The following is a 72,089-nucleotide window of genomic DNA, read 5'->3' on the forward strand; positions in this document are numbered from 1 at the left end:
TTGTGGAGGTGGATGCTTCTGAGATTGGAGTAGGTGCGGTCCTTTCTCAGAGATCCCCCAGAGATGGGAAGGTACATCCCTGTGCCTACTACTCTCACCGCCTGAGCCCAGCAGAACGGAATTATGACGTAGGGAACCGGGAACTGTTGGCGGTCAGGCTGGCCTTGGGTGAGTGGCGTCACTGGTTGGAGGGGTCAGCACAGCCCTTCTTGGTTTGGACGGACCATAAGAACTTGGAATACGTCCGTTCGGCCAAGAGGGTGAGTTCACGCCAGGCCCGATGGGCACTCTTCTTTGGCCGGTTCAACTTCTCTCTCTCGTATCGCCCAGGCTCCAAAAATATAAAACCTGATGCCCTCTCCCGTCTCTACAGGGATACAAAAAGAAGCAGTGTATCTACTGAAACCATTATCCCTAAAGAAATTGTGGTAGGGTCCCTCTCCTGGGACGTGGAGAGGAGAGTGCTGGAAGCCATACGAGAGAGAGAGGTGCCGAGGGAGTGCCCAGAGGGTAGACTTTTCGTGCCGGCTGGGCTGCGCCCTGAAGTCCTCCAGTGGGGGCATTCATCCAAGTTAGTCTGTCATCCTGGGGTTCGGAGATCTCTGGCTGCCATCCGCCAGCGATTTTGGTGGCCATCCATGGCCCAGGACGTCAGGCAGTTTGTGTTTGCCTGCCCCATTTGCGCCCAGAACAAGAGTTCTAATCAGCCTCCTGTTGGTCTGCTACAGCCCTTACCCATCCCCTCCCGCCCCTGGTCACACATAGCCCTTGACTTTGTCACTGGCCTTCCACCATCGAGGGGTAACACCGTAGTATTGACGGTGGTTGATCGCTTCTCTAAAGCGGCCCATTTCATCCCCCTTCCCAAACTGCCTTCAGCTAAGGAGACCGCTCAAGTGGTGGTTGACCACATCTTCCGGATTCATGGCCTTCCGGTGGACGTGGTTTCTGATAGGGGGCCACAGTTTGTCTCCCGGTTCTGGAAGGAGTTCTGTCGACAGATCGGGGCCTCTACGAGTCTGTCGTCAGGTTTTCACCCTCAGACCAATGGGCAGTCCGAGCGGGCAAACCAGGTTCTGGAACAAGCTCTCCGCTGCCTGACGTCCCATAATCCGAGTTCTTGGAGCCAACAGTTATCCTGGATTGAATATGCCCATAACTCCCTGCCAGTGGCGGCCACAGGTATGTCTCCATTCCAGTGCTCCATTGGTTTTCAACCTCCTATGTTCCCCTCACAGGAACCCGATGCTGCTGTTCCGTCTGCCTTAGCCTTTGTCCGCAGGTGTCGCCGCACCTGGAGGAGGGCTGAGGAAACCTTGGCTCGGGTCTCCAGACGAACCAAAGCAGCGGCTGACCGTCACCGTATTCCTGCTCCCCGCTACGTATGTGGTCAGAAAGTATGGCTGTCTACCAAGGACCTTCCTCTCCGGGTGGCTTCTCGCAAGTTAGCCCCCAGGTTCATGTGGCCATATCAGATCACCAAGGTATTGAGTCCGGTGGCGGTAAAGCTCAAGTTACCTCCCATACTTGGTCGGGTACACCCAGTCTTTCATGTTTCTCGGGTCAAGCCTGTGTTTCATTCTCGCCTTAACCCATCTGCTACTAACCCTCCCCCTCCCCCTCCCCGTCTAGTGGATGGTTCCCCAGCCTTCACTGTCAGGAGGTTGCTGGATGTCAGACGTCGTGGTCGGGGATTTCAGTATCTGGTGGACTGGGAGGGATATGGTCCGGATGAGAGGAGTTGGGTCCCGGCTCGGGATATTCTGGATCGGTCGCTGATCGAGGACTTCAACCGGCAGCGTGGTGGTACCTTCCCTGGAGCGCCAGGGGGCGCTCCTGGGGAGGGGGGTAATGTCACGCCCCCGGGCTGATCTGTCTGTTTTTTCCCCATAGTGTGTGTGTTGTTTACACTTACCATGTGCTTCTGTGTCACCGGGGTGCCCGTCTCCGCCCTCTTGTTTCATTATTATCTTGTTATTGGTCACCATCACCTGCTCTGCATTATGATAATCACCCCTTCTCTATTTAGTCTCCTCATGTGTGCTGTCTGTTGTCAGATCGTCGAGTTGTTCTCGTCCATGTCCCAACTGTATCCACATCTCTTGTCTAGTCTACACAGAGATCGTGCCCGTTTTGTTTTCATCCTCTAGTTTTGTTTTTCCCACTTCCTCCTGCTTTCAGGCAGCGCTACTCTCCAGCCTTCCGTGTTAGAGCTCACCGATCGCTGTCACTCCTCTTCTTCGCCGCGCCACAGCGCGCCACCAGTTCCCCGCCTCAACAGCGCCCCCGCCTCCCTGTCAGTTTTTCCGGGCATTGCATCAGGGGATTTCCAAGTGGAATTCGTCCAGGAGGCTCTTTTGGATCTGCTCCAGACTGCCCTGTTCCTGGATAGTTTTTTGTTAATTCTCATTTTAATTTTTTCTGTCTTTTTGAAATTAAGCCATCTAATAAACTGACCTTTTGAGCACCTGCAACTGAGTCCCAGTCTCGCCTCCTGACAGTTTAATATTATTAAATATATTCCAGTATATTGATAATACAGTATGTATATTAAATACTATTAATTGCTGAACTGTTGCTTTCACCTACTCTGTAAGCAGAACAACTGCATAGTGCTAGAAATAAACAAATACATTTCACACTGTTCAAGGCATATAATCATTGACCAACAAGTTCAATAATCATTCCAGCACAGGAGGTAATGTGTGCCTGTGAACATGAGTAATCACGCCTCAGGACTGACGCAAACACAATAATGAAACGCTCGCCAGCCGTGTGTTTTACTAGCAGCTTCCTAATTTGTGACGTAATGGAAGCTCTCCAGATGAGTCATTATTCCACAAATTTTCACATTAAGAGACCAAAAGCACAGAAATTTTAAAGAAAACCTTTACACTGATAGCAGTTATGCCAGGACTTGTCTATTATCAAGTACTTATCAGCACACACTGGATGCTCAGTGTTTACTCTGTTGGTGTAATCCGTTAAAACGATTAGGAAGAATTGTTACAAGCTGGCTCCGTGCCTCTACAAAGCCTTAAAGGAAAACAATTAACATATTCCAGAGGCAGAAGGTAGACACTGGCTGATGGTTGGAAAAGAGAAACAGGGGCTCTTTTCTATTGTAGTGTTTTACTGCACTGCAGTGCTGGTTATCTATATCCTGTCAGAACCGGTTCCCAAATGTACAGATGTTAAACTAAGGTTAGGCTCAAACAGCACACCCACAGAGCGCCCACCATCTGATGCATATGGCACACAATACTGGAAAGCACTTCACAAGCTCCAGCCAAGACTTTTCTTGTGCAACCCCATGAAGTTCACTGAGAAACAAAAATTGTCTTTGCAAGGTTGCACACTAAAAAATGTTGGGTTAAAAATAACCCAACCTCTAACCCAACTATGGGTTGGTATAGCACCTTCCCATCTATGGGTTATTTCAACCCAACCCATTGGGTTAAAATCCTGTTGGGTTAAAAGTTACCCAACAATTGAGTTAATAATTTATATTGATTAGCAGAAGTATTTTTATAAAAAATTACTTAATACAACCATATTTTGAAAGTACTTTTGTTGTCAATTGCAGATTTTATTTTAATATGCAAATAACACATTTACAAATATATTTTAAAATGTACAAGAATGTGTAAAAATACAACTGACATTTTCAAGATGTACAAATAAGTGTCAGTTCATATTCATATCAAAACATCAAATGTGCAAAAACAGTCCACAGCTGTGGCCTTATGGTTAGAGAGTTAGACCTGTAACCCGAAAGTCGCAGGTTTGAGTCTCGGTGCAGCAGGAGTTGTAGGTGGAGAGGGTGAATGAACAGCACTCTCTTCCTCCCTCAATACCCGTGTCTGAAGTGCCCTTGAGCAAGGCACTGAACCCACAGTTGCTCTCCGGACGCTGGATCTATAGCTGCCCACTGCTCGGGGTGTATGTTCACTTCTCAGTGCTGTGTTTGTGAACATGGATGGGCTAAATGCAGAGCACCAATTCTGAGTATGGGTTACAACACTTGGCAAATGTTATGACTTTCAAATAAAATGAACATAACATAATAAAACAAAAAATAATCCTAAATAAATATACTAGCTGCTGGACCTACTGATGATCAATAAAATAAGTTTTTTTATTGATTACTAAATACAAAGTTTTTAAAGGAGGAGACAGTGTGAAGAAGAAACTATTAAAGACTATTAAAGTGTGTTCCAAAAACTCTCAAATGGGAGCAGAGGGATTTAAGTTGTAGATGTCATATACAAAGAAATGTTTGAAACACAGATTGACTGATGCACGGTCTGCATTTAAGTCAGATGTATGGACTTACTTTGGATTTGTAAACAAGAAGGGGATGTAAATAATCATTACAAACTATTTTCGTTTTTTCAATCAAGTGCATCCAGAATTTTAATTTTAGTGCATCCTTAGATGTAAGACTACGTGTTTAATTTAATTTAAATTTAACAGTAATTTACTTTATAATGTCCTAATTGCTGAAGGGTCTGCACAACTTTTTATTACAAATTCATTGTTTTGTGATACCTGCAGTAGCATTGCATACCTGTTTGCATTTCATTAAGGTGAACTAGACTAGACTGTAATAAAAATAGTAGAGTTTGCCTTACAACATTTATGACAGGTTTTCATAAAAGTGTTGGTCAGTTTGTCTGCTTAAAAATATATCGCAGAATATCGCAATATACTTAAAATTGCAGTAATTTTGAATTGTATTTAAAAAATGCAGTAAAAGTTATCAAGAGAGTTCTGCATGTAATGCTCATTTCATATTCAAAAATTGTTAGCAAATCACAGAAGTGGACATTTCCATGTCTCTTAGCAGACATGCCCCTTCCAACAGAGAGGTCAAATCAGAGGCAAAATTCAGGGTAAAAAATGATGTTTTATTTCAAAATCATGACCATTTTTGATATATATATATATATATATATATATATATATATATATATATATATATATATATATATATATATATATTAATATGTTATGTGAAACATGGGAGATTGTTACTATATAAAGGTGAGTTGATTAAGACTAGTTTATTCACTTTATATTCTTTAGACAAGTAAAACATACACTTTTCACATTGTTATTGAGTGCTTTAAGTACTGTCCAAAAGAACCATTTTGCAGAAGATAAAGAGAGAGAGAAAGAGAGAAAGAGAGAGAGAGAGAGAGAGAGAGAGGGAGAGAGAGAGAGGGAGAGAGAGAGAGGGAGAGAGAGAAATCAGCATCGATCAGTGATTCCTCCTGCTAACTATAAGTGTGGAAATTGTACACAGTAACTTTCAGATATACTAGGAGGAAGAAATATTTCTCACACCCCAGCACATCTTTATAAAAAGCAGCATCACCTGTCATTAATGCAATGTTATTTATGATATATAAAGTATATGTTGTCTGTGTGGATTATTATTATTTCCCTCTGGTTGGGAACTTTGAATTTTAAGGCAGTTTACAGCCAGCTTAAATTTGGCGCATATAATTGCAGATCCAGCGGTATATATCAGACTTTCAGCACCACAAAACAAGGATTTTTGACATGGGTGCAATCAAAAGCGATGTAACAGGGATGCAGGTTTAGGTAATCTTTATCTCAGGATCATGCTGATGGATGGATCTTCATGGCATTTCTGATGTTAGATTCACCCGAATCACCACATATTTGATTCTCTGCATACTTCTTATCACGAGTTTAATGTGCTGTGACAGATAACGCAAATGTCAATGATGTCTCTGAGGCGCATAATTACTGATTTATGCTTAATCACACCCTGTTCCTGTTACATCATGTGCTTTCATGCAAAGATAAAGGAGATCAGATAGAACGAATCCAGTTGATGCTCTCAGAGATGTGTCTTTCTGCCTGAATGCTCATCTAATTTTCCCCATATACTTTCAGCATTGACTACAAAAATGGCTATGAATTTATACATAAGCCAGAGCGGATCTCGCGACGACGCAAGCGAACGGACGACCTCTCTGAAGCCCCGCTGAGCACTTGATGGATCGAGCGAATCAGGGAATGTGTATTCATGCTCCCATTCACATTATTATCCTAATAATTAGGTGATAAATGAGGTCTGTAGCTCCCATTGATACTTTCCTTCCCTTCTACAATGGTGCACCTGAGTTGCCATGGCAATAGAGCTCAATGGGAAGAGGAGAGAGTGTGGCATACTGCAGCCGAAGGATCTGATGCAGGCATCCTAAAACAGAGCTTATATGCCTTGAACAGATAATTGGGGTTTGGGGGAAGTGACTATTTTCGTCAAAGATGATTGTTTAACTGTCGCTTAACCTTAACATTTCAATGTCCATGGATTCCCTTATCATCAAATCTGTATGAAAAATCACGTTTCTCACCGCCTACAGATGTTTCTTTGTCCTTGTGCTTCAGGATGTCACTCAACAAGCTGAAATCTCAATGTTCTTTTAAAATACACATCATATCTCCAAAGACAAAAACATATTTTGTGGTATCTTGGGTGGTTTCCCAAATTACTTAAGCCCTTCTGCACTGATGGAGTCTGAAAGGTTTGTGGATGGCAGAGAGAAAAATGAAATAATCACTCATAGTTAGAGTGCAAAAAAGGCACATTATTCTTTAAGCTTGGTTGTTGATGTCCAGGGTCATGCGTCCATTGAATTTTAGAGTAATTTAGCACTTATGTTACTGTTACTACTACTACTACTACTACTACTACTACTAATAATAATAATAATAATAATAAACTATAGATAATATTATATACATACACGTGTGTGAATATATACACACACATAAATTATATATATATATATATATATATATATGTATATATATGTATATATATATATATATAATGATCATCATAAACATTAATAATGCTTATTATGTTTTTGTATATATGTAACCAAATAAACATTGTTTGAATATAATATATCATAATGAAACACATGAAATGCTTTTTAATATCATTATTATTTAATTATAACATATTAAATATTCAAAAACATCTTAAAAATTTAATAAAAATATGTATACCATTATTTAATTTAAGTAAAAAAAAAACAGCATTTATTTGAAACATCATATTTTGTAACATTATAAAATTTATTTACTTATACTTTAAATTTATTTTACAACCATACAATTTAACAATCATACAGATTGCACACTTTTTAATATAGAATAAATAATCAAGATACATAATATTAAATAAATAATGTTTATTATCTTTTTTAATTTATTTTCCTTTGGTCCTAAAATCCAGCCTCAAAAAACCCAAAACAGGTTGAAAGCTGCTGGAGCTATATCCCGGTGTAACATAAACAAGCACTTACCACTAAGATTCATCTTCATTTTCTACCAGAAAACAGGACAATGTGATAGAAACTCCAGACTGAGGACATGAATGGACTGTACTGGAACCTGATGAGACTGGCTTCTCAACAGATAACATGACCAAATCCAGTCCATGACAGAAAATGGAAAAGAAAGGGGATTGTGGACGTGTCAGACAGCGACCTAAAGGTTTCAGCTAGTCTCAAAGAGCCATCAAGATCTCATCAGATTGAGTGACGGAGGCACATATACCTACTGCTACCCCTGCAGATGAACCAGTGAACATCCTGCCTCTCCAGAAGACATGACAAGAGCAGCAAATCACATGCCAATTAAAGCTGGGACATAACGTCTGACGAGTGACATTTCATTTATAATGGCAAAAAAAATAAAAAAATAAAAATAAAAATAAAAATAATAATAATAATAATAATAAAATAAGATGAAAATCATAAGTGACCAGGATGATGGCTTTGTCTATATTTTTCTAAACACTTTTTTTTACCTTTATATACTTCCACAGACCCATTGGTAAAGCACTCAAAAATAGTGAATAGGTCTACATTCAAGATTAATTTATTTCAATTGCATATATAATGCATTTTGATCAAACTGTTTTAACAGATGCATATTTATCAGTCGGTAATATTACTAATAAATGGAATGTGTTTTAAATGCACAATAACCATATTTTTGTATATTTATTCAACAGTTCTTTCTGGTCCTACAATCTGATTGGTTGAGATGTCACAGCGAATACCTAAATCTTGCTTAGTCTTCAAATATGTGGTTTGTTAATAAAGATAACATGTATTTGAAAATGTGTTTCACTGTTTTGGGAGCTCCAGGGCGTCAGTGTCCATTCAGTTCTCATGAACCCATCAAGAGCAGCTTCACCTCGGCCAGATCTTCTGGAAAACACCTCCGGCTCCGATGTCTCTATAGTGATTAAACATGAGATATAATTTGTTTTGGGTAAATCTAACAGGCAGTCTTTGCTCTTATTTATCTATTATTTGTTCCAGAGCAAGTAGTTTTGGCTGAGGGCAAAATATCATCATGTTATATGTTAGCCTATTTAATGTTAATGCTGTATATCAGATCACTGCCTTTGTGGTTTTTACTGAATTGCCTAGCAACTTTTATGATGGCTGTTGTTGTTTATTAAATAGTATTCAATAAATAATATTTTATATATGTATATGTCACGAGGTGACAAAATTCCAACTTTTAAGGCGGAACTAATGTTCGCCGTAATTGCCTCCCGCCGCACCAATAACAACGGAACACCGGGCTAGTTCCGTTAGCGAAAAATCCCCACGAATGGGGTGATTAGCGGAAATCGCCGGCAGCTGTGCACGTTGGGACACGTTGCCATTAGGGTAGGATGAAAGGAGAGAGGATTCGATAAGTCCATACATACCTTTTTCATTTCTGTGCATTCTGTAAGTGTTATTTGACACACCCACCGCTTGCCTAGCTTAGCACAAAGACTGGATGTAAATGGATAATGGTAGCATCGTAATCCCATAAGTGACAAAATAATGCAAACATTTTCCTATTTACATGTTGTGATCTGTATAGTCACAGCGTGTACAAATAACAAGGCTATATGAGACCGAGACCATTTTTAATCGTATAAATACTGGGAACTATATTCTCACTAGACGTAGGAGCACAGCTGATAAGCGCAGCACAAGAGACGCCCTGTTGATGGTTCCGTAAACAAAACAAACGTGACTAACTAGCTAGACGTGACTCGTGATCATGGCTGACTTTGAGGAATTGTCAGACTCAGAGGAATTTTACTGTGTATCAAACCAAGATCCAGAACCATATAGTTTTGAGCCAGAATACACAGATGAGGAGTTACAAACTTTGGAAGCTGTAAGACAAGATGTCGAAGGGAGAATCAGAACGAACACAGACTGGTGCTGTAAATGTGGAACATGCCAATCTATGCCGACAGAAACCGAGTGCCTTTGTTGTAATGAATGGGACCGGGTATTGCCATCAATGTCAAGGCTTGATGATAATCAAAATATTTGCGTCACTAGCACGGAAGATTTCTCTGCCCCAATATATCCGGCAATTGTAGTTTTTTTTTTTTTTTTTTCTCAATTGTGACAAGATCAACTGGAAGAAACGCCCCATGCCGAGTGAACCTAATGGTCAGCTGTCCACCAAGTAAGTGATTTTGTTATAATGATCATGAGCAGTGTGTTCTTGACAACACAATAATAACAATAAAAGGGAAACACGGAGCCCCTATTCACGTAATAGTGTCACTACTAAGGTTATATTACATTAGCATGGCACTGAATGGCCACATATGACAAGACAATTCTCAAATAATACTATGGTGACTTTTGTTCTACCCACTTAAATGATAGAAGTACTTGTGCTGTCCAATCTATTAAGACTGTGTAAGGTTCCCCGAATAGTGGGGTCAAAATATAAATTTAATGTAGGACCTTAAAAAACATCTTACTGTGATTAAACCAGAAAAATGTAAAATAAATGAACAAAAATTATTATTATTATTATTTTTATTTTTTTTATTTGGGCTCATAAACATTAGACCCCTCACACCCAAAGCAGTTATTGTAAATGAAATGATCACAGATAATAGTTTTGATGTACTCTGCTTGACTGAAACCTGGCTAAAACCAAATGATTATTTTGGTCCAAAAGAGTCTACTCCACGAAACTACTGTTATAAGCATGAGCCCCATCAGACTGGTCATGGGGGAGGTGAGGTGTATCAGTCACTCCTCTCTTCCTTCTCTACTAATGTCTCCACTGCTAAAAGGACATACTACCATAACAAAATTAACAATTCTAACTCTTACATGCTTTTTAAAACATTTTCCTCACTCCTTTGTCCTCCTTCTCCCCCTCCTGCTTCATCTCTGATAGCTGATGACCTTGTGATCATTGCACAATTTTCCCCACCACAATCTGTCAAGCACATCTCACCAGCAAACATACACTCATTCACATCCTTCTTTTCACAGAGGCAGAAGTCTCCAAACTCATCCTTTCTAATCATCCTACTACTTGTCCGCTTGATTCTATTCCATCTCATCTCCTGCAGTTGTACCTGCTCTCACTCACATCATCAACACATCCCTCCACACTGGTGTTTTTCCCTCATCATTTAGGCAGGCTTTTATAACTCCACTACTTAAGAAACCCACCCTCAACCCATCTCTTTTATATGAACTACAGACCAGTTTCCCTTCTTCTTTTCATTGCAAAAACACTTTAATGAGCTGTGTTAAACCAAGTCTCTGCCTTTTTCACACAGAACAACCTCCTTGAGAGCAACCAAACTGGCTTCAGAACTGGACATTCAACTGAGACTGCCTTGCTCTCAGTTGTTGAAGCACTAAGACTGACAAGAGCTGAATCCAAATCTTCAATACTTATCTTGCTTGTTCGGTCCACTGCTTTTGACACGGTAAACCACCAGATCCTCCTGTCAACCCTATTGACAAAAGGCATCTCAAGAACTGCAATCCAGTGGTTTGAGTCTTACCTATCAGATAGGTCCTTCAAAGTATCTTGGAGAGGTGAGGTGTCCAAGTTGCAAAATCTAACTACAGTAGTGCCTCAGGGCTCAGTTCTTGGACCACTTCTCTTCTCTGTCTACATGGCATCATTAGGTTCTGTCATTCAGAAACATGGCTTTTCATACCACTGCTATGCTGATGACACTCAACTCTACCTCTCATTCTATCCTAATGATCCGACGGTAGCTATTCACATCTCAGCTTGTCTAACAGACATTTCTTTCTGGATGAAGGACCATCATCTTCAACTCAACCTTGCCAAGATAGAACTATTTGTGATCCCAGCAAACCCATCGTTCCATCACAATTTCACCATCAAGTTAGGCACATCAACCATAACTCCTTCAAAAACAGCCAGAAACCTTGGAGTTATGATTGATGATCAGCTGACTTTCTCAGACCACATTGCTAAAATTGTCCAGTCCTGCAGATTTGCTTTATTCAACATTAAGAAGATCAGGCTTTCTTTGTTCAAGCTTGTTTCTGTCCAGGCTGGACTTGTCACGTAATAATAAACGAAATTTCATTCATTCATTTAGCTGATGCTTTAATCCGAAATGACTTACAATTGCTATATTTGTCAGAGGTCGAATGCCTCTGGAGCAACTAAGGGTTAAAGGTCCCGTTTTACACACTTTTTTGAAGCTTTGATTGTGTTAACAGTGTGCAATATAACATGTGTTCATGTTTCGCGTGTAAAAAAAAACACAGTATTTTTCACACAATTCACCTATTTGTATACAGCAGTTTTCACTTTCATAAAAACGGGCTGATGACTTCCTTGTTCTATAAAGTCCCTCCTTCAGAAATGCGTAACGACTTCTGATTGGGCCAGCGGTTCCTGTATTGTGATTCCACAGCAGCTGAGCACAGGCTGACCTCCTGGAAATGCGATTGTTGGCTAGTTTTGAGAAGCAAGTGGGCAGGAACACGTACTGGAGATGTACTTATAATCACAGGAGCGTTTTTACTGACGAGATATGGATGAAAATCGCATTCGTTTTTTTGCACAGCCCTAATATCTAGTTAACAAAGCTAAACAGTGTTGCCCTTTGTGTAATAAGTTACAGAAATTGTTAAATGCACCAACTTAAATAATAAAATACACTTACCGGTTATGGTCCATAAACAACGCCTTCTCCGACAAAGAGGGAACTGCTCCATCTTTCAAGAATAATCTTTGTGCGAATCCGGCATTAAACTGTTTGAGACTGAGGAAGCTCGCTGTCCTCAACAAAATGTGCTGCACATAGTTTTACATGTGGATTATATTTTTCTGGAACCGAGTTAAACATAAATTGTAACCATTAATCTCCAAGTACAGCATCCCTGGGAAGCCCAAACAAAGATGATTGGACTCCGAGATGAAAATAACAGCGTTTCAATGGCGACAAACACAAATGCAGCTCTTCCTTTTCTCCGTCGGAGTGCAACAAGACCACGCCCCCTGTTTGTGTATTCGTGTGGGTGGAGGTTAGTCAAATAAACTGTTTTAGTGATGTCATTACTGCAGGATGTAGAGGGGTGTAGTCCAAATGGGTCGTTTTTTGTAGGCGAATTCTGTTAAATAGTGTTCCTGTAGCTCAATTGGTAGAGCAATGTGCTTTCAAGCGCGATGTTGGGGGTTCGATTACCTGGGAACACATGATAGGTAAAAAAAAATTATAGCCTGAATGCACTGTAAGTCACTTTGGATAAAAAGCGTCTGCTAAATGCATGAATGTAATTTAATTTAAATTTAAAGTTTACATTTAAATAAAATATCTCGCTTGGCATTGAACTTTGAGCTTTAAAATTGTACAGATATAATTTATACTCCAACAACAACATTACACACTCCTTAGCCATCTTCAAGAATCGGCTTAAAACACATCTCTTCCATTTTTATTTGACCCTCTAACTTTAGAATTCTAATTCTATTCTTAAAAGACAAAAAAAGACAAAAAAAATTCTAACTATCTTTCTAACCTTTTTGTATTCTATTTTTTTATTATACTATTATAAAAAAAGAGCTCTAACACTAGCTTGCAATATATATATATATATATATATATATATATATATATATATATATATATATATATTCTATCTGTTTTCTTTTTATTTATTATATTATTTAAAAGCCCCTGCTACGTGTATTGTGTTTAAGATAACTGAGACTTGTTATAGCACTTATATATCATTGCTCTTTTGTTGTTTTGATTGCTTCCATTGTCCTCATTTGTAAGTCGCTTTGGATAAATGTAAATGTAAATGTAATGTATCTCTTGCTCTGGCTACTGTGTATAGACTACCAGGGCCAAATACAGAATTCCTAAAAGAGTGCTAGCAGCGTGTTGGAGTAGGCAGTTCAAGCCAAGACCATTCATTCATTACTAAACTTTCCATATCTTGCACACATTTAATAACACTGTCTGCTAAAAGGGGTTATAAAACATTGGTTAAAGTTGTGCCTGTTACACTGAACAAATCAAACATATATAAGACATAACACATTATGTGTGAATATAGTTAACCTTTAGATTTCTCAATGATTGTCTTTTGAGATTATTTATTGAAAAGTTCAGTTCATAGAAAGAGTCACAAGTAAGTCACAAGTCATGTATGGATCCTTTGTGTCGAGGTCTATTAATTATTAATGATTCCTGCAGGTTGTGCAGGGTTTTCCATACATTGTTGTAATCATGAGATGCTTCTTGATACACAGTGTCCTTGTATCTTGTGATCAAGTTAATTTATGTATATGTTATAATTAATGTATTTTTTTTTTTGTGCAGAAATCTGACTTTATTAATGTATGACTGACAAATATGCATCAAATTAAGGTTATTAGCATGTTATAATAATAATAATAATAATAATAATAATAATAATAATAATAATAATAATAATAATAATAATAATAATAAATTGTTTTTTTTTTTTGTCAAAATTACAACAGATTCAAGAAAGCAAAATCTGTATTCTAAATCCCAGAGGGGAGCCACCAATAAAAGTTTGTAACCTGCCCCAGCACTCATTTTTGTCTAAATCCCACAGATGTATGATAATGAGATGTTGGTATTTTTAAGTGCTTCAATGAAGTTTTCATTAAAACTCTCTTTATGTAGTTTTCAGGTTCAGTGGAGGGGAAGTAAAAGCTAAGATGCTCTTCAAAGTCTTCAGCTCACTTCTCTGCACTGAACTTGAACCATAAATTATGTTCATGAACTTTAAATTTGCATTACCGAGATTAGAATTTCAGATTAGAGGCATTAAGAGATGTCTGAAAACTCAGGATGATAGTACCATCTCATTTTCCAGCCAGACGCTCCACTCTGTGTCTGTAATTATGGAAATGTCTTTTATCACAATGTTAATGTTAATGTTTGAAATAACGGCACTTTCTAGCCCTCTACGGACCAGACTGGCCCGCGCTTCACCCCGCATCAACGCAAAAGCACAGCAACACATAATGACTGCCAGTATAAACACAAAAAAAAAAAAACACAAAAAAAATTGGGACGGTCTTGACATCATCAATACGAGCTGACAAGTATCTGACATTCAGTACCGTTCTGCTGGTTGTGCAGCCAGAAGTTAAGAAGGAGCAAATAAACAGTAATGAAATCGGCTTCAATGAGCTCGTCCTGGTGAAGAGAGCCGTCTTCCAACGATAGGAAATAATTGGACTGGGACTTCAACATGTTTCTGAAGAATAAGTGAGAGCTGGAAAACAGTAAGTTGTGAAAATCTATAAGGAAGTGTTGAGATCTGAGACTGGGGAGATGCTCACTACATGCAAATAATTGGAACTTGGGTCGGATGAAATTCATAAGTAAAGGAAATAATAATTGAATGGAAACTATAATTGAATTAACTGAAGGGAAGAATATCAATTGCCTTAAAGTGTAATTTAATAAGTCACTAATTCATTTACCGTCTGTTCCTGAAGTGATCCGGTGAGATGAGCTGGAGTAGGTATTCATAATTCATTTGGTTCTTTCTTGTCATCAAAAGGGCTCTAAGGAAAATGGGAACATTTTTATTGTTCTTACAGTGGTTTATCCTTTGTGACTTTCACTCTTAAAAAAAGGTTCTTAAATGGTTCTTTGGCAGGGTGTATGGTTCCTTGAAGAACCTTTCCATTGCACAAAAGATTATTTGTATCACAGAAAGGTTCTTTAAACTATTGAATGGTTCTTCACAATCAAAGTGAGATCAAGTGAACTAAATTGTCCTGTCTGGTCCAGAACTCAATCCAGACTCATGTTCTATTAGTTGCATTCAATTATAGTGTAATAAAAAAGTATTAATTTTCAGTTATATACAGCAAATAGTGTTGTGGTGTTTATTAATTAAAACAGAACTGTAGATTATTTTATATCTATTATCTATTTTAATGCTTTTTTGCATGACTTTTTGCATTCAAGAAATAAAATGGCAGCGTGATAAAAAAAACTTAATAAAAGATAAAAGTGTCACTTTGTCCCACCTATCCATTTTGCACTTATATTAATAAAAAATTCACGATTTAATGTGATTTTATGTTTGTGTGTTTTTTTGTTTGTTTTTTTTTTTTATGTAGTGTTCTAATTATATTATTATTTATGCAAATGCTGAATGACTTTGAAATGTTTCAATGGTCATGAGCGCTGAATACTGTAGTCTCATTTAAGAGAGGAGGGAGTTGCCATGGAAACTGAAAACTTTAAAAGAGTCCGCTAGCATCTCAACTATTTTCAGGCAAGGAAAGCTAACTCTTTACTCTGAGCTCTTTTTAAAGAGAGTTGGGTTTTAAATCACATCTTTGTGTGTAGATGAGAGGTTTTGATAGCTTTGTAAAGGGGTTGCTTTCAGTTTGTCAGTGGCTTATTGAAAGTTGTCTAACTTATTAAGCCTAAAATATCACTTACAAGGAACGCAAAAATTAACTGAATCTATCAATAACTTAATCTACAGCGATATCGTTGACTTGAATTGAGTTGACATCACTGAATTCAAAGATGAACTGTCATTTTGCATTATTGACACACTGTTTTCCTAATGAATGTTGTTAAGTTGCTTTGACGCAATGTGTTTTGCATAAAGTGCTATATAAAAAAGGTGAGTTGACTGGACAAAATGGGGCTCTATTCATTATAAAGAATCTATTCATCAGTGGTTATTTGAAGAATCTTTAAAAGGGGTTCTTTGTGGTACCAGAAAAGAAAAAACACTGGTTCTTTAAAGAACCTTTCACAAAATGCTACTTCAGGGAGCCAAAAATGGTTCCTCTATGGCATCGCTAAAAAAAAACCCGTATTGTTTTCCTGGCACCTTTTTTTTTTTTTTGTGTTGATAGGGTTTTCCCTCACTGTATCTCATCTAGACCAGAAAACTATGTCAAAAAACTATGTCTATATAAACTGTGTCTATAAAATTATAAAACTAAATAATTTACAGATGGTATTTTAATAATGTATTTTTCATTTAGTAATATGCAAGCCAATTATGTAATTATTAAAACAACAAGTTGTCTTTAAGCTTAATATTTTATTTTCTATAAAGGAAAATATATCACTTGCTTTGAGAAATAGTTCACCCCAAAATTTTAATTGAATATAGCTGCTTTTATTAAATGTTTGGAGTCTCATTCTGATGGCACCCATTCACTGGAGAGTATCCATTGCACGGACACTGATGTAATGCTACATTTCTCAAAAATCTGATGAAGAAACAAACTCATCTACATCTCTGATGGCCTGAGGGGGAACACATTTCCATATTTTGGTGAACTATTCCTTTAATATTTGTTGAATAATGTGTGTGTGTGTGTGTGTGTGTGTGTTTGTATATATATATATATATATATATATATATATTTGTTGAACATTTTAAGAAGAAAAGGGAGAGGAAGAGGAAGAAGAACTTTTTTTATAAGAAGACATTTTCTAGTGAGTCAGTATCAGCAGTCCCTCTTTTAGAAGTAGCACATTATGAAAATACATACTTATGTCTTGATAAATAATTGGAGAATTACTCTTCATTTTTTTGGTGCAACAGTTTATGTTGAACTCTTTATTGTTTTGGCCAAGGTTATTGAGAGTTGGACTTAGTATGTTATTTCCTCTGAAACAACAGAGAGATGTTTTCTAATAGTCAGTGTTTCCAATGTTCTGAATGTACTTGACAGTATTGTGTTTTACTTAAAAAAAAAAAAAAAAAAAAAAAACACTTTACAGAAGGTTCCAGCACCTAAAAGCTTCCTGAATTTCTGAAATGTACTATTTCTAAATTGTTTCTAAATATGCTATTGCTACACTTCATGGCAAAAATTGCACTGGTCTGCTAGACTTGGTTGAACAAAAATAAACAATATTTTGTTGCTTAAGCTTATGTATTCAGTCATTATTCAATGGTATACTATAAATCCATGTGAAAAAAAATTACTTCTCACTGTTCTCAGGTCAAAGATTTATCTTCGATTAAAATGCGATTCATTTCGATTAATTACAAAGGCTCTAATTAATTAGATTAATTTTTCTAATCGAGCCCCGGCCCTAAAAAAAAAAAAAAAAAAAAACACTAAATGATTACAGTAACTTGTCTTTTTCTTACATTTTAGGTGCTATAAGTTAGGTTGTTCATAATAGTTGGCAGCACAAGAGTTTTTTATGATAGCATGCATCACAGGCATTTTCCCCACTGCATTCAAGCAGGCTTTGGTAACCCCACTGCTCAAAAAAATCCTACTTTAAACACTTCACTTGTATATAGCTACAGACCTGTCTCTCTCATCTATCATTATTTCTTTCACAGAATAACTGACTGGATGATAACCAGTCAGGTTTCAGAAGTGGCCATTCAACTGAGACTGCATTACTGTCAGTCACTGAAGCCTCCCTGATTGCAAAAGCTGATTCCAAATCACCAGTTCTCATTCTGCTTGATCTGCTGTATCTGCCACTTTTGACACTGTGAATCATCAGATCCTCCTACCCACCCTCTTATCACAGGGTTTTCACTTTGCTGGTTTGAATACTATCTCACAAGCAGGTCTTTTGGGGTGGCCTGGAGAGAAAAGGCATCAAATCCCATCAACTGTTCTCTGGGGTTCCTCAGGGATCTGTTCTTACACCGCTCCTCTTCTCCATATACACTGTATCACTGGTTCCCATCATACAGGCACATGGCTTCTCCGACCATTGCTATGCTTATGACACACAGTTCTTTCTCTCATTTCAGCCAGATGATCCAACGGTAGCTGCACGGATCTCAGGCTGGCTGGTGGACATCTTGGCATGGACGAAAGAACCTGAAGAACCTGGCAAGGTTCAGCTGGACTGCTGAATCCCTGACAGTTTTCAAACAATAGCCAAAAACTAATCTCTTTCATTAATATTTGACTGCATCCTTAAATAAAAAATAAATAAATAAAAAAACAGTGCTTTTTCTTTCTTTAATTCTTCCTTTTTAGTACTAACCTGAACAATGTTTAATAAATTAATAAACTTTGTATTATGAGCACTTCCTGTGATGAATCGCTTGTTTTATTTGCTAAATAAGTAAATGTAAACCATAGCTCATAATAATTTAATAAAGATGTACAAGTCAAAGGAGGCAGTGTTTGTTTACATTTTGAACGAATCTTTAATGTAGCTGGGAAAGAAAGAGTTGTCTTGGGGAGTCATTAATTCAGTCGTGCATTCACAAAGTTCTATAGGTTTTGTATTATAATTAGTCTAGTAGTTCACCTGTTTCAGTCAATACAGTCTGAGCTGGAAAGAGAACTGATTAGTTCATCTCTCAATTCTTTGAGTTTTTCGAGTCATTTGTTCGTCACCTGACAGGCCCATAAACTTTAACCTATGCAGTCTGAGTCGGAAAGAGGCTCAATAATAATAATAACCAACTCTTTATTACCTTTGTTACAATGTTCAGTGTATGGAAAATAACCATTATGACAGAAATTCACACATTTATGAACTATAAGAAGTAAACTTACAATTTGAGAACAGAAACGCAGTAACTGTGATTAAATAAGAATTATAATAATGATGAAAATGATGATAATAATAATAATAATAATAATAATAATAATAATAATAACTATGCACCCATTTGTAAGGAAGCTTGTAAATTAATTTCTCTATCCAATGCTGTCACGTCACGTGGCAAAAGAATGAACGATAGGTTAAAGCCTTTTATACAGTCTATGGTTAAAGCTTATGGGGCTGTCACGTGATGAAACAATGACACAAACCCGAAAACTTGTCAGGTAAGAGATGAGGTGAACTAATCATAAACTGAAGACCCAGGTAAACAATCAATTAATCTGTTCTGTTGCTAATAGCATTATAGTTTTGTATTTTTTTTATTTTTTTTATTTTTTTTGTAGTGTGATCAGCGTTTGCGTAAGTACTAGTACACATATTAGCGAAGTAACATAACACTTTAATTATATTTTGAAAAAAAAAAATGACTCGAAAATAGATTTTTTCATTTTGCTGAACGAGACTCATAGGTCCGAGTCAGTAAAATAATCCAAACTTCCCATCACTACTACTTATTCATTTTGAATGTGGTATTTCATGTATATTTTTTGTGAGACAATTAGTTTTTGTGAAAAAATGTTCTTGTGCATTATATTTCTTTTTTTTTTTTTTTTACCTGCATGATAACTTCATGTGATTTTGCATAAGTTTAAGTTATTTTTTAACTGTTAATAATCAAAGGCTGAAAGGGTTTCTAAACTGTAATCCTGATTCCTGACTCATTCCATGTGCCATAATAACTCAAAGATGATTGTTCAGCTTTAATGATTTCCTGTGGCTAAATGTCCTCAGTAGGCCTCTGAGTTTAAATAATTTAGCTCAGAGGGAAAGACAAACGTAATTCCAGCTAATACGATCATTCATTCATCCGTAAGGAGATCACTGGTGACTCTATAGCTCCAGTTGTCTTGATTCCCTTCACTAACCTGACTTTGACTCCCTCAGCTCTCCTCATGTTAGATGTACTGGTCCTCCTCGAAGAGCTGATTCATGAAAGCCCTTCTTTCACCTCAGGTGTTAGTGAAGAAGTCAGAGAACACTTTCTGAATGTGCTCCAAATGACATACGTGAAGCCCTCTGAAGGAGTAATGCTTCTCCAGGTCACTCTGTGTGCAAGAGGGAAAAAGAAGGATCTGTCTGTCATAAGTCATAAAAAGCACAGATTTCTAGGGAATAAAGCACTTCTATTGAGATTAGTCTGAGACACTATTATAGTTTTATCAATAATTTGTAAAATTCAGTTGTAATATTTTCTGTTTTCATTTGAATTTTAGTTAAAGTGTTAGTAATTTGTGTTTTGTTTGTATATATATATATATATATATATATATATATATATATATATATATATATATATATATATATATATATAGTTTTTAAAATATATCTTTATTAATGTTTTACTTTTAGTTATTTTAATACATTTTAATAATCACAGAGATTGACTATTTTTTTTCTAAAAATCAATGAAGTTTGTGTTCATCTGAAGAACAAGTCCTTTAGATCTGGGACAGTATGAGAATGAATCATTTTTGGGAGGAGTATCCCATCCTTTTTCTGCCAAGCAGGGTCATTACATACCTTCTCCAAATTCTGCTTTTCCTGCCAAGATTGAGAGTTTGAGAGAGAGAGAAAAAAAATTATAATAAATTAATTCATGAAATACAGTAGCAACAAATCTAACAGACTGTAAATATATGATGTATGTGGGACAAAATATCAATATGGCAATATATTGCTGTCCTTATTCCATGCAATATGAGAATCAATACGCTGGCGCCAAATATAAATATTTTAATTAATAAAATAAAGCAGCGTAACTACTTCATGGCTCCTGGAGGTGGCCCTCAACATAGAAATGAGGGAAAGTGAATATAAGTTAACTAGCCTAAAAAATTGAGATTTTATGTCTCCAGCTTCAAGATGAGATGGGAGAAATTACTTTGCAAATAAGAAGACAACAATTACTGGCATCCTATTGGGCAAACCTATGAGGTCAGAGTGGGAATCACCCTAAAAACAAGTACTGAGACCCAACTGGGAATATGAGAAGAAAGAGTGTAATGGTTTTGGATGGAGTGTGGGAACATTAGTAAGATATATGAGTCTAGAAGAAGTTGGATATGCTCCAATAATTCCTTTATCTCCAATTAGGAATTATTATAAATATTCCATTGTGGGTTATGTCCCAACCAAAAGATGATCTAAGCTAATTAGAAAGAAGACAAAAGGAAGGGTCTTTTTAAACAGAAGTGTAAGGAGGTATATGGAGTCAAGATGTATATACACCTTTGCATAGATGCTTTGAAAGAGCCAAAAACAGGTCATGTGGGTTCAGCATTCATAATTACAAAGTTAAAAATGAACCAGAGAAACAGGATATCAGACTGTCTATCATTGTATACTGGATACATGTTTTAGATAATTATGGCGATAAGGCGGATTAGTGAGGTTAAAATATTGAAGGTAATAATATGTTTAAATTCTAGTTCAGCTCTAATAAGTGTGGCTGAGTAGAAGTCAGAGATAATTAGATAAATAGTTAAAGATTAGTCAAGAATTCTATTCACTTAAGCAAAAAAGTATAAAAGTAAAATGCGGGGTTTTTTCACATTGGGGTAATGAAGAGGGATATTTTAGCAAAAAAAAAAAAAAAAAAAAAAAACACAGAATGAGAAATAGTTGATATGTAGATAACTATTAGAAATTAAATCAATAATCAAAAATAATATTATGAAATTATGGCAACAGTTTTGGGACACAGATGCCAAAGGTAGACATTTGTATCAAATACAGTCAAGAGTTGATAAGAGAAGAGTATTACGTTGTGCAGAACTGAGGAGAATAAAATATGGTAATATACAAGGTTAAACAGTACAATCCACTTCATAAGCAAACACCCAACATGTCTATGTGAGACATGCAATGTTAATAAAACTGTTAAAGATGTTATAATACACTGTAGGAAATATAATGTTGAAAAACATAATAATAAATCCAGAAATTAACACAAAACAAAAACACAGTACTGCTTTTGACAAGAGAATATTACTATGTTGCTTTTTTTGTTTGTTTGTTTGTCAGCATCAGATGAAGCTCTGTGAAGACTCGGGTATTGAATGTGGGTTGGTAGGTAAATTAGGAGATTGTTAGGAGAGCGCCAATGCTCCATTTGAGAGATAAGTGGCAGTAATGCCAGAAGAAGAAGAGGTGTAAAGGGGATGGTGGACAGCAGTGTGAATGAAATAACTAATGGCCTAAAAGTCTGGACCCACTTTGACTTTTATACCATTAATGCCAGGGGTGAGGCCAGAAGTGGGTGGTCCTACATAAAACTGGGTGGGCAAATGTAGCATTTGAAAAGTGCATATCAAATTGGCAACAGAAAAAAAAAAAAAACAGCACAAAGATACAATACACAATACTACTAAAGCATTTAAGCATTTAATTTGCTGATACATTATTAAAATTTAATGTTTTATCTGTTAACTTTACAACAAAGGTTAATTCATAGGTTACTGTAACAAATCTATTTCTCATTGTTAATGTTAGTTAAGGCATTGCCAGACGTTAACTAAAGTTTACTGTATGTAAAGCATTACCTTAGACGATGGGGCTTTGCAGATGATCTCATAATCAAGTGTCTCAGTTCGCTTTCAAATGAGAGTAGATATCGAGGACCGCAGAAATGAGCGCAGCTGCAAATGTGCAGTTTGTTGTGGAGAAGATTATCTAGCAGGATGTTTCTTTTTTCTTTCCACAAAGAACATCTGTTTAGTGGATCAAACACTGTACTTATGGTAATATGATGCTTTAAACACGTTTGGCTCAGATGTTTCTAATCTATAATCCATCACCCGCTAAACTAGTTTCATTTGTAGGTGGTCCGGATTCAGTGCTGAGACTTACTTTTTATTTGAGAAATCCAATATACATATTTTTTTAAATACTGAATGAGGTTTGTTTGGGGATTTTTTGTTGGCTTGAATTGTTGTACTGTAGAAATTACATGTACACTAGGTTAATAAATGGTGTAAAATTAATAATTGTTACTTCATAATACCAAATGAATTAATATTAACATTTTAAAACTAATAAAAACTAATTGGAACTAAATGGGGAGGGTTTTGTTGTTGTTGTTGTTGTTTGCCAAACCTCATGGATAAAGGGAAGTGGAAAAAAAAAAAACTAGTTGGTGAATGAGAATATTGTCTTGCATCCTCCTAGTGTGTTTGTTTTTATTATTATTATTATTTTGTTTGTTTGTTTATTTATTTTAAAAAAATTTGGCCAAGTGACAACATCCAGATTTTAAGGAGCACTTACAGAAGCACCTCACAGCGAGTAAGCACATTATAAGTTGATTTGAAAAGGGAATTGCGTCAGGATTAGACATCACATGGAGCTTAATTCAGCGAGCACAAAGCAGGTATGTTGCTGTAACTTTATTCTCAGTTTGACGACGACACTAAGTGCACTTTACCACTTTACTCTGTGAGACTCGACAGTCACTTTTTCGAACTTATTCCTCTACTTTTCATTCTTTCTGAAGTGCCGCTCTGATTTGCTTTCTGTTCACTATGTCCGTCGAAAAATATCAGGCTGCTGACCTGGTGGTTTGCCAGAACTCAAGTACAAAATATACTTTGGTGCACCAACACAGTAGGAGTTAAATGCAGTCTCTTATTAGCTATTCTCCCAGGCTAGGGGGCTTCAGCACAGGCCTGCCTGCTGTTGCATTCAGTCACTGTCACATTACAAGTAAACAAGACAGATGGCAGTGCCCAGGTATTTCTTTGAGGGTGCGGATGCCATAGTAAAGGACAAGTTGCTCAGGATGGGCTAAAAACTAACTTTCCAAACTCAAATGAATATATATGGATGTGCAGCGTGAGTAACTCTCACCCATCTGGATGTGTAAAAAAAAAAAATAATAATAAAAATGAAAAGCAGCCCAGAAACCAATCACATTTAGTATTAATTAAAACCCGTCTTGGGGCTTATACCTCTCTGTGAAAATGGCTGCTTAATGCTAAACATCTACCTATTGGCTGGTTTGTTCAATTTCCTTCAGGAATGAAACAAGTGACTCTAAGTGTGTGCCATTCACTCAAACGAGTCACTCAAAAACACTGATTCATTCAGGTTACTCATTACTGACTTTTTATTTATTGCCCTATTGTATAAAAGCAACATCACACTGAATATCAGTACGGCTTTGATTCCCTGCTGCTGAATTACAGCTTTGGAGCAACAGCACTCTTGCTTGTGTGATATTGAATTAAAGAAAATAAATTCAAATTTCATAAGTGACGAGCTTGAATCTTGTAGTTTCAAACACTGTTTAAAAAACAGCTAAGCTAGTGAAAAATGTAGTTAGTAGCTCCCAAAGCTCCACTCTAAAGTAAGCTGTATCTCTGCTTTTCTGCTCTTCACTTCACGTTTATTCATTAGTTTCCCCCCCTTCCTCCTGTTCTTGCTCTCTTTTCCTGTCTCATTCTGTTTGACGGATCTCTCTGTTGGTATCCTTCCATTTTTCATTCTCGTTCCCAGGCTCCTGAAGGCTGCAAAAACACATCCTCATCCTACCCAGAGATCAACATATGGTGTAGATGGTTGGCTGAATATAAAAAAGGCAGGACTTTTCCCTCGTGAGACGAGATTATTCAGGCTAGTTCTGGACTGCCAACAGGAGTGCTGGTTTTGGAGCGCTCTAAGAAGTTAGGAGCGTCTCTCACACTGTATTCCAAGCAGCCATTTTGTGCCACTTTCAATGTCAACCGTCCCAGCAAGCCATTCTTTGTTTCTCAGTATAAATAGATTCTGTCACCGGGGACACTATACACAAAGGAGGCATACTAAAATATTTACTCTTAAAGGATAATAAGCTACAGAAAGACACATTCACTGCAAAAAAATGTATATAAATGGAAATTTTCTTGCAGTATTGATAAATACACTGACAGCTCCACAACTACATACTCACTTTCAGTTACTATCTCTCTCTCACACACACACACACACACACACACACACGGACAAGTACAGTACCTGGCGCAGCTACAACACATTCAGAATCACAGTGGCTGAATGTCTCATTTCTCAACTTCAAGGTGGGCCAGCGATAGGCATCTTTGTGATCCCTGTTCTCATCTTGAGTCTGGGAGATTAGAAGCAAGGGTCCAGACTAGAGGTCACCAGTTACCCCCAGAAGAGAATCAATCCCTGCCCCGCTTTGATACATGAGACAGTCATACAATTGCATTGAGACAGAGAGGTGGATGAGAGCTGCCCCGGAAACCTGTATGAATCATCTGTCGAAGCCTGCCTTGGACGAGACACCTGTCATACACCTGATCAGGGTTGCCTTTCAGTTATAAAGGGATAGCTTACAGTCTCACCAATTGGTCCTCAGCAGTGAATGGGTGCCGTCAGAATGAGAGTCCAAACAGCTGATAAAAACATCACAATAATCCACAAGTTATCCACACACCTCCAGTCCATCAGTGAACATCTGGAGAAGACAAAAGTGGAAATAAATTCAGCATTAAGACGTGTTTAACTAAAATACCAGTCCATAATCCATAATAACACTTCCTCCAGTGAAAAAGTACATCTCCTGTTGTCTCTAACATCAAAATCCAGACACATATTTGTTTTGAGCTGTTTAAACGCTGCTTGATCTGTGCAGATTTCTCTCCTGATTCAGACCAGACAGATTTTCACTGTAGCAATCGTTATATTCTAGATTCATTGCACACAAACAATGTTTCAATTGCAAAACACATTGTTTTAATTCTGATGGTTACGACTTACAGCTTAGGTAAATTAAAAATTCTGTATCTCAAAAAATTTCAATATTTCATTTTGAGCTTGTTTAGTTTGATTAATTTTGAGTATAAATACTGGGTATCTCTTAGGCTAGTTTAAAACATGCAACCACAATTATGGGAAAGACTACTTACTCAACACTATCCACAAGGAGGGTAAGCCACAGAAGGTCATTGCTGAAAGAGCTGCTGTTCACAGAGTGCTGTATCAAAACATATTCATAGAATGTTGACTGGAAGGATAAAGTGTGGTAGGAAAAGGTGCGCAAGCAACAGGGATGACCACAGCCTTCGGAAGATTATCAGGAAAAGCTGATTCAAGAATTTGGGAGAGCTTCACAAGGATTGGACTGAAGCCGGAGTCAGCGCATCAAGAGTCTCCACACTCAGACATCTTCAGGAAAAGAGCTACAGTCACATTCCTACCAAGACACTCCTGAACCAGAAAAACATCAGAAGCATTTGACCTGGGGTAAAGAGAAGAAGAACTGAACTGTTGCTCAGTGGTCCACAGTCCTCTTTTCAGATGAAAGTAAATTTAACATTTAATTTGGAAATCAAGGTCTGGAGTCTGCAGGAAGCCTGGAGAGGCACAAAATCCAAAGTGTGAAGTTTCTGAAGTCAGAGATGATTTGGGTGTCGTGACGTCTGCTGGTGTTGGTCCCTTGTGTTTTATCAAGTTCAAAGTCAATGCAGCCATCTACCAGATTTTGGAGCACTTTATGATTCCATCTGCTGACAAGCTTAATGGAGATGCTGATATAATTTTACAGCAGGACTTTAGCACCTGCCCACAGTGACACAACTACTTCCAAGTGGTTTGATGACCATGATATATTGAAATATTCAGTTTGTGTGCAATTAATCTAGAACAGTGGTTTTCAAACTGTGCCCCAATTTTTAGATTACATTGGTTGAGATTGCCAGTGAAAGTTCTACGATCTGACCATGGGTGCCTTTCTCCTGTTATAGGTATTTTGCTAAGTATCTTTCTGAAAGTGGGAGATTCAACAGTATTGATGGGTAACATTCCATCGACAATGAACGAAGCGATAAGAATTGGATTCAAGAATTTTAAAGAACTACACAAGGAATGGACTGAGGCTGGGGTCAAGACATCAAGAGCCACCACACACAGACGTGTCAAGAGATTTGGCTACGGTTGTCATATTCCTCTTGTTAAGCCACTTCTGAACCACAGACAACATCAGATGCATCTTACCTGGGCTAAGGAGAAGAAGAAATGGACTGTTGCCATTGGTCCAAAGTCCTTTTTTCAGATGATAGAAAGTTTTGTATTTCATTTGGAAACCAAGGTCCTAGAGTCTGGAGGAAGGGTGGAGAAGCTCATAGCACAAGTCGCTTGAAGTCCAGTGTTAAGTTTCCACAGTCTGAGATGATTTGGGGTGCAATGTCATCTGCTGGTGTTGGCTCATTGTGTTTTTTGAAAACTGCACCCGTTTACCAAGAAATTTTGGAGCACTTCAGGCTTCCTTCTGCTGACCAGCTTTTTGAAGATGCTGATTTTTCATTTTTTCATTTTTAGCAGGATTTGGCACCTGCCCACTCTGCCAAAAGTACCGAAAGTTTGTTAAATGATCATGGTGTTGGTGTGCTTGACTGGCCAGCAAACTCTCCAGACCTGAACCCCAGAGAGAAACTATGGGCTATTGTCAAGAGGAAGATGAGAAACAAGAGACCAAACACTGCAGATGAGCTGAAGACCAAAGAAACCAGGGCTTCCAGATCACCTCAGCAGTGCCACAAACTGATCACCTCCATGACACGCCGAACTGAGGCAGTAATTAAAGCAAAACGAGCCCCTACCAAGTATTGAATACATGTACAGTAAATTAACATACTTTCCAGAAGGCCAACAATTCACTAAATGTTTTTTATTTTGTTTTTTTGTTTTATGAAGTATTATAATTTGTTGAGATGAACTGAGATGAAGATGAGTTGAATTGGTGGGTTTTTGTTAAATCTGAGCCAAAATCATCACAATTAAAAGTACAAAAGACTTAAACTACTTCAGTCTGTGTGCATTGAATGTATTTAATACATGAGTTTCACAATATGAGTTGAATCATGTAAGTCATCATTTGAGGGCAGAGAAGGCCAGTTTGGTTTGGATTTTTTTTTCTAATATTAGAGAGCAGCAGATAAAACTGATGGCTTGCTGCATCATTTTCAGCCCTTCATTACTTGCCTTTGTCAAAATGTATCACAATCCGCCTTTACGTTTACTTTTATTTATTTAACATTTATGTGACTACAGTGCAATAATAATGAATTTTTTAAAGTTTGAAAAGCTTTCTGTTTTGTGCACAACACAATATTTTCTTCTATTTTCCACAATGTGTTTTTTAAAGATCAATGCTGTCTAACCATATGGGATGTCTGATCCCGAAACACACTGTAAATGAACACACATCTCAGAGGGAATGGAGATGAAGATAAAAATGAAGACACAGTCATCTTAGGGAGGAAATTCACAGAAAAGTATAATTAAATTGGTTTCAGCTGCTCAATAATTTTTCTCCAATGACCAAAAAAAAAAAAAAAAGTTAAAATAAGAACAGATTACATATGATAGCATTTTGTTGTTGTTGTTTTACCAGAGCTCCAATGGGGTTTCCAAACTAATCTGCACTTCTAATGAGATAAATATTATTAATTAGCAATAATAATGATAATAATAATAATAATAATAATAACTGAACAACTATGAGCTCAAAACTATTGATGGTTTTGACATGTAAGGCCATATTCAAACATTGAATATACTGCAGTCTGTGTGTTTGCTTTTAAATCAAGCCAATAAACAAAACAAATGAACTCACGAGTGGATGAGTGAATGAATGGTCAATAAACTGTTACGGCACAGCCCTGGTGTGTCATAAAAAACCTGCACCACCTTTATTACAGTGATTTAGGAGGACTATACATCTAATATCTGAGCTCAACTGATATGGGCATCTCACATACGCCACATGACTTCTATTCCCAGAAACATATTGGATTGATTATACTGGATATTACACATCCATGTTTCTCCTTCTTTAGGGTAAGACAATATGGCATAAGCTGTTCAATAAACAAAGACAAATAACAGGTGGAAAGATTAGTTTTATATATATATATGCAACTAAGTTGTCTGCCACAAACTAAAAGGACAGTAAAAACAGCTAAATATCCTTAAAACCAGAGACATTCACCAACACACGTTTTCAGACAAATGGATATATTTACTTCCTGAATACATGTTCTTATGTAAATGATGAGGATGGAGATTCACATATTTTCCTTTTACTTTAGTGTGTTTTGTAGTTGCGTGTGCATGTATAAGATCTGCAAAGCTCAAAGATCTAAAAGAGAAGGCTTCTGTTGAACTCTCCCTCACATATCTGTGTCACTATGTGGAAATATTTGCATAACGCTGCTCATTTGAATATGCAAAGAAAGAGGGTGTGGTTTCAGGTCTTCCAAAAGTGGATCTTCAGTGGTTAAGATTGATTTACAACACTGTTCCAGAACAGTACAACCCAAACGTTCGAGTGTGTGCAGCACATTTTACAGAGGAAAGATTCCTGAACTGTGAGAGTACAAGGATGGCTGTGCACGAAGGCTGTTTCTAAAACATGGGGCGATTCCAACTTTGCCAGGAAAATCTGGCACTTTCCGAATCAGAGCTCATAAGTGTTTTATTCTTTGCTTTTGACTGTTCAAATGTGGAGTTTGGTGAAGTGTAGAGTAAAGTATATTGCTTCCGATTGAAAGAAAGACTGGGCATAGAGGAATAATGTGTTTTTTTAACATTAAAGCATGCTAACCTATTCAATTACATCCCATACACAAAATAATTATCTTTGAAAAAAGCATCATATGACCCCTTTAAAATTAACTTTACTTTTTTTACTGATGACCCTTCAGCGGTTGGTAAATATGAAAAAATAGCTAAACAGCTATTTATACATATTAAGCAAGCCTACGTTAATTCTCGTTCTGTTAAGGTGTAATGCTCACTTTTCACCATCCAGTCAATTCCCAATTGATAAAATGACTTTACAGAGTGGTATTCTTTATATTTATTTATTAGTTTGTTTGTTTGTTTGTTTGTTTTTACATAGACCATAACAAAAATTACTTATTAAAGATTATTTTATTTTATTTTTGCCGCTGTGAAGAATAAATAACTTGGTCATTTTACATTTTACTTTAAATCAATTTTTTTATTTTTTTTTGTAATTGCATGAAGATTTTAGAAAAGTTTAGCTCTTTAGAATTTTTCCTTCTGCCCATTTTAAGTCTATAAAAGTGGGTTCCTGGAAACTGTCAGAAACCTTTCACAATGATTTGTGCCTTTTTGCATACAGACATTCACTTAGAGAAGACTGGAAGTGTCTTAAAATGGCCTGTCATCATGAGTGAAAGGCGGCTCATAAAGACGGTCCGGGTTTTCCTGCAAAGGAAAAATCCAGTCCCTAAAAACCAGCCTCATTCAGAGCTCATTCAGCCCAAGCCAGGCGTCAGGGACTATGTACGAAGGTGGATCGATATCACACTTAACTATTACAAAGACAGATATGTTCCTGAAATTAGAAGGGACTCTCGCACCCACACGGCCCCCAATCAGCAGATCAGATAAAGCAGGACGAGGCGCTCTTTGAGCCGATTAAGAGTCTGAATACACACAGACAACGAGAGAGCAGCTTCACAGCTTTGTTTATAAATACTTTATTCCACTTGACAGCAGAAATCTACACCTTTAATGAAACTGTCAGGGGTGCTGTGATCGTAATGAGGAAGCAGACCTCACAAACACACACAAAAACACACACAGAACATTAATAGCACAAACCATGGGCTATGCCAAATATAATTATGTCCACATTACTACAGCCTGAGTTCCCTGTAGATCTGGCTCACTCTCTCTTTTTCTCTTTCTTTCTTCCTCTCCCTTCATTTCTCTCTGCAATGCGGTAATACCGCTACAGCTACCACATTTGTTATAAAAGGAGTCTGGTACAGCTTCAATTTTCTTTAAACACCAAGGTGGCTAATTTCCCTAAGCATTCTGTGAAGGTGCTGGAAATGTGCATATAATAATAATAGCTTTTAGTACTTGATATATCTTAGGTACTTGACATAGCCAAGTCAATGGCTTTGTTCCTAAACCTAGTGAGTTGTCTATACAGAGAAAGGAACTGACCAGAAGGTGCACTTATAGATTCATTAACATAAACCGTTGCTAATATAAGCACTGAATATGTTTCTGTGTAAATATAACATGCTTGTTACACATCTATTGATTACAGGGTCTGACATTAGAGTAACACAAATGTAGCTTCTTTTCTTTTTCTTTCTGTCTTTCTTTCATTCTTTTCTTTTTGTTTGAGATAATGTTTGCTGAAGCACCACATATGTTTGTTTGTTTCTTTGTTTCTTTGTTTATGAATTAAAGTTAAACAAGTTAACCAATATTTATAATTTGCTGAAATTTCAGTGCATCACCAACATTTTTAGTTCTGAATGCATATATATACTGTATTTGTTTTCTCATTGTATTGCATTCTGTGAATGCATTTTCAATGAAGGATGCATGCCATGCTGATTCACAACCTTGACCTGGAGTTTCATCACCCCAAAACTGGGGCTGCAAAAGTAAAAATAAATTAAAGTTAATATTATTATTTTTATACACAAAATATATATATAAAAAAAATATTAAATTATATGAATATAAATTAATAATAATATTTAATCTAAAAAGTATAATAATAATAATAATAATAATAATAATAATAATAATAATAATAATAATAATAATTATTATTATTATTATTATTATTATTATTATTATTATTATTATTATCTGTAGTATATATATATATATATATATATATATATATGTGTGTGTGTGTGTGTGTGTGTGTGTGTGTGTGTGTGTAAAATAATAATACATATTATATATATATATATATATATATATATATATATATATATATATATATATATATATATATATATATATATATATATATATATATATATCAGGGGTGTAACGATACGCGTATTCGTATTGAACCGTTCGGTACGAGGCTTTCGGTTCGGTACGCGGTACGCATTATGTACGGAACGGTTCGTTGGACTAATTAATTATATTTGGAAAATAAATAAAAATTGTGAAATATAATGATATGCGTTCAACAAGGTAGCCCAATAACTCAAACGACATAACAGGCAAAGCCCCTGACACCCCCAAAGAAGAAAAAAACACCAACTTATATGTTTATGTTAGGCTACTCAGTCAGGCGCTCGCTCACTCAGTACGCGTTGAGTGAGCGAGCAGTTCATGCACGGTACGCTGTAGCCAATGCGTTTAACAGACCAGAAAAGGAAGATCCTCCAATAACCAACAGGTCTGGTGTTTGGGTGCACTTTACCAATCGATCGGGGCATCCAAACAAGCACGGAAATCAAAATGGACTAGTACTGTACTGTGTCGGAATTTCCTGAGCAGTACGACACAATTAACAGGCCTGCACGTTATTAGATTGAAGAACTGTTATAAATAGAACGTATGCACGGGCAGTTTTGAAAACTCCACCTACTTTGCTCTTGGCAGAGTGCAGCGCAAATCGCGTTGTATCTGAAGGGCAACGCTGAGCCCAGGGTCCAGCGCAGCGCATACCGCGTCCTGTGTGAAAGACCCTTTAGCCATTTTGCAACGAGCCTTCAGCGCGTACTGAGTGAACGAGCGCCTTACTCTGTAGTGGAAAACGCAGGTTTTAAGAACATGCTTAATGTAATTGAGCCCCGTTACAATATTCCTTCACGAGCCCATTTCAGCCAGACCGTAATTCCTGCTTTGTTCCAAAAAACATAAGCCCTATAGAGAACCAATTGAGTAAAAACACACTCAATATAAAGAGTTATAGAGTTCCATATAAAAAGTTACATCTTTGTATTTGTTCATAACTACTACAACAATATAAAATTTAAATTTTTTTATATAAGGAGCTGTTTTGGTTTTATACAGTATGCTGCTAAGAAAACACCATGGAAGATGGGTAAAGAATAGCTCCATCATTGTTCAATGTAAAAAATAAAAAAATAAAACATTTTTAAAAATCAAGGAAATTTATCTGCCAATTTTTTCTTTTGGCTGTATCTAAAACGAACCGTCCGAACCGAACCTTGACACCAGTGAATCGTATCGAACCGAACCGTGAATTTTGTGAACCATTACACCCCAATATATATATATATATATATATATATATATATATATATATATATATATATATATACATTTTTTTTTCTTTCTTACAAATATTTAAATAAATTATACACTGTAAAAAATTTCTTGTTGTTTTTACAAAAACTTTTTGGCAGCTGTGGTTGCCAGAATAATTTTGTAAAAATACAGAAAACTGTAAACACATTTACGTCAAAAACTGTTAATTTTACAATATAAAGCTGTAATTTACAAACAAGAAAATGTGAATATAAACCAGTAAATTCAACAACACACAAAATTAAATCTGTTTTGTACCTTGAAAATACTGACAACCACCATAATAATAAAGATGGTACTGTATAAGAGAAAGCCACATGAAGTATCAAAGCTCATCACAAGTAGCTTCACCACAAGCAGAAGTATATATTAACATATAGAAGGTGCACATTTATGGAAACACAAAACACCATCATGGTAACACACGTGATACTTAAATAATGCAAAAAACTTTCATTAAGCAACAGAAGATGTAACATAAAGCTCAAATGTACATAACTGATAACAAGAACTATCTAAAAACATGATTATTTAAACAAAATACTTTCAAACGTGGAGTGTCACGCAGGGAATTCTGGGAATATCAGTTTACAGTTTTAGACTGTAAATTATACATTGATTTGTTCTTTTTTTACTTCTAAAAGCTGTATAATTAACAGAATTTTACTGTAAATTTACATTAAATGCTTTGTTATATCTTTTACAGTTTTTCCCTGTATATAGTACGGGAACTTACTGTTAACCTATTATCAGTTTTTTTCCGTAGCGTTTTTACAAAATTTTACAGTTAAAATTACACTTATTTTTTACAGTGTAATTATTACTTTGCATGTTCTGATTGTTTCTCTAGAAGTGAAATGGTTTAATCCTGACAGACAGAGATTTCCAGGACACATGCCAGAATCTTCCATTGGATTTCTTTTACAATCCACTTCCTGAGTCAGCTTTCCTGTCACAATACTTCAGACAGACAAAGGCAGACTCTAGTGTTGCTTGTGAATCTTCAAGCAGCCATTAACAGCAAACACAGGCCTTTATTGATTGTCAGGTGCTCCTGCTTTTGTGATTTTTTAGAGCGACGTGAACTGATGCCTCGTGGCCAACCTACACTTCATCCCCAGACTTTATGCATGGTGGATTTCTAATAATAGTCTTAAATGATTTCCTCTGCTCTCAGTCACGGATGCATGGCTCGGGTTGGGAGTTTTAAATCTCTGTGGGGAGTTCAGAGTCGAGCACTGAAGTCAAATTCTCCCAATGTTTAGAACACTATTTTGTTCATCATGACCTTGTCAAAGAGTTGGATGCTCTTGAGGGCAAACAGTGAAGATAGATAGATAGATAGATAGATAGATAGATAGATAGATAGATAGATAGATAGATAGATAGATAGATAGATAGATAGATAGATAGATAGATAGATAGATAGATTGCACTGATTAGGCCTCCTGCCTCTCATGACCCGAGCAATCGGAGTCAATCTGGACTGTTTTCCACCGGCACCCATTAACCATAATGCATTATGCAGGGATAGCCTTGTGCGGGCAGGTTTCTCGCTCATAACTGTCTGCTAAATAACGGTCGTTGAAGTCTGCTATCATTGTGTGAATACCTTAGAACAATGCAATAGCACTGAATGGAGATCTTTATTACTTCAATTGCACATTCATATCATCAAACTGTCAGTGCATTCAAGCATCTAAGTGCACGACAACAGAGCATCAGTTTCTCTATTGCAGTCTTTTTAACACCTTTTTGTTTCAAGAATAGAATCACAAGTGTAAACGTGTGCAAAAAGTCATAGATGTCCCTATTATCTTTGCCTGGCTGCTTCTTGTGGCTCCTGAATCTGATATGACTAACTTGTTCTCTTTTTTTTCTAAAGGCTCAACTGCTTTTTTTTCTGTACCACGAGGCTTGTTGTTTTGCATAAGTATATTTAAGGCCTCGGCATCACCGTGACTGTAGGAGCTGGATTAATGGCAGCAGAGCTGTGGGACTGAATCAGGTGAGTAATGGTACGGTATTCCCATTCATTTATCAGATCCACAAGAGTCTTGACACGCAGGACTGAGGAGAGAGCAGCTCCCATGGTGCAACGCATGTAAATGTTCAGGTAAACAATGGCGTACTTTGCATAAATACAGCTCACCTGTCCGGCTCTAAAGGGAGGGATGGGGATAATGAATCAGAGCTGTGCTATTTCTCTTGTGTACTTGATGTAATATGTGAAAGAAAGAAAGAAAGAAAGAAAGAAAGAAAGTAAGAAAGAAAGAAAGAAAAGTCTAGTATCCAACAACATCAGCCCTTAAAATATATAAAAATGAAAATGTCATTTACTTCTGGCTTTCTGTCCCCTGTGGAACACAAAAAGAGAAGTTTGGCAGAATGTTCATGTTGCTCTTTTCCATATAATGAAAGTGAATGGTGGCCAAGGGCTGCCGACTTCCAAAAACAACGTATAAAGTAAAGAATGCATGAGGCACAAACACTATATTCTAGGATTTCTGATGTCATACACAGCTTTGTGTGAAGAAGTCATCGTTTTTATGATACTGTTATAGTGTGTTTTTGTTTAACAGTCTCTATTCCCTTTCACTGTGTGGAGAAGAGCAGCGTGAAAACATGCACTAGTGAATTAGAAACACACTTAATTGTATTGAAAGTTAACCTATAGTGTATTCAAAATCTTAAAAAGCTGTACTTGATCATATATTTTAATCTTACACTTAAAAAGTGCTATTTTTAATATGATCAAATTAAAAGTCAATTAGAAATTATGATGTTTTAATAATCTTTTGTCAAGCTTTAAAGAAATGTACACGTGCATCTCAATAAATTAGAATGTTATGGGAAAGTTAATTTATTTCAGTAATTAAACTCAAATTATGAAACTTGTTTATTAAATAAATTCAACGCACACAGACTGAAGTAGTTTAAGTCTTTGGTTCTTTTCATTTCTATGATTTTGGCTTACAAGAAAAAGATCATAAATGTTTGGAATGACATGAGGATGAACTGGGTGAACTGTTTCTTTAAGAATATTCAGAATTGCAGCTTTTCATAAACATTCACCCTATATAATGTGAATGTGTGAAGTTCTCAAGTGGTTGAATAATCATTTAAGACACTGGAAACTGACTTTGATTGGCTGCGCTCTGATAAGCACACGAGACACACAGGCCTGCGAGCTTTATTCATCACCAATCGCTTCAGATGTTAAATAATATCTTTGTGTTTTCTGTCTGGAGGGACCCATTCGTTTGTCCTCGATGTTGTGATATGTGTTGAGTAAACAGCCCCAAAGTCTAGTTCTGCTTCCAGAACACGTACACGGGCACATATGAAAAACGTTATCTTCAGATGTCCTATCAGCTGTTCTGAATCTCAGAAACCATATCCGGTCAACAAATGGCTGCTCAATAAGAATAGACACCACTTTTAACTCAATGTACTAAAATAACTCCGCATCACTGAAACATTTCTATCTGTTATTTATTTATTTATTTGTTTGTTTATTTATTTAGTTTGCACGTTCATAGAAATCTATTAAGCACATCTGTTCTTATTCTTGTAAACACTTCATTCTTAAACGTCTTAATTGACTCCTTGTGCTTTGATGTATGCATTAATAGACAAGGAAGCCAAAGCCCACCTGCACATTACATCCATTAAAGGCTTAGCTGTAATTGCAGTTAGAAGCAGAATGAATATAAACTTGGAGGAATCAAGAGCACATTATCCAAAGTCACTCAGGCTCTACAGAATTAAACAAGTTGTTGTGAGATTTTGATTTAACTCGAGGGGACGTGTGAAGTGTTACCTTTGATGGCTTACTCGGCTGATGATGTTAGCTTACTGACGCGTCGCTAATGCATCAGAAAGTGACTAATGGTTGGGTGGTGGGGAGGGAGATAGCGTTCACAGCTAATCCATTTCTATGTTCTAGATAGTGATAGTTCATTAACTGGTCCAAGGATGTGTAGCTGCTCGCTGCTTTCATCCCCTCCAGAACCCTCCCTTGGGAACGCCATCATTTCTCCGGAGCACTCGAGAAGAGAGCGATCGCGTGTGGAGCGCCACCACAACTTTGAAGGAATTAACAGATGGCGTTGTGCTGAGAAGGAGATTGCCAAGGTTAATGACACTGAAAAACGTGCGAGATTGATGCATAATTACAATGCTGGATGGACTCAAATGGATAGATTTGAAAGTCCTAGTAAAGTGATCACATCTCAATGCTTGATCTGGAGAGCCTGCTATCTATATGTCAGGCGATGAGACGTAGACCGACCCCTGCTGTTGGGTCCAAATGAGACGCTCTCCAGTCGAGGCAGGATCAAGCCTGAGCTGCTCTTACTGCTAATGTGTTTAACAAGCAGAACGGAGGGTGAACGCAGTGCTCCTGTATTTACACATCATCCACTGAGAAGACAATGATGAATTCATTGGTGCATTCAGAATCCCTTATTTTCCCTTATATTGATGACCACAGGAGTAAAAATTGTCTCATCTTACCCCATTAGTCAGCCTTTGGTGAACTGATCTCTTGTACTGATTCCAGTTTGCTTTGTTTGGTATGTTTAAGTGCAAACAGGAGACAACAGACGCAGTCATGAAATGATTTATTCAATTAAGTGGATCAATAAAAGCACTTCAAAATTCAGCTTATTGCATTTAATGTAAATTAAAACTATAATACATGTTCCTTTAATTGCATTTAGCATGCACTTGAGTGTCTGAAAAATTACATTCAGTTCACACTTGAGTGTATTATTTTAAAGTGTATTATTACTGTAATAAGTATTCTATTTATGTTCACCTTAGAATTAAAGTTTTAACTTTGCTAGTTTTGAGCATTAATGCACTGCACTGAACATTTTTTTATTATATACAAAATACATAAATAATATATTTATATAAACTAAATTGGACTCTAAAATGACTAGAAAATCAAAGCCATGTCTATTCAAGTTTTACTTTTTTAACTTTTTTGATGTCCCAAAAAAATTGATTCCTGTGAAATTTGGTTTAAAATATAAAATGACAAATGTTTTATTCAATCTCCAATCTATTTTGTCATAGCATCAGTCCAAATATGCAACATTTCCAACATTTTGTGTTTTGTCAAGATTAGAAAAAGATTAGACTAAAATAAATATAAAATAGGCAGAAAAATGTGTCCATGTATGTTTTCCATGACATAGATGATGGTATTTTCTCCATCCTCTCACTTTCTCATGGCGTCCTGAGTCTAAAGCTCCAGTGTTGTGCCCTCTTTCCTCCCCATCACTCACTCAGATATATTCTGGCTCTGTCTTTGTTTAATCCTTCTTCCCCTTCGATCAAAGCCCTTGTGCTTAAATATAGCCCCTGTCTCCGCGAGTGTTCACCAGAGATGTATAATTGGTTCTCTTTTGATTTTATTCTTAAAGCTGGAGGATGTGGTGGAGAATGTGGTATTAAAGTGAGCAACGTATCTTCCTCGTTCACTCTAAAGTGGTTCATTAATTAAGTGTCGTTTATTTGCATGTGCGGTCTTTGTTGATTTAGCACCCAATTCTGATGGGTCTTGTATCTGTATCACATTTAAATAAATGTTCCTTGTTCAGTACAAATTAACACTTCTAGCATAATGTTAATTAACTCAAGAATTTAAGTTTGACTTAAAGCACAAATCTGGGTAGCAGTGAGACAATAACATTAAAAGGTCAATCCGTGAATGTTAAAATACTCACAATTTTAAGTGAATGTAACATGATTTGCATGTGAAAAATTACTTTCTAACCTTTTCTGTGTACAATTATAGCCTCTTTTACAATTTTGTTGCCATGAAAACCACGGAAATTATATTAGCTTCTTGTAACAGACAGCCTTTAACTAATTGAAGTGCATTCGCATTTTATATATATATATATATATATATATATATATATATATATATATATATATATATATATATATATATATATATATACAACAACAAGAAAATGCTAAATAAACTTTTATAGAGTGTAGCAACTGTGCAAAAGTTCCCAAAGAGCATGTACATGAAAACTATAAGATAAATTAAATAATGCCTATAAATGTACAGTAGGTCTATCTGGGTCAAACTAACCCTCTCTGGAAGTGTGCTAATAATTAGGTGATATTGTTGTAAATAACATGATCCTTAGCAATTAACATAATTGTGTGCCACTTTGCAGTGATTGAATTGATTAAAATGCTGCCCCTCAACCTTTTCTCTCTCTCTCTCTCTCTCTCTCTCTCTCTTGCATGCAGAGTGTTTCATTTTTAACTCTTCAAAGAGAATATTTGTTGCAGTTGCTATTTTACATATATGTTGCTACATTTTCATTATGATTATTTTACCTCAGACAGGCCCTCTACATTATTAAAATCATGTCTCTTAGGAATAATAAGTGTAATAACCTTTCATTTGCACAATTTCTTCTCATGCATCAATGCACAAAGCACACATCATTTTAGTGTATTTGTGTGTTGTAGATGTTGTAAACAAACAGCATTGAATGTAGTCTTGCCAGCATCCTTTTTATATTCTCTAATTTAATGTAACAAAGCATGCTATTTTGTCTGGTGACCTTCTGACCTTCTGAGAGTGTGAGGTGTTTGTATTCTGTCACTGAACACATTTTAAGGCACTTTCAGACTCCGAGACCGTATCATCTGTCCCTTGTGTTGTCAGGGCAGATTTCCCCTAATGTGTATGATTCTCTTAACAGCAATAATTCATCTTAAACTCTGCCGCGAGTCCTTTGTGGCCTCCTGACCAACCGGGGCTGCACTGCAATTACTCATAATGCTTCTACAGTACATGCCTTACGCTAAGAAAGAAACCAGCTCACGCCTTAGAATCAATAATCCTGGAGCACTGTACTGTCCTAACATGATAAATTATGCACTTGATAGTTAATTTGCCAACAAATGGATTATTGGCAATGGTTTTCGCCAAACTGGATACATGGTTTATATGTGCTAAAAAAATGAAACGCTGACCTAATCATACTTACTGGAAAGCATTTTAGTCTGCTGTCATAATATTTCCATCTGACACTTAAAGTGAGTATCGGAGCGCGTGTGTATGTCGACAGACTCTGGATGTGTGATTTGGGAGATTATGCATGCAACCTCAAATGTGTTTCTGGCACATTCTGCTGCAGTGTTTTCTCTTTGCTTCCATAACTAAACACTCAGTTTCTTCTAAGATAAGAATCACTATAATTATTGCTCAAACTCTAGGGCTAGGGGTTTGCTTTCTTTATTTTTCAAACAGACGTGAATAACATATAAAATCATGCATCTTATCTGAAATGCAGTCAAAACATATCAACATAGCAAACACAGAGTAACAATCACATAGCATAGCCTAGAAACATTATAGCAACCACCAAGAACACCCTAGCAACCACATACAGTAGCAACATTTTGACAACCGCCCAGAACACTCTAGAAATATCCTAGCAACCATACTGTATTGCCCTGGCAACCACCTATAACATCCTATCAACACCACATATCAACGATCTGGCAACAACCCGGAATACTCCAGAAATATCCTGTCAACCACTTAACAACACCCTAGCACCACCCAGAAGAACACCCTATAATGTTGGCAACAATTCTGCACAGCCAAACTCCAGAATATATTCAGAGACTATTAAAATTCAGTTCTATATAGTTATTATTCTGAATTGCATTCACTAACATTACTAAACTCCCAATAAATTGAGATGCTATTAAACCACCCCAGGCTACTTCTCCGCCAAAACAACTGACCACAAACTTCCAATAAATCGACTTCAGTGTCATTTAAAATGTATTTATATTTGCGTGTGTTTAACATTCCCATCAGCTCAGTGCAGAGGAAGCGGGACGGCTGGAGTCCTCTGGCTTTGATTTAACTGGAGTGGGCAGGACAAGTGACCACGGAGCGCGTGTAGCAGGTGAATATTCACAGGGAGTATGATTAACTAATGAGCTAGACCTGCGAGCCGGGACATGACTGATGTCTCTCCTGATTGGCTGGGATGTTGGGAAAGGGAAGGTTGCTCCATCTGTTCAATAGGCCAACACTGAATGACATATCGCTGCTCTGTTGTTTTCTCAACATTTACTAGAACTGGACAATTGGAATGATGTGGGGAATTGAAGCTAATAAAATTAAGAAAACAAAGCCAGAAGCCAGAGAGTGTTTTAAGGCATGGCATCTCGTGGGTCAGAGTCTGGTCTGAGGGGCTGTTTTGAATGAGTCAGCCACCATCTCAACTCTCCATCTGTTAAGCCCAGGGTGCAAGACATGGGCATATTTCTGCTGTGTTGTTGGATTATATCTGACATTTGACTGCGTGGATTGAAACTGAACCGACCTCAGTCTCTTGAAGGCAATATTTTGGAATACAATATTAAAGGGGTCATGAAATGCAGTTTCAGATTTTTTATTATGTTTCTTTGGAGTTAGTCTATGAAGCTGGCAGTTTTTTGGCACCAAAATTCCAATTTAAACATCACATCCATACCATACTAATTTTCTCTCAATTTCAATAGGCTTTTCCTCTTGCAGAAACACAAGTAAATGGCCACTGCTGTGATGTCATGTGTTTTGATACTCGAGATGTCAAGTGCTGTGATAGAGCCATGTATATGTTTGAAACAATGCAACCACCATTAATTTGCCAATGGTTAGACATGTATTTTGGTTGCACCTTTCACGCTTAGTGATGAGAGTAAAGCAATAGCAACACATTACGTGAAGAGGTAACACTAGCAATGGTAACAAAAACTCACATAATTAAAATATTAAACTAAAGCAGACATTTCTGATCCAGGTATGTACTGATTATATGAGCAACACTCAAACAATGATACATTTAGTGTCTTAATAGTGTTAAAACCTCTCAGCCTGCACCCCGACGCCCTCGTCCTCAAAGCCACTCAACTCGCACGTGTCAGTGTTTATGAATAGATTAAATGAAACGGGACAAATTTAATATTATATTAATATTAATTAATTAATATTAGTTGTAATAATACAACTGGTTTAGTGTTGTTTACAAAGATTACAAATAAATTTACCTGCATTGCTTCCTTGGAAAAATCCTTGGCACTGTCGGATTTTTCAGTAAAAGATATTGTGAAAAACATGCTGCTGTGTAAAGTGAAGAACAAACAGAAACTTTGTCTTTCAGACATTCAGACACGCCATTAAAAATAAACTTCTAATGCTTTTATGATTGATGCACAGACATTAGTTTTTCAGAACTCCTTCTTGATTGCATTCTATGATAATGCATGTCACACCACATTTTATTTTATACAAAATATAAATTTTACTAAATAATTTGGATTTCTAGAAAACTGTTTTATTCCAAATTTGAAGTTGACATCACAAAAAATGTGTTTAGCTGCTATACCAGATATAGCTACCGGGTGACACCCACACAAAATGTTTTATTTATTTATGTATTTATTCATATATTTATTTATTGATGCATTCCACTGTCAAAAATTAATACATTTATGTCATATTTTTCTTCTGAAATGTGATGCAATCTGCGAAAACGCGTCGGATGTCTCGCTCGGTGGGACATTTTCAGTAAATTAGGAAAATAGGTAGAATAGCTTTTTTTTCTTTTTTGGGGGGGTCAAAATTAGAGTTTCATTCAGTTGTTATTCTATAACATCTTGTCTATCATCTCTGAAAATATCTTGGCAAAATGCACTTGTTTTGTGCAGAAAAATAGCAATTTGTTGCAGAAAGCAATGTTAGAACAGGCTGCGTAGGTGTTTTCTCTTATCACCACAGAAACAGTTAACCTATCAAAATAAACCACATGACATATATACTATAGGTGTATCAATGCATATTTCCCACCAGTCTTGTTTAAACTATGGATATTTATTAATATCGTCAATCTTGGTGATCTCAGTGACATAAACTATGTTGTACTGGACTATTTCACATCCAGAGATGAAGGATCAGATGATGCAGTTACTAAAGAGGAGAAGTCCGATGTCTGATAAATGCACAGGTGCGCGAACACTTGCTGCACTCGCTTTCTAAATGTGAACTACAAGGTACACTATCTGTTCCATCTAAACATAGAAGGGGTGATCAAGGATCAAGGAGCCTGCTAAGAGGTGCCATTTCCATGGTAACACAATGTCCAATTTCAAGCAGTCTTCACAGGATGAATTCTGAGTATTTAAGCTTTGTTGGTACCCAGTTTATGATGAATACTAAAATATGTCATAAGGAAGAAAGGCAATAAATGTACCAGGACACCAACAGTTAATTGGATAAACTGGGTATTTAGCTTTGAATTCTGAATCTTGCAGTCTATTTTATTGTAGAGTAACCTCTCAAATGTTAAAATATCAAAAACATTTCGCTGCTCCGTTCTTGTATCTGTGCCCGTGAGACTAAATCATACAGTATGAGAGAAGCTTGACATCTATTTGTGGACCATGACATATATGAGACCCCTATACCCTTCCCATGGCCAATAAATGCTGTTTTTCCCAGTATGCGACAGTCAAAGGGCATTTCTGTCTATGGAATGAAAATACAAATGAGCAGAATTTGTCAAATGTATGCTAGAAAAATTCCATCTCAACCCATAATTCCAAGCGAGGACTGATATTTCAAGGCACACTCAAAATGACAGCAAGTAAAAACCCAATTATTCTCACCTGTCACACTTCCTCACCTGTGACATCCCCCCAAAAAATGGAGGTGTCAGATGAAACATTGTGTTGCTTATTCTGCCAACACGCCGACCCATTTGTTTTAGACAAGCTGTATAATGAGAAAGGGTCTCCTTTTCCTTTGCAGTGTCCCACCAATAATCATATGCATTAAAAAATGGCCGAATATGCTGAGGACTTAGTCGACTGCTAAATGGCTTAAATTTGCCAGGTTGCAGATTACACATGCAGAAGCATCATTTTAGGATGAGGGTAAATACATCTTGACATACATGAGAATGAGGGGGAGAGAGGAGGTGTATGTCTGCAGAATTTCACAAATGAAACGGATATACAATAAATCCAGTCAAATAAGAATCAGCACAGCCAAGACAAACCATCAACTCAACTTATTGTACTTTATGACCTACTTCTGAGACTGAATATTCATTAATAGATAGATAGATAGATTGATTGTTTTATTCCTTATACTTAAATGATGCTAAAGTAGTTCTGTGTTGTTTTCCCCATTGCATATTCCAGGCATGGTCTATCAATCTGAATAATTATGATCGTAAGTAGGCCTGAATAACATTTGCAATAAATATAATGAGACTAAATAAAGTATCTAAGATAGCCTATGTGAAAAACGATACTACGGCTGTAAATAAAAACCGAATGAAGAGGCTGCAGAGACTGCGATCCTGCTGCGAGGACTCCTCTTATCCTTCACTTGAGCTCCCAGCATCTCCCACAGGCCGTCGCGCTCGATGGTCCGGTCTATAATCAATATTAAAGCAGCTGGGAGGGTGCACAGAGCCATTCGTCAGCCGTGTGCGTGAAGGAGTGTGTCCAGCATGTTAGATGAGGAGGCCGCAGCTCATAAAGCCCCCGCTGAACCCCCCGCCAGCATCCCACACAGACACAGAGATCCATTCTGGCCAATCTGCAGACTTCAGCGATCCACGTCTGGTGATGTACAGCCGTTTCCCGCGGCCACAGTTCAGCGAATGAAGAGCGGCCTGCCCCTCAGAGCCACTAATGAAGATCAAACAGGTTGTGCATCAAACTGCACCGTGTGTGTGTGTGTGTGTGTGTGCTTCTCCTGCCAAACAAATTATTCTAATGCTGAGAGCATGAAATTGGACCTGCAGGGAGAGATGCGCTGCTCACGCTCAGCCTGAGTGCATCTGTATGTGGGAGGCTTTTGCTGGTGTGGATTTTCCTCTGGTGGATGTATGCACATGCAAACATGCTTCTTTATTATTTTATGTGAGCGCCATGATGATTCAGATGTAGTTTATGGGGCAATTCGCTAAACGGCACATTATCGTGCATCTTATTTTGTAGCACCTGCAGTGAAACTTAACCACCCGCTGTACACTGAAAACACAATTGTTACTATTTTAACATGCTTCAATATGTTTTATTTAACTTCATAAAATAATTTTGACAGAGTATGCACCACTTCAGCATATGTTTATAAATAAACCCTTGTGCATCAATTTTCAAAAGCTACACTGAGCTCCTTAAAGGAAAAAAATTCTCTGTCGCAAAAAAACAAGCACTTTTTAACATGTGAACGCTGGCGTGTTTTGACTGCCGCTGCTCTCCCGTTGCCCTTCTGTTTTCACTGTAAAAAAAAATCCATTATATATATACATATAGGATGGATGGATGGATGGATGGATGGATGGATGGAAAGATACCAGATGTTTCAGTATTGTAGACTTCAGAACCAGAATTTCTTTAGTGAGTGCAGATGATTTCACGTGCTGTAGGCTAAGGCCAGATGGAGGTGATGGATGGGTGGGTGGATTGAATATTGACAGAAAGAGGCAGTGCTATGATCACTATTCATAATCATTACTCACAGCACACTGGTCTGATGGTGAGTGTTGAATCAGCTGTGCTTATACTCCAGGGCTGTGTGTGGATGGAGCAGAGAGAGGGATGCTGATTTCAGATCTGCTCCAGCTGTTCTCTCCAGATGTGGAGAGATCATACATCACCCTCTCTTCAGAGTGTAAGGAAATAAGCCAGCCATTCAGTGTTTTTTTGTAAGATTTTTTAACTGTTTAATTAAGTATCTTCTGCTCGCCAAGTCTGCTTTTATTTAATCAAAAATACTGTAAAAACAGCAATATTGTGAAATATTACTCCAGTGTAAATCATCTGTTTTCTGTGTGAATCTGTGTTAAAGTGTAATGTATTTCTGTGATGCTCCGCTGTATTTTCAGCATCATTCCTCCAGTCTTCAGTGTCACATGATCTTCAGCATCCTTGCTGTACAAGTTATATATATAAAAAATGCCCCAAACCCCAAACTTTTTGAACAGTTTTAGTTGTTTCTCTTGCTAAATGTAATCTCATAAGATTGTGATCCAAAACTGCTCCATGTGTATCCTGCTCTTGTGTGTTTTTTAGGGGTGTGATTGATCAGTGCTGGTCTCCAGATAATAAGAGGTTGGCATCTACGGTATTTGTGTATAAGAGAGCTCTGAAAACATCACATCTCATGTAATTTAATTAAATAAGCCAGCGTGACTTGACTCCACATAATTATTTTGCATGCAAATAAATTCTGGTACCTTTGCACCTTAGTGGGTGGGATGCTTTAACTGGGACAAGCTTCATGGAAAGGGAACAGACTAATGGTGTGCTCCAACAACTAAACCTCAGTGTGCATCCTTCGTGTATCAAACGCATCAAATTCACAGGATGCCCGTTTCGTGTTGATGTCCTGCAGCGTGACCCGGCAAGGACACGGCCGTGCTCGAACACCGGCGTGACGCCGAAGGAGTGGAGGCAGGTTCGGCCCAGCTGTTTTTGAAGTCGTCTCTTCTGAAGCACTATATGACAAAATTTCCAGTCATTGTGTCTTTGATGTGAGAGGAAACCCTTTGCAGGGAAATTCTGTACGCCATTCGGATTGATTCTGCTTTTTACACGCACACAGCAGGGACTGTGATGTTCTATTGAAAACACACGCTTGATGATGTAATATTCTGAACCGGTAACGAAGTTGATACCGGCTCCTGTTTTTACAGAAGCAGTTCTGTTCTGGTCCAGCGGCACTTGTGGAAAAGACAACACTCTTTTGCATTACTAAAGAGTTTGATGAGGAGAGAGAAATGATGAGCTGAAGAAAAGGAAGAAAGAAACACACAGAGAGAGCCTTGAATGACCAGACTGCTCTCTAGTGGAGTAGTGGGTAAAATCTGGCGTCGCTCCACAGACACAATCTCATGTATTTGACAGCAGGGAGGGGACAAGTAGCCCACTGTTTCTGGTCACCTACGACATGACCGCCTGTCATTTGTCTTCCTGTCAGGGTTTTATTTTTATTTTTTATGTACCTTGACTCGTTCTGTCTCCATTTGAGAGGTTTCACAGCTTGACATTACATTGTGACTGCTTTTCAGACTGGAAAATATTAGGGATGCACCGATGTTTCGGTATGATGATCAGGGCTGATTATCCTGTCAATCAAAAGAGGGCGTGGACACGTGTCAGACGACAACTAGAGTGAAGAAAATATCTCTTGAGTAGAATTTTGGGTTGTTGAAGTTAACACAATAATGCATTCAGGTAGCCTCACAAATAGCGCCGTTAACACAGATTGTGTTCGTTGGCACCCGTAGGGCAAAGGGTTGCCAGGTCAACAGTTTTTCCTTTCACCAAACACTATTTATAGCACACCTCTCATCCAGTAATCATAAAAGAGCTTTGTGCTTTTTACTTCTGACAAAAAAGGCTCAGCTTTAAAATGCTGTTCATTTCATCACAGAATTCAAACAATAAATGCTGTTTTGATGCTCTTAAACGAGAGGCATCCATGTATTACAGCATTAGCTGGGAAGAAAACAGAACTATTGTAACCAGCATTCTGAACGATCAGCGGAGAATCCCTCATGAACATAAAATGATATTAGACACTTATATGTAAATAGTCTAATATTGTTTAAACAGATAACATCAGCTTTCATTTCCTAAAACTGAGGTGGATCTCTGGCCGTGTAAGCCCTACTGATGAGGATTCTGTGGACGAGAAAAGATTTCACACAATATCTACTTAACCTATTTAACCCTTAATGATTAATATTAGTACCTTGAAGCTAGTGTTGTAAAAGTACATGTTAGTACCTTTTAGCCTTTGTATATTAGTTTACCGGTAGAGTACTAGGGTAGAGTGAATAATTGAATTCAATAATAAAAAATACATATGTGTGTGTAGTATTCTTACATTCTGCTAAGAACCAATCACATGTCAGAGACATTGTATCCTGTGTTCTTATTATAGCATTTGCCAGTAAAGTTTATGCAGATTGGCTCTAAAAGTTCAGTGTGTATTATGCTGCTGAAGAGTTAACACTCATGTTGCGAGTCTGAGTCGAGTTAATAAATCCTCATGATATGACTAGTTCTGCGTGAGTCTCTTTGAATACGAATCATCATAGCAAAAAACACAACAGTGTGTAACTGTAGCAGGTAAGAATATATACTTTACAACTGCATTTTCTTTCTTAAGCTTTAATAGTCTAATATGGCCACTAGAGGTCTATGTTGCACTTTTTTAGTTATTGCAGCTCTATGTTCTTCAGGTTAAATATTATATCACTTTGTTCTCTGAATTGTTTGTTTTATTTACTTTTTTCATATGTCCTTATTGATTTAAATGAAAATAGGAAAGATTCTCATAAGCACTTCCATTCCAAGATATTTCACTACAGTTACAAGAAATTATTGTGATAAAAATAACATTCTCCAACAAATCTTACTATCGTCTGTCCAACAAATGTCTGAATGCTTGAATGACTTAAAGCTGCAGTAGGGAACCGGATCTACTTCTCTCTTTTTATGTCTATGAAGAATCACAAAGGTACTGGGTTACTCCGCCGTATCCCCGAAGCAATCTAAAATAGTCAGAATATAAACACTTATTATAGGTGCACCCTAGTGATTCAGGACAAGCTAAAAACACGGTTTGGAAAATGGATTCATGGTGTGCTCGCTTATTATGTTAATTTTTATACATTTTGAACACAAACAAAGTTACGGACCGCAGCTCTGATTGGTTGTTTTTTACCGGGAGCGCATTACTTTCTGCAAATGGCAATAGGACACTGGGAGGAGCCAGAGGAGCTTGATTTTTTTCACAGATTATCTGTCTCATATTCTACTGTCAGGACATAATGACAGGTTTAATAAATATGTAAAAAATATTTATTTACAAAAGTTCCCTACAGCACCTTTAATGAATGAATGTTATAGCAAGGAAAGTGAATAATGGCATAATATGAACTGAGCCGTGCTACTCTGTTCTGGCACTTAACCTTTTATAAGTATCATATTTAGCAACTGCCATTTTAACACAATAAATGAGATGTGCCGCAGCATTTGGTACTTATATAGAGTAGAAAACATTACAAAAATCATTAATTTAACTCCTTAAGCTTTACGAAATAAAATAAAAATAAATAAATGAAGTATATAAATAAATTTCAGTTCACAATAATGAAATTAATTTATCGAGCAAGTAGATTTAAATGATCAATGTTCAAAACAGCGTTCTTGTCTTACTCAGTATGGTTGGTTGTAACACTTTTTGTTTCACCGTCTACTGTAATTAACTCACTTAATTGTTTTAACTATTGTTTCACGAGTTCACATTACTCATAATTAAATAAAGAGCTGATGGTAAACTGTGTAATTGCTAATGATGAACTGGCCGTGTTAATTATCCGTGCATGTTCCTCCCGAAATTTGTTTGAGAAACTTCCCTTCACGAGTTCACATTTACTCATAATTAAAAAAAGGTTTAAGCGTATTTGGCGTGCTGTCCGGGGAGAGAGCTCCGAGCCCGGCAAGACCCCGAGCCCCCTTTTTTCGAAGGCTCCTGCGGGAGCTGATACTGCTGCGGCAGTGAGGAGATACGTAAAGGCTCCTGCAGGAGCTGATACTGCTGTAGCAGTGGGGGAGATATATAATGGCTCCTGAAGGAGCAGGGTGCTGTTGGAATGGGAAATGGAGATGGCTAGGGAAAAACGGGTGGCTGATGAGGGTTTGGTTGGCTTTCTTGAGATTTAAGCGGTCTGATCGGATGTAGCTCTTAAAAGCTTCTGATGACCAGCGACCGAGTGTTTGGATCTGATGTTGGGAAAGGCCATTTTGAGCCACTGTGGTGGCTGCACCGATTCTGAAGGAATGGCTGGAGAAATCATCAGATGAGATGCCGGACAGACGTAAGACAGATTTTAAGTGTTTTTGGAACCAAAAACGGGAGACAGGGCGGCTACAGTCATCTGTGAAAAGAGGGTCAGAAAGGGATTTAGCTTGGGCTTTCCTGAGCTGGAGGAAGGCTAGGAGAGTTTGGTATTGGAGAATAGGTGATTGAAGGTTAAAAATATAGATAAAGTGGCCCTTCATGGTCTGATCTGTTTTACTTCGCTTTATATGAAATGACATGGCTTCATTGTCCAGGACTGCTAGATCAGAAATGGTGGGGTGGATATTTGGTTTAAAGCTGGAAGTGGTAGTGAGCTCTGAGCATCTGAGAAAGCCAAAGAAGGCTAGGATAAACATGGCATCTAGCGTTCGAGCAGTGTGGATGGAATGGTAACCTTTGCGAAGCGTAAAAATGCTTTTAGTCAGGATTTCAAAGGTTATGGGCTGCCTGGAGTCTGGGCGCGTGGGGTGGGCTCTTTGAATGCCTTTGATGAGAAGGGAGGTCTGTGAATTGGCTATTTGGGGTGAGGGTGAACCAAATATGAGTTTATGGAAAAATTGGATTCCACTTAGATAGCTTTTGATGGAGCTGACTTGGAGGGTTTTGTTAATGTTGAGGTGTGATATAAATGAGGTGATAGAAAGTAGGGAAAAATCAGGGAACAGTAGATTATAGGCGGAGTGGAATGCTTTAAAGCATTTCCATGCTGTGAAGTATGACTGCAGGGTACTGGGGGAAATGGCTTAGAGAATAGAATTTCCTGAAGTTTCAAGAAGGGGTCTCAGTGGATGTTTCAGAGGAATATTAGCTCTGAATAAGGAGGCACTGGGGTTGGGAATGGTTCCGCCTGCGGTGCCAACAGCCTGCATTTCTGAAAGGCAAAACGAGAGAGAGAGTCATCTATTGGTTCTTTACCCCAGGAATGTGTTTTGCGGTTATGATAAACTGATCACAAGCTGAGATCCAGATTAGCCGTTTTAGTAAGGGCATTAAGGTGGGGGAATGAGAACGGCCATTATTAATGCAATGTACGGTAGCCTCATTATCGCAGTGAATAACGATGCTGGTGGTGGACCACTCTTTCCCCATAGAGAGGCTGCCATGACGATAGGATATAGCTCGAAAAGGGCTGATGATATTAATGGCTGAGGTAAATCTAACAGCTGGGAGGGCCATGTAGAAGCGAACCAGCGGTTTTGGTAAAATCCTCCAAAACCGATGGAGGGGGCGGTGTCGGTAAATAATTGGATGTCGGTTGGGGATGAAACCAAATCACTGTAAAAGAAAGATAATCCATTCCATTGATTAAGGAAGGATATCCACAAACTGAGCTCGTCGCGGCATGGATTGGTTATGAATAATCGGTCCTCTAGCTCGTGAACGGAGGACGCGAAAGAGAGGAGGTGAGAGACGAAAGGGCGGCCTTGAGGGATTATGCGCATCGCGAAATTTAGATGACGAGAACGGATAGCAGCTCACGTTTGGAGCAATTTGTATTTGCTAATAGAGTGGAAGCCACCAGAATGGTTCTGTCGATTTTTTCCTGGGGTAGAGAAGCTTGAAATTTTTGTGAATCTAGGTTGATTCCCAAAAATTCGATGGAAGTGCTTCAGACTCAGATGTCACTTCCTGTTTGTTGTTGAGGGCTGTACTGCGTTTGAGCTCCGTCACTATATTCTTTTCATTGACTATTTTTAACTTAAAAATCAATTTTATACATCATTGTTTCCGTTTATATAACGTGTGAATATATCCTCTATTGTATTCTACAACAAAAACAATCAGAGCGCCTCGCTATCACTTGTTTTATTTTGATCTCCCGGGTCCGCTATTAGCTTTTAGCCAGTTAACATCAGCAAGCGTGGTTGCTGCTAACTGCACTTACATTGCTAATACTCTACCACTGCTGTACTCACTGTTACTTGCTTTAATGGCGGATGAATGTCTCCAATCTGTGCAGCTCGAGCTCGAGGCCGTGGGAAAGCAGATTCGCGACCTGGAACAGAGGCAGGCCCAGCTGAGAGAGCGGAGAGCCGCGCTGGAATCATCCCGGGCTGACGCTCACAACTCCGGGGTAAGTATACAGCATGCTGTTAACAGTCCCACCACGTCTACTCCGTGTGTTTCTCTGCGCAGGCCCGGTGCACCCAGGACGCGATCTTCCCAGATGTCCTTCACTGCGACGCCGGGACACCACGGACCCTGGGTGCATCCACATCCACAGCGGAGGACGCGAGCCGGGTCCCGGGCGACGACTTCTCCCCCTCCTGCCTTCGAGATCTCCATCCAGAACCGCTTCGCTCCCCTCCGCGAGACAGGACGCGACGCTGTGATCATCGGAGACTCCATCGTCCGACACGTAAGTGCTACGTTAGCCAAAGGTAAAGTGCACACTCATTGTTTGCCTGGTGCTCGTGTTCTCGATGTTTCTGCGCAGATACCCGCGATCCTGAGGGCCTCGAGAGCCCCAGAGCAGTGGTGCTTCACGCCGGGGTTAACGACACCACGCTGCGGCAGACGGAGACGCTGAAGAGGGACTTCAGGAGCCTGATCGAGACGGTTCGCAGCACGACGCCCGCGGCGACGATCGTCGTGTCAGGACCACTGCCCACGTATCGACGAGGACACGAAAGGTTCAGTAGACTTTTTGCTTTAAATGAATGGTTGTTGTCATGGTGTAAAGAACAGAAACTGCTATTTGTTAATAACTGGAATCTTTTCTGGGATCGTCCTAGGCTGTTTCGCGCTGATGGATTACACCCCAGCAAAATCGGAGCGGAGCTTCTCTCTGACAACATCTCCAGGACACTTCGCTCCATGTGACTAGTAAGACAATTCTCAAATAACCATTATGATGAGTTTTGTTCCACCCGCTTAAATGCTAAAAGTACTTGTGCTGTAAAACCTATTAAGACTGTGTCTGTTCCCCGAATAGTAAGGTCAAAATATAAATATAATGTAGGATCTAGAAAAAATCTTATCGTAATTAACCAGAAAAATGTAAAGTAAATGAACAAAAACAATTTTTAAAGTTTGGGCTCATAAATATTAGACCACTCACCAAAAGCAGTTATTGTAAATGAAATGATCACAGATAATAGTTTTGATTTACTCTGCTTGACTGAAACCTGGCTAAAACCAAATGATTATTTTGGTCTAAATGAGTCTACTCCACCAAACTACTGTTATAAGCTACTGTCAGACTGGTCGTGGCGGGGGTGTTGCAACAATATATAGTGATATTCTCAATGTTACCCAGAAAACAGGATACAGGTTTAACTCTTTTGAAATACTTCTGCTAAATGTTACTCTGTCAGACATGCAAAAGAAATCTAATGTATCTCTTGCTCTGGCTACTGTGTATAGACCACCAGGGCCGTATACAGAATTCCTAAAAGAATTTGCAGATTTCCTCTCAGACCTTCTAGTTACAGTTGATAAGGCGCTAATCATGGGAGATTTTAATATTCACGTTGATAATGCAAATGATACATTAGGACTTGCGTTTACTGGCCTAATAAACTCCTTTGGAGTCAAGTAAAATGTCACCGGGCCCACTCATCATTTTAATCATACACTAGATTTAATTATATCACATGGAATCGATCTTACTGCTATAGATATTGTACCTCAAAGTGATGATATTACAGACCATTTCCTTGTATCTTGCATGCTGCGTATAACTGATATTAACTATATGTCGCAGCGATGTCGTCTGGGCAGAACTATTGTTCCAGCCACCAAAGAAAGATTCGCAAATAACCTGCCTGATCTATCTCAACTGCTATTTGTACCCAAAAATACACATGAATTAGACGAAATTACTGACAACATGGGCACTATTTTCTCTAATACATTAGAAGCTGTTGCCCCGATCAAATTGAAAAAAGTTAGAAAAAAACGTACTGTACCATGGTATAACAGTAATACTCACTCTCTCAAGAAAGTAACTCGTAGTCTTGAACGCAAATGGAGAAAAACTAACTTAGAAGTTTTTAGAATTGCATGGAAAAACAGTATGTCCAGCTATAGACAGGCTCTAAAAACTGCTAGGGCAGAGCATATACACAAAATCATTGAAAATAACCAAAACAATCCAAGGTTTTTATTTAGCACAGTGGCTAAGTTAACTAATTACCAGACGCCACCTGATTCAAATATTCCACCAACGTTAAATAGTAATGACTTTATGAATTTCTTCACTGATAAAATAGATAACATTAGAAATACAATAGCGAATGTAGATTCTACATCATCTAACACTTCAGTTTCATCCATCGCACCCAAAGATAAACTGCAGTGCTTTACAACCATAGGACAGGAAGAGCTAAATAAACTTATCACTGTATCTAAACCAACAACATGTTTATTAGATCCTGTACCCACTAAATTACTGAAAGAGCTGTTACCTGTAGCCGAAGAACCACTTCTCAATATCATTAACTCGTCGTTATCTTTAGGTCACGTCCCAAAACCATTCAAGCTGGCAGTTATCAAGCCTCTTATTAAGAAACCAAAACTAGATCCTAGTGTACTGGCAAATTATAGGCCTATTTCAAATCTTCCATTTATGTCTAAAATTTTAGAAAACGTTGTGTCTGCTCAATTGAGCACCTTCCTGCATAAAAATGATCTGTATGAAGAATTTCAGTCAGGTTTTAGGCCCCACCATAGCACAGAAACTGCACTTGTTAAAATTACAAATGACCTGCTCCTTGCGTCAGATCAAGGCTGCATCTCATTTCTAGTCTTACTTGATCTTAGTGCTGCGTTTGACACCATAGATCATGACATACTCATAGATCGATTACAAAACTACACAGGTATTCAAGGGCAGGCTCTAAGATGGTTTAGATCCTACCTGTCCGATCGCTACCATTTTGTTTACTTAAATGGGGAGTCACCTCATTTATAATCAGTAAAATATGGAGTGCCACAAGGATCCGTCCTAGGTCCCCTTCTATTTTCAATATACATGTTGCCCCTTGGTAATATTATTAGAAAATATGGAATTAGCTTCCACTGTTATGCTGATGATACTCAGCTATATATCTCAACGAGACCAGATGAAACTTCCCAATTATCTAAGCTAACAGAGTGTGTTAAAAATGTAAAAGATTGGATGACAAATATTTTTCTCCAATTAAATTCAGATAAGACAGAGATACTAATTATTGTACCAAAAAAAACACTACACAGAATCTTGTAGATTACAATCTGCAACTAGACCGGATGTACTGTTACTTCCTCTACAGTCAGAAATCTGGGTGTTATATTAGACAGCAATTTGTCTTTTGAAAAACATATTTCCAAAGTTACAAAAACTGCATTCTTCCATCTTAGAAACATTGCCAAGCTACGAAACATGTTATCTGTTTCTGATGCAGAAAAGCTAGTTCATGCATTCATGACCTCTAGACTGGACTATTGTAATGCACTTCTAGGTGGTTGTCCTGCTTCGTCAATAAACAAGCTACAGGTAGTCCAAAATGCAGCAGCTAGAGTCCTTACGAGGTCAAGAATATATGATCATATTACCCCAATTTTACAGTCTCTGCACTGGCTACCTATTAAGTTCCGTATCAGTTACAAATTATCATTACTTACCTATAAGGCCCTAAATGGTTTAGCTCCTGCGTACCTAACTAGCCTTCTACCACGTTACAACCCATCACGCACCCTAAGGTCAAAAAACGCTGGACTTTTGGTTGTTCCTAGGATGGCAAAGTCCACTAAAGGAGGTAGAGCTTTCTCACATTTGGCTCCCAAACTCTGGAATAGCCTTCCTGATAATGTTCGGGGTTCAGACACACTCTCTCTGATTAAATCTAGATTAAAAACACATCTCTTTCGCCAAGCATTCGAATAATGTATCTTTTCAATTGTGAGTGTAGTTGCATCTGATCAAAGGTGCATTTTTATTCATTAGCTTGGGTTAAACTAATTTTACTTTGTTGGATCAGCAGCTATGCTAATGATGTCTGTATTTTGTTTCTATGTTTCGCCACGGGATTCACATCCCGTGGTAACTAGGATTTACACAAGCTCCAGTCTGGATCCAGAACACCTGAGAAGAGATGATGCTAACCCCCAGAGGACCCCAGATGATGCTAAGCCTGAATCAACAAACTGAACTAACAATTATTGCTAAATGTGTGACTGAATCATATAATAACTTAATTAATAATATTGATAGTTCATCGTCTAGCTGACTACGTCTTGTATCATTATTATTATTTTTATTTTTTCTAAAATTCTGTCAAATGTGCACAAACTACTAGCTACTACTAAATATTGTAGAAACATAATTTTCTGTAAAGTTGCTTTGTAACGATTTGTTTTGTAAAAAGCGCTATACAAATAAACTTGAATTGAATTGAATTGAATTGAATTGATGTTTTTTCCTGTGCGAGGGGAATCCCGAGCTCTGCAAAAACCTTTTTGCTATTTCTTTCTTAATTAACAGGTCAACTGTTTTGGGTTCCGTGAGAGCGGACTGAAGGTTGGGGCATATGAGGCTTTGGGAGGGGAGACTTTCGACCCCGTGATGAAAACCGTGTGAGAGGCCCGACAGTAGGTAGTTAGAAAAATCTGGGTTGGGGTGATGGAGCAATTCGGAAGATAGGCGAAAAATATTTACAGGAGTCGGTAAGTATTGTTTTTCATTTTTATTGACTTTTTTTTTTTTTTGTACAGGAAAAATCAAGCGGGCGTGAGCGCCGCTGCAAAAGTCGCAAATATGCATGAACCGGCAGCGTTGTCTTGAACACCTGCCGGCATTGAAGCTGATTCAGAGTTGCCTATCAGAGAAAGAAGGTGGGCGGCGATTAGAGGTATTGGGGAGGGAAATATTGTTTGGGAAATTTGGTACATAGCTGGTCAACTTGGGCTGGGATGGTTCGGCACAGGGAGGAATGGATGGGTTGACAAAAGGGCATGTTGTAGAGGAGTGTGCGATGGATCGGCATACTGCGCATGTGATGTTATTGCAGCCTAAAAATACCCGATTGTGAAGTTCAGTGTCCAAAGCTCCCCAATAAGGACACTGATTCCACTGAGACACTTGGATGGCGCATTTTGCCGAGAATAATTTATGGTAGGTGTAGAAATGGGAACCCCCATAGGATAACGCGAGCTTGGCGATTATTGTGAGATAGTCGCTGAGCTCGCATCTCCTTTGTGGAAAAGAGGAACAGATTACTTCGGAGTAGCAATTGAAGGCGATGGCGGATTCAGGAAATGAAAGAATACAGGACTGAATGTGAGCGGTGTTTTTTAGAGTGAGTGAGAACTCGCCGCAGTCAATTTGGCGGTCGGAGGATGTGGGCGAAATAGGAGACAAGAAAGAAAAAAGATCTATATCCGCACCTGAGAGAATTTGGCTCTTAATGTTACTGGAGACGGGTGTAGGATCCAAGGCTGGGGCATTTAGTGGCATGGGTAGGAGCTTAGCTGAGGACAGGGAGAAGGATGAATGGGCATAAGAGATGGAGGAAGGAGTAACAGCTGACGGAACCGCCTGCGGAAGCCGGCTCGCTCTTGGAACAGTTGCGGGAGCTGCACGGGAAGAGAGCCCAGGAAAGAGAGGGGGAATAATGGGTGCTGGAGTCTGTGCCATGAGTGGAGGCAGCCTTATGCTGTGGTCAGCTCCGGTGGTGAGGAACATGTTATCAAAAAGGGAGGGAATGGTGGATGTTGGGGCTTTTGCCATTTGCTGAGGCGGCCTTGCCCTAGAGCAGGATGGCGGGGCTGGGGGCCATGGGTAGGGGAGAGGATTAAGGGTGGGAAAACACTGGGACTGGGAGTAAGACTGCGCTGTTAGTGGAGGCGTGCTCGGGCTATCTTGCCGGCTTGTGCAGGCGTGCACCTGTGTGTCTGCGGGAATAAGGAGCATAGCGGCCCCTATTTGTTTTGTCTTTGGCTTTAGATGGAGGAGTGGATTTTGGCGGTGGCGCCCTCGCCTGGAGGGATACATAGAGGGCTTGTAACTCCGCCTTGTTTAGCCGGCGAGGAACGGTGATGCCGCAGTTTGAGAGTGCCTGGCGTAGACTTGTCAGTGTCCATTCCTCCGTAGCTGGAGCGGAGGAGAGAGCTGAGGCATGAGAGGATGCTGGTGACGGTGGCTGACGCCTGGAAAGTGAAGTGGAATCCCTGCGTCTGGAGGTTTGAGCGGTGGTAATGCGGGAAGATCTGCGACCCCGCGGTGCAGCCGCTGGCTCAGAAGGAGTATCTTGCGGGGCGTTGGTGTACCGAACTTCAACTGTGGACGCATGCGGAGCTGCGTCATGAAAGGTGTCGTCATCATCAGAGGATGATTCGTTCTCAGACATGTTGCGGCGATTCGATGCGTAAATACTGGAAATCGAGAGATAGCGAAGGAAGGATTTACTTATTTATTTGATTTATTTATTTTATTTTATTTATTTATTTATTTGTTCGGGACAATGCACATTAATGAACAATCTAACATTTCTGTACAGACTGTAAATGAGCCAGGTTATAGCATAAATGCTAATTTTCACCTGTAGTCCCGAGGCAGGAAAACAACAACATACAAATAATACAACATAAAAGAACAGACAATATACAGTATCAAGCAAGAAACACATTAGCACACATTCAGGCAGATTACATCAATAAAATTAGTCAAAATGAGGTCATATCTGGGAACTTTTAAGAAACTGTTTAAGGTGCATTTTAAATGTGCAGTAAGTAGGACATTCTCTAATATTTGTTGGGAGGCTATTCCAAAAATTACCTCCTCTGATAGACAGAACAGTTTGTCCAAAGGTAGTTTTTCTGTTCGGGGTCTTTATATCTCCTCTCAATGAGGCTCTGGTGCAAAAACCTCAGACCTAGGTTTGATATATGTGGAAAGAGAAGGTGGGGCCAATCCGTGAAAAACTTTATAAATTAAACAGCTATTTTTAAAATTAATAGAATTTTCAAAATTGAGCATATTGTATTTTCCCAAAATATTACACTGATGGAATGACAGAGGCTTTTGATCAAGTATTTTTATAGATTTTTGGAATAACATTTCTATGGGTTTTAAAATTGTATTTCCAGTGAGTGACCAGGTTGTGATGCAGTAATCTATATGTGAGAATATCATTGAATGTAGGAACATTTTAGCAGAAGTAATTGTCATTGATGGTCTGATTTGTTTAAAGTTATGTAAATTTAATTTGATTCTGTTTGCCGTAAGTTTAATGTGTTTTTTGAATGAAAGTGTTGGGTCCAGTGTGACCCCGAGGTACTTGAACTCTTCAACAATGTCAAGTTCCACTCCCCCCAGGAACACATTGGACCGCTCCAGTTTAATAATTTTTTTTGAGAAAATCATGGTAACAGTTTTCTTTTTGTTCAATAATAGACAGGATTTAAGCAGCCAATGCTGAATATTCTCCATACTTTTTGACAAATGTTTGGCATATCATTTATATATTGAGAGAACAGTACTGGTCCCAAAATAGATCATTGTGGGACTCCTGCTGAACATTCAAGGTAAGACGACATAGTGCCACTAACACTCACAGCTTGTCTTCTGTTGGACAAGTAAGATTGAAACCAAACTAGCGCATCTTCTGCAAAGTTGAAGTGAGTCAGTTTAGACAGAAGGGTTCGATGATCTACTGTATCGAACGCCTTCTTTAAATCCAAAAAGACTGCACCAACACATGTGGTTTTATCAAGCAAGGATTTCACTGTTTCTACAAAGACACAGTTTGCAGTCTCTGTGGAGTGGTACTGGTGAAACCCAAATTGCATGGGGTGCAGGAGAGAATGGCCATTACTGATACAACAGGGAGGATGCTGATGGGGCGATAATTTGAAATGTTTGTTTTGTCTCCTGATTTAAAAATTGGTGAGACTATAGCCACCTTACATCCTGATGGAACAACTGCCATTTTAATTGATAGATTTATCAGATGTGTTAGCGGGCATACCAGCACGTCTTTGTGTATTTTTAAAAAATATGTATCAAGCCTTTGATGGTTTCATGGACTTAATAATGTTAGCCACTTCAAGATCTGTTATTTGCTCTAACCTGAAGACCGGCTGTCCAGGATTAATAGGCTTACAAACTATCTCTGAGGAACTAAACATTTGTGTTATTTCATTGACAGACAAATTATTGAGTTCAGTTGCTAATTCTGGATTATATAGCAGCTCGTTGTTAACTTTTATTTCCAATCTATCATTGTCCATTTTATTTTGCTTTCCAATTAGGTATGAGTTGTTTTATTTCTCATGGAAGTAAATCTTTGCCTATCAATGGTAAGACCAGATTTTAAAAACACTTTGAGTAAGATGTCTCTTTCTTTCATAAGTATTTTGCAGTGATTATTCAACCAGGGTAGATGATTTCCACCTTTTTTACCTTTTCCTCTTTTAATAAAAGGCTCCATAACATCTGTAATTTTAGCGTTAAATATCTGAGAGTTTGTTTCAATATCTTTATCAGAAAATAATCCAGACCAATTTACTTCATTTAGAGTAATATCAAGATTTTGATGTAGATGTTTTGGAATAAAATTGTAATGGTTATTAAATGTAGATGAATTAAATCGCTTTTTACTTAATTTTCGGGAGAAAAATACAATATTATGATCAGAAAGCCCTGTAATGAGATTGTATGCTTTACTAATCCTCTCAGTGTGGTTTGTGAATAACAGCTCTATTAGAGTTTCCGAATGGTTTGTTATTCTGGTTGGTTTTTTTTACCATTTGTGTTAAATTAAAATAGTCAGTAATTTGTTTAAGAGTCGTTCTTTCCCTCTTTATATTCCAGTTAATATTAATGTTCCTCCCGAAATTTGTTTGAGAAACTTCACTTCATACAAATAATCCCCATGACACATACTCAGAATTCGTGCTCTCAGAATTTTTGGCCAGGCTCAGTTGGACCTCTTTGCAACTCAGGAGATATCGCAATGTCCCCCCTCTGGTTCTTTCTAGTCCATTCAGCTCCTCTGGGACTGGACGAAGTGGCACAGACTTGGCAGAGGCTTCATCTGTATACTTTTCCCCCATTGGCTCTGCTCCAAGGAGTTCTGGTGAGAGTACGCCTGGACGGGGTTTGGCTGTTATAAGTAGCCCCGTTCTGGCTGGGCTGATTATGGTTCTCAGATATGACCTCCATGGGAGAATCCAGTCAGGAGAGATCTAGTCTCACAGACATGGGGTACAATAATTCACAGTTGTGAGATCACTCATTTTGACTTTGCGACAGGCATGGCCAAAGCATTTCTAAACCCTCGAGCGGGTTATGTTCTGAAGGTTCTATGGCTTTAATATGCTATCACTCCAGGCTCTTCTATTCTCTCGCCTTAGCTGTGGTCTTTGGATGCACACTAGGCCGGGACTTGGAAGTCTGTTGGCATGGGTACCTCGATCCCCATAGATTTCGATGCAGCTCAAGTTCCTGAAAAGCAACGTCTCAGGTTACGCCTGTAACCATGGTTCCTCGAGGGAACTAGACACTGCGTCTCGAAGCCATACTCCCTGCTTCATTCCCCAGAGGCTAACGCTGGCACTGCCGCACATGCTTTTAAGCTTCCTTGTCGATGACATCACCCACCTATGACATCTTGCCTTTCCATTGGGCTGATTACACATGTGATTCAGAGCATGGTCACGCAGATGACATTCCCCATAGCGTTTGACACAGTGTCTCTTCCCCTCGAGGAATCATGGTTACATGCATTACCTGGGACAATTTATCCATACTGACGTAAAACTGCAATATTATGTTCTAACCACAGATGGTGATAGAGAGGTTGAAGTGCCACAGTGCACCTTTGCATAAATTTAAAATCAAATAGACATGATCTATTTAATTAAAGCATAACAACAGTGGTCTAAACCACACTGTCACTCTGCAGGGGCCAAATGTTAGATTGTAATCTGACAAATGCATATTGGCCATAACTTTGATTTATTTATCTTTTTTTTCTATTATTATTATTATTATTATTATTATTTGTATTTTGTTAAATAATCTAGCTGTAACTGTTGCTTATTTAAAGTGGACAACTCTGCACTTTGTGCTAAAATTGAGAAAACTGAATAACAATTTTTTTTTTCATTCCTGTTATGATGCAGAAAATGTTACAATTTTAAACCATGTGTCGTTTTTTCAACAGGAGGAGATCCATGCTGGTCAGAGATGTATAGTAACGAAGTAGAACTACTTCACTACTGTACTTAAGTACTAAAAGGCGGTATCTGTACTTCACTGGAGTATTATTTTTTTCTCCTACTTCCACTTTTACTTCGGTACATATTTTCGCTGAGTTTAATACTTTTACTCCGATATTTTTTTTAATGTGCTGCATCGTTACTCGTTACAATTATAATAATGTTACGAATCATTCCATTACAAACCACTGCCAGAACTGTAGATGGCAGGTTTGATGAAGCTGGCACATCATTGAGCGAATCAAGCGAGACTGCGCGTGCTGACTGAACTGCTGTGAAGAGAGAAATGAACACCGAGCCGAGCCAGATAATGACTCGTTCACGAGTCAAGAACCGGTTGCATCGGTTCTCGGATGACCAGTAACGTTAGTTCTTTCTGACAGTTCTATTCAATAAACCAGTTGAAGAAAACAGTTCACCGATTCTTTTGCGCTCGATGCAATGTCGTCATTGGCGTTGACTGCACATGGGCTCATAACATTAACACAGAATCAGTTCAGAATCAATCACCAAAAGAATCAGTTCGGTTCAGATGCTCTGTGTGTCGGTTTGCTTCACGCTGAATCACACATCGGACGCGTCTGACAGAAACGGTTCTTGACTCGTGAACGAGTCATTATCTGGCTCGGCTCGGTGTTCATCTTCAGTTCTCTCTTCACATCAGTTCAGTCAGTGTACTGTTTGAGTCAATGAATTACTCCGGGATATTGGTTTGTTTTAACTCAGAGGGAGTGTCAGACACATTAAACAAGTTAACAGCTTATTCATCTGTGGAGTAATGCGTATTGGAGACGCGAACTGTTTAAAACGATTCAATTCGATTTGGTGGACTGTTTCAAAAAGATCCGGTTACATCGAATGATTCGTTCGCGAACCGGATATCACAAACTGCTTTGTTTTTAACTGTCTTACAACAGACACGGAAGAGAAGACAATGCTGAATAAAGTCATAGTTTTTGCTATTTTTGGACCAAAATGTATTTTCGATGCTTCAAAAAATTCTAAATGACCCTCTGATGTCTTACGGGTTTGAAACAACATGAGGGTAAGTTATTAATGACATCATTTTGCAAATTGGGCTAACTAACCCTAGTAACCGTTTTTTGTTTACAAGAAGTTACAGTCAAAGGAATTGTGATTGTCCTTTAGGTTAATCATTTGAATTAGTAAAAACAATATGTTCAAACTTTTGACTACTTTCTTTAATAGCTACATAACACAATACTTCTACTTTTACTTTCAGTACTTGAGTAGTAAATTTTAAAATAGACTACTTGCAATACTTAAGTACAAAAAATGTTGAATACTTTAGTACTTCTACTTAAGTGTGGTACTTAAAGAGCACTTCAACTTCTACTCAAGTCACTTTTTTGATAGAGCACTTGTACTTTTACTCAAGTATGGGTCTCTAGTACTTTATACATCTCTGATGCTGGTACAGAATTGGAATTCAAAATTGAGTTTTTGGGTAAATGAAAATAGTCAATTAATAATTAATATTATTATTACTACAGAAGTAAATTGATATCATAAAATATTAACAAACAGTATATTATAAATTATAACAGATTATGAATGTATTTGATATTATTATTATTTCCACCGATTTGAGTATAAATTTACTTGCTTTGAGGAAGAAAATTAGTTTTTTCAGAACTTCCAGGCACAGAAAATCTTGGCAGGAAATATAAGAGATGATGTTTTGTGGGAGGAGTCAGGCAGGAGGCTGAAGAAATGCCAGCTGGTGATTAGCTGAGAGGTAGGTGCTCAGAGCTACTCTTGACACTTGTCAACATCTTAAAAATTATGAAAGTCAATCTGTTTCATTAAGAGCCCTAAGAATTCACATTACTAATATTTCACCATTTAATTTGAGTTAAGCTATTGCCATATCACAGAAAAAGAAACTCAAAATGTTTTCACTACAACTTGCCATAAAAGTGAAAGTGAAAGTGAAAAGTGAAGTGACATTCAGCCAAGTATGGTGACCCATACTCAGAATTTGTGCTCTGCATTTAACCCATCCGAAATGCACACACACAGAGCAGTGAACACACACACACACACACTGTGAACACACACCCGGAGCAGTGTTCATCATTTATGCTGCGGCGCCCGGGGAGCAGTTGGGTGTTCGATGCCTTGCTCAAGGGCACCTAAGTCGTGGTATTGAAGGTGGAGAGAGAACTGTACATGCCCTCCCCCCACCTACAATTCCATCCGGCCCGAGACTAGAACCCACAACCCTTCAATTGGGAGTCCAACCCTCTAACCATTAGGCCACGACTTCCCCCAAGAGATGGTTTGACCCCGACGTGATAATACATTTGTTTTAACTTGAAATTAGTAAAAATATGACTATTGTATAGTAAAATGTATTAAAAGTTTTGTATTATTATTATTAATATTTATTATTAATAATAATACATATTATTCATAATAAATAAAAACATTTAAGGAAAAAAAAAAAAATAAATAAATATATATATATATATATATATATATATATATATATATATATATATATATATATATATATATATATATGGCCCTCATTTGAGCCATTCTTTGACCTTTGGATCTTTAGTGTAGACTACAGCAGACATTAATAATATATGACAGATGTCTTAGACTAGTTTACACAAACTTTTCTCAAATTAATTTAATGAGCAGGGCAAAAACACTGGGCTAACTAAAGTGGTGGTTTACGTCTCTTTTCAAGTTATACTGCAAACAATTACAATATGAAGTACAACAAAAATTCACCTCCAAGAATAAAAGACAGCAAGAAAACCTTATTGTTTTAAAATAAATCTATTATCTTTCACAAAGGTGCATTTTTGTTATATTGTTCAATAATATTTTAGTTTAAAATAACTTTTATGTAAACATAAAACGTAATTTATTTCTGTGATCGAAGCTGAATCTTCAGCATCATTACAATCTTCAGTGAAACATGATCTTCAGAAAGCAATCTAATATTCAGATTTGTTCCTCAAAAAAAAAATCTGTATTTAAAAATGTCATATTTGTGTGGAAACTATGATTACTTGTGTCACGCTGCCTAGTCTCTGTTTCCCTGTTTTACTAGTGGGCTCACTTCCCCTTAGGCACTTCTCCGTAGGCACTAGAATTCCTCTAGTCTGGTACTGTCTTCACAGTAATTTCACTCCTGTTAATTGCACCAGGTGCAGTCACTTTATTGTCATTAGCCTCCCTATAAATACCAGTCTTTGCCTGTTGTTTGTATGGAGTCCTTACCCTTCATGTTATCAGTCTTCTCATCATCCAAGATTCTCCTTCGTCTTCTCGTCTTCCGAGATTCACCCTAACCTCTCGTCTTCTGAGTTATCTTTTCTGTTCCCTCCTTTGTTTATTTGTTTGTTTATTTTGGACTGTCTGTTTGGCTTTGACCTTGGCTTGTTCGACCACAATTTGGATTACCCTTGTACAATACACATCTGCAATTGGATCTACTCTCTCCTGTGTCTCTCTTGTACACGAATCATCACAGAAGGACTCCATCCAAAAGAGATCCAGCGGTATGTCTATTCATATTTTCTCCCCAGCCGAGCAGGTGAGGAATGGTTTCGAGGGTACTTGCCTGGTCTTGTTTCGTGGGACCAGGGGAGGTCGCTCAGGAGTGAGTGGTCGAGAGGAGGTCTGGCATCACTCTCTAATATGTCCCCCCGTCGACCCTGAGTTCAGATAGGAACTGCCGTCACACCATTGTTGACGGAAAGGGGAAAGGAGGCGCAAGTCTGCCAAGCCAGCACCATTGCACAGGATGACCACCAACCCAGCACCACGAGGCAAGATGGAAGCAAGCCCAACACCACAGCACAAGATGGCCGCCAGCCCAGAGCCACTGTGCAGAATGGCTGTCGGCCCAGCACCACTGCCCATGATGGCCTCAGGTCCATCGACACTGCACAATATGGCCATCAGCCCAGCGCCACGAGGCAAGATGGCCGCCAGCTCAGCGCCAACGCCCAAGATGGCCACTGAGACGTTTTTTGATTATTTCTCCAAGCTGTCAAATATCCTAGAGATTCCCAGGAGTGTTCACGTCACGTCTGCTGATACAGAGACTGTTCACGTCACAAATATAATTTTTCCCAAGCAATATATTTTTCCCAAGCAAATATAATAAGAAAACAAATTTTTGACAATGGAAAATGTTTCTTCAAAAGGAAAATAGAGAATACACTTTTTTTTTAATCTTTGCAAATATAAAACAAATTTTTAAAAGTGCAAATGCTTCTTTAGGTTGGATGTCGAATCCTTCAATGAAGAAAGAGTTTTCTTTGCTGGAAGGCACAGTTTGCACTGTACAACGTTGTTTGCAATTTCTTCTTTTTAAACAAAATAGCAGCGGAATTTCCATGTATTTCCATGAAATGAACGTGTTTTTGCAGCAGTGATTCAATCTGCATCTCAGGAGATTGTAGACAGCTGTTATTTGCGTATGCACCAGGGGGTGGCACACGTGACTCGCGTGATTCATTAATAAAGCTGCACTTAATATAGTGTTGTTATGCCAAAATACAGATTTATTTAGTTTTAAATGAAATCATTGTAATCCTGAAAGTATTCCCCCTTTTTTTTTCAAAATGTAACTATAATATGATTACTACGTTTTTTGACGTAACTGTAACGGATTACAGTTACTGTATTTTTGTATCCTGATTACGTAACGCCGTTACATGTATTCCGTTACTCCCCAACCCTGATGCCTGATGAGGTTAGAGAACAACTGACAAGAGATCAGAGACCATTGCTTCATCCAGAATCACTCCACACCATTTAGATTCCCAGCTCCATGTTGGTGCTTCTTCTCTTCTGTTCACTCCTCTCATTTTCTGAAGAGTTCAGGTCAAAGTCTAAACTGATATATCTGTATAAATGAAGTAGTAAACTTTGACTAAATGCGATTTAAAATGTTATAAAACTGATTTTATAACATATAAATATGAATCCAAAAGTAAAACTTATGAAAAGTGCTGTTTTAGTGAGTTGACTGAGACCAATAGTCATCCTCTGCTTCCATCTAGTGGTTATAATTGTATTTTTATGGAGTTTAACATACAGGTATTTTGTTTTGACCCTTTATAAGCACTGCAGTGCCAATGTCCATTAAATATGTCATGCTTGTTAAGAATCATATGATGCATTAGTTGACTTAGTTTTGTGAAGTTTTGAGTTTTATTTTAGGATTTATAAGCCTTTGGTTAAAGAAGGTACTGACCATATTATTAAATGGTCATGATATAACTGCCCAAATGCAAAAGTAAAAAATTGCTTGCAGCATAACATCAATGTTTTTGACTTACATGTGAAATCAAAATTCAGTTGTTTAAGAGAGAGATGATCCAGTCTAGAATTTTTATTTATAGAATAAATATGTACTGAACATGCATATTTTCCATACTCTATATACAGTATCTGTGCACATGCTTTATAGTTGAACTGAATCAACATTGAACTAAAATGTTCTGAATAATGACACTATTGAAGCAGAAAATTAAGTTGTTTATTATCCATGAATTGACACAGTTTATTACTGTGAAGTTGCTTTGAAACCTTCTGTTTTTTTATAGAGCACTACATATCTGTAAATAAATGTAATTTGACAAGCATGAGTTCTATAACAAACTGCTTTACACTTTGCTGCACATCAGGGGCGGATCTAGAAAAATATTGATGGGGTGGCGAGAAGGGGGCAGGAATTTTTGACATATGGCATATGCCAGACATATATATACTGAAATGTAGTCACAGTTATCAGTTTGATTATAAATAGTATATGTACACACTACAAAAGGACACAGGCTGCCATTTACAAACTTAATGTCATGCAATCAATGTCTTACATTTGAAACAGTTCATACAAGGAATAAGGGACCATACAATGTGATCTCACTTAATAGGAGATAGAAGTGTGACAGAAGTAAGGGGCATTGTCACAGGAGAGGCATTAAGGTTAAGACACAGGTGATGAGTGGCAGATGTGTGAGACAGGAAGCAAACTTTTTTTTTTTGACTGTGACTGTGTATACAAAATAAGAAAAAAAAAAAAAAACACTGCTTCATATTCAGCAGGATTTACACCATTTACACCAGTGTCACATTTTAAACTTTGTTTCTCATTAATGCATACAATATGCACCGACATGTAATTGAGAGCATTCTGAAAGATTAAGTGTTATCAACATGTCAATTTATTATAAGAAACACAAGACTTTGACAGCCAATGACATTTACAGCTGGGGGGACTGAGGGGACAAATGTACTTTTAGAAATTGTTTTTGAAAAATATGGTGTTATTGTTTTGGCAAGTTGAAATTAAAACATCTATGAAAACTTGTGTGATATTCCTTTAAAATAAAGTTTTAGTATATCTTTTTTAAGTATATTTTAATGTGCAATTTTTTACATAATTTATTTGAGTTAGACCAAACTTTTATTTTGGTGGGTTGTAGACATTTGTGGTGGTGGGTTGTAGACAGAGTTTCTGTGTTTTTTACTACACTTTTATTATTATTAGCTATTAGGCCTACTTGAATTATATCATAATCTACTGTGCAATAGTACTATATTTCTGTTTAAATTTCTTGAAGTTATACCGAAATTTTATTTTGACAGGTTGGCGTAAAGACATTGCAGTTTATGTCTGTGTACGATATGAATGAATGACGATATTTTATCAAATGAAATGGTGAAATCCTCTCATAGCGTGCTTGCGTGCACGTGTAGCCTACATCATGTTAATGTAGTGAAGAGCTGAAAACACCACACGTGCTTCAGTGTGTGTGTGTGTTTGTAGTAGTAGTAGTAGAGCACACGTATCCCAGAGACATTTAGAACAACAATTGCAGTCTCTTTGACCTTTAATATTCACAGACACTAGTCCATATCAAGATTTAATTAAATGTACAGCCCTACTTTTTATTTATTCATTCAAAAATGGCAGAATTCCGCGACGTTCAGCTTTTATACAGCAAGTTCCATTTGTGACTGAATTCTGCGATTCAATCCGTGTCACTTTGCAAACACAGATGGGGTGAATTTATGAATGAAAGTGTGAAAGTTTCAAAGTGGGTAATGTATCACGTAGTAGACTACACCACTGTAACATTAGTTAGCGAAATAACATTCTTCAACCTGATATTTATCATCTGAAAGTCAACATTACAAAGGAAAAAGGATGCATCACAGTTTTCTTTTCAAAATATTTCTGCTTAGTTTAGCAAAGTATAGTATAGGATTAATAAAACTGTTAGAATAATGTGTTATTAAGCAAACCCGCTGCATTTTTATATGTGTACATTGCTTTGCAATCATAATGAATGTGATCTAGGTCATTTAGCCGTGTTTTTTACATTTTCTAAATGATGATTCAAACCAAAAGAGGCATTGCAGGGTTTTTTTTCAAGTCTGCTGTTAATTTACATTTTTGTTTGCCATTGTTATTCTTATTACTAATAGGTTTATTTTACCTTGTACAGTTTGTGCTGTGTAAATGAATTAATAGTAACAATGGCATGGTTAAAAGCATTCTAGAAACACTTTATTGTTCTAAACTCTAATGTCTTATTATAGGGAGACATATTTATAGTAATTTACAAATATGTAACTGCTTGTTGAAGCATAATTTTAGAAGTTTTACACATTAATTGTTCTGTGTATAAGCAGTCATATCTATCTTAGTCTGCTGGTCACTTTTAATACTCTTCGAAGTGATTTTTTACTTTATACCCTCCCTGTCATATTAACTAAACTTGTCAAAATGCATAATCATAATTTGTTAATTATTAGAAGTTATAATTACTTGTTTCATCAGTGTGTGTGTGTGTGTGTGTGTGTTTGTGTGTGTGTGTGTGTGTGAAAGACTTAGACATGCACAGTTGATTAACTATATCACTTTTGGAGTTGTTTGTTGTTATGCCATGTTTTTTTTATTAAATATCTCATGTTTTTTATTTTAATGTCTCATTGTAATTATTTGTTTTTTGCCCCTCTTGCATATTTAAGGTGGTTTCTAGGTATTAATTAGATGATGACTAATAATAGCTGTCAAGTTCAGAATTATTGGGAGATTTTTTTGTATAAAGCCAGTATTTCTCTAACATTCTCCCTCAAAGTATTTATGAAGTATTGTAAACCCTGACTACGAACAAACTGATTATTTGTAACCTTTTCTGCTGCCTCCATCACATCTTCCATGGCCTTTATCACAGGTTTCCAGAGGAAGAAGTTATTTCTTCTTCCAGAGGAAGAAGTCTGTTTCTTCAATACAGGGACTCTTCGACTAATAGTCAGAAGGGTCACAGCTCTCCTGACCATTTCCTGAATATCAGCTGTGAAATGTAGATGCTGCTTCAACTCTTTAATCTCCTTCTCCAGTTTATTTATCAACTTAACTGTCTCTTCAGTCTCCTTCTGTATGGTAGTGATCTTGGATTGGTAATCAGACAACTTCATGCTCTTCTCATGCACCTGTGACTCCAGTATTTTTAGCTCATTTTCAGTATCCCTGATGGCGTTTGAAGCCTTAACAATTTCGCTGGCTCCCACAGATATCATTATTATACCTAGTGGAAAGCAAGAAATCTTTTTTCAACCACAAATATTGGTTAGTTGTAAGTTGTAAGATGATGATAAGTAGTAGTGGATCAGAGAGGATTTCTCACCAGGAATCCATCCGAGGATTGGTATTGCAGCCAGTACTGCACCTCCAATTGTTACGCCTGTACCAGTGTTCTTTCTAGCTTGCTGTCTTGGTAGTTTATCTTTTTGAGCCTGTTCCAAAGCTGCTTTGGAATTATTTAATGATTCTTCAGCAGAGTTCTTCTCGGTGTGTAATTTATCCGTTGCATTGCTTTTTTCTTTGTTCTGTTGCTTAGCATTTCCTTTTTCTTTAATAAGTCGCTCCATACATTCTTCTAAATCTTTTAGATTTTCCTTAATCATTGTCTCTGATATTTCCAGGAAATGTTCAGCATGCTCAATATGCTTCCTGATTTGTTCATACTTACAGAACATGCCAGTGGTGGGATCAACTTGTGCATCCAAGAGAGACTTGTAGACATTACAGATAGAGGCTATTCCCATATTTAGAAACTCAATAGACTGCAAATCCATAACACTGCAAGTTTGAAGATAAGCAAAGAGAAAAAAACATTTAATTTTTAATTCACAACAGCATCATATCATTAATAGACCATCATTAAAAGTTAATAAAAGCAATACTTTGTAAATTTAGACTGGATTAAACTTACTAAAATAAGTGGAACAGTCTGATTTCAGCTGTAAGAAAACACAAAAATAAGATATATGAATGATATTGTCTGATCTTGATAAAACAGTTCTGTTTTAAAAGTTTTGAAGTAACTGCAAGTATTACCATTTTTATTTAATTTGAATTCAAAACTCAAAACAAAATCAAAGATATTTAATCTTGATATAAAGAAAAATCTCTTAAAGTAACTGTATAGTGTGAGCCAGTTAGCCAAGGACTTGCAATATTACGCAAGTGTACGGTTGTTTTCAATGTCAGCACATAATAATAGTCAGTCAAAAATCCCTTGTCCCTTGATTTTGTGAACTTTTTGTTAGTAGTTCTTACTTGTGTTTCAGTTTTTTGTTTCCCCTGTCTGATTGTTCGCACCTGTTTCTTGCTACACTTATTTATCTTTGTGTGTTTACTGTGTGTAAAAAGTTTTGTGAGTACAAAATTAGAACATTGCACAAAAAGTTTTCGATTACAGCACCATATCCATCACATGTGTTCAGGGAGATGAAATCATCACATTTTGAGAACCTGGCAAAAGTATAAGGGTGCTTTCACACCTGCCTCATTTAGTCCAGTTGAATTGT

The sequence above is a fragment of the Carassius auratus genome, chromosome 49 (assembly GCF_003368295.1).
Source record: "Carassius auratus strain Wakin chromosome 49, ASM336829v1, whole genome shotgun sequence".
Taxonomy (NCBI): Eukaryota; Metazoa; Chordata; class Actinopteri; order Cypriniformes; family Cyprinidae; genus Carassius; species Carassius auratus.